This window comes from Cupressus sempervirens, chromosome 5 (assembly GCF_028749045.1).
Source record: "Cupressus sempervirens isolate cs-2001-9-10 chromosome 5, ASM2874904v1, whole genome shotgun sequence".
NCBI classification, from domain to species: domain Eukaryota; kingdom Viridiplantae; phylum Streptophyta; class Pinopsida; order Cupressales; family Cupressaceae; genus Cupressus; species Cupressus sempervirens.
The window spans coordinates 480,905,454-480,977,542 of NC_143122.1; the positions used below are offsets into that span (position 1 = coordinate 480,905,454).

A 72,089-nucleotide genomic window follows, 5' to 3' on the forward strand; every position below is an offset into this window, starting at 1 on the left:
AATTTAATTGATTTGGTAGCTAGGCTCTAGTTGCAAAATCACACTTGGAATCAACAAGGACCATTTGGGATCATGCACTTGTTGTGATCATCCAAATGCACAAACCTTTTATTAAAAAGCATGGTTGGATTCCACCCATTCAATCCTGATAGCAGACATAAGTGACAAAAACAAGGGGGAATGTAATGGAGTTCGAAAGGCAATTAGAGTATGGCACTAAAACAATCATATCACTTAGAGTCATGTATATATATTATTCATTATTTATTCAGCATAAGTTAAAGTTTTGTAGTTCTATTTTTGATATTTGTAGAATTTGTTACAGAGAGTTTTACGTATTTTATGACATGGATCACATATCCCTATGTTGTGTGATGAACACATCAAATGGAGAGGCAAAACAAGGAAGCATCTAGAAAAATCTCTATGTAATCTTTAAATAGGGTAGAACTTGACCTATTTTGATATAGTTAGATGGTGATGATATGAAGGAGAGAACAAGCTATTCATGTAATCCTAGTATGAATGTGTGAACATTAGAGAAGAGGTAGAGAGTTCTATTGTGATAGAATAGAGAAAGTGACCTAGTCAAGCAGTGAAGGACAAAAAAGCTTTATTAGATAAGCAATTAGATTAGATTGAAAAATATGAGATCCAATATTAGCTCATTAGATCAAACTAAGGATTAGGTACTAAATTAGTTTTAACAAGCTGAGTCAAGGTAAATCTCTTAATAGAGTGGTCTTAATAGATATCTGTAAATCTCCTAACATAGTCCTTACTTTGTTTTAAGTGTGAAATCCTCTAACAGAGTGAGATGTAACAGTATCAAAAGCTTTTAATAGGGTAGACCCCTCATAGGGTAGATCATTGATATGGTCAAACAGTGTAACCCTAACAGGTTAATTTATGAGTGTAGTAGTGAAGATTTGTGAGTGTCATCCCCACCCTAGTTTTACCTTCATTCTAAAGTGTTTCTAGGTAACCAAAATCTTTGTGTCATGTGATTAATTTTCATGCATGTTAATGATAGATTATATCTATATGCTATTATAGTTTGATTATATAAGTTATGAATGCATAAGCAATTGGATATGAGATGGTAAATATGGTGAATTGTTGAAAAAGTTAAAGTATTAGAGATCTTGATTCCCCCCCCCGCCTCAATATCTTGGTGTCCAATTAAGACTTCCAACACCATGGTCATTTGCATTCAGTTTGAGCATCCATTATAACAAATTAACAATCCTACATCCTAGCTCATTTTAGTTTTCTCTCATTTTCATTCTTGATCATTCATCTTTTTAATCTCCATTGATCATAGCCTCTTGCATGCATGCTTCAAAGAGCATTAATCTTTAAGTACAAGACCTTGATTTATAAGAGGAAATGGGGTGATATTTAGTTTCAAAGACATGTGTATGTTTCATTTTTATTTAAAGATGTATTTGCAATAATGCCTCCACTGTTGGTTGTAGGAAGGATTTGAAAAGATAAATCCCTATTTCCCCTGTCTTTAATGATAAATATTAATAATGATGCATAATGAAAAACAAAGTGTACAATTTGATGTAGAATTGAAATTATATTGTGTAAGACAACAAGTCATTAACATAAGTAGTATATTTCCATATAAATACAAAATTTTATTTTTTTGTTTGTTATGTTTGGTATAGACATGTAATATGGTATCCGAGTAGGACAATAAAATAGTGAGGATGTGAAACACCAACAAAATATATGATGAAATTGAACTATGAGGATGTCCATAGGAAGAATGTAAAGAAATAACAATTAATATGAACATGAGGGAACAATGTAAAGAATATAGTGAAATAGTAATGATGTGAAATAGTAACCAAGGGTTCAAGGAGTAAATAGTAATGAGAGTACATAAAACTAAAAATGAAATTAACGTTATTTGTCTAATAAAAAAACAATTCACTTATGCATATGTTATTGAAAGAATGTGAAATGGTAACAAAGAGTTTGAAGGATAAAAAAAGTGATGCATGGTAATGTAATTTGATAATTGGAGTGGTTGGTAAAACTGCAAGGATTGGAATTAGAAATAGAGCAAAGATGTGAAATGAGAAGGTTTTCATATAAATTGTAATATTGTAGGAGTAAAATGTGCCTCGAGGATTCGAATATCTTACAATAAGGGTTTGTGCAAACCATACAAGGGAGTGAAAAAAATTCAAGGAAAATAAATAATGTGTGACAAATGTAGAGAAAATATACATGTCTTTAAAACAAGTATAATTTGGAACAAATATGGCTTTTTCCTTTTCGATGAGTGTCATGTCTTCCTTCTTCCTCTTCGATGGTTTTCATGTCAAAGAACTTGAATTAGATGATTTGGAGGGTTTTTGTATGTTTGAAATGTATTTTGTGTTGATGTGACTCAAATTAATGTATGCACTATTTTCCCTATGAATTTTAATCTCTATTGATGTTGCAAAGTTGCCTTGATTTCACTATTTACTTTGATTTTATTTCCTTCATTGGAAAATGGGGGCCTTGGATTTTTTGTGTGGTGGATACAGATAATTTCTACATGAAATGACTAGTAGGTGGGAATATGGGATGGTGTAGTGGCAAGACATATCATTTTAGATATACCCTAGTGTGCGTTAAATCTTGAACTAGATTTGTTCCTTCCCTAGTTGTCTTTGTCTTTTGGGTCCATGGAGAATCATTTAACATTGAAATGATTTATTATAGGAAAATGATCAAGTTGACAAGCCTTGTACACCTCTAATGTTTTTCTTTTCTTTTTTGCATTCAAACATTGCTTTTGTAAACACAACCCAACTGTGGGTAGGACAGGCTATGCCAATAAAATTGATAGGTCTTGTCTAATTTGGGTGAACTTGTCTAACCACCATATTTTGCACTCAATACTTTACACCTATATATAAAAATTCATTCACCATTCAATATTAATATTTAAATGAAATGTTATTTAGTTATTTATGTGATTTGTACTAAGAGGTTGAGTGCATACCTATGAGCCTCAAACTTGCCTAGGCCCATCACATGTATTGAACCCATACACATATTAACATCCCTCCCCTATAACATCATGTTCCCTTAAAAATAATTGTTAGTTTTTTATTGTTTAACTTGGAAGGTGGGTGGAGTTGCTTTAAAGCAACTTAAGTTGGATATTTAGCAACAACTTCATTTTTTATTCTTTATTATATTTCTAAGTTTGTGAATTTGAGAAAAACAAGAAGTCATTTTATATATGTCTTAAAGCAGAAGAAAGCAATAAAATATCATGTTCTTGCAAGCTAAGTAAAAAAACTAGGACTTATATAGGTAAGTTGTTGCAACAATCTTGAATTGGATTCTATTGTATTGTAAAGAATAAGTTGGCTATGAGGCTGAGTTAAAGATCCAACATTTGTAGATTTTTCCTCATACTCCTGAATATGTTGTTGTTAACGTGTGTTTGACTTTTTTTATTTTGCTTCCCCTATTAGTTTTAATTAATTAGCCAAGATTTTTTTTGGATTCAAGTTAAAATAGGTTTTGAGGGGGCTCAAAACCCCAGACAAAATCTATCAAAAGAAAAGCATTAAGTCCATAGTGTCAAAGTAGTAGATAACCACATGTTTTACAAGGACCTAAAACCTCATAGAATATTACATAAGAGAACAAACCAAAATCCCATAACGGAAGACACCAAAATATTGCTAGAGATAATAGGGACTAATAGATGTGAGAAAACACAGAGACCACATACTAGACAACTAGGATTACAAAAAAAAAAGCCAAAAACAAAAAGAAAAGTAGTAGACTAGTTCTTTCATAGCCTTAGCTAGGTTCTTCCCAATGCTGGCCACTTCTTCAATTGATTCCTTTGCAGTCAAACAAGAAGAAACCTCAATTATCTTCTTATTGCTTAACTTGATACACTTACTAGGACCTCTTCTTAAAGAGACAACAAAAGGGGGCACAATTTCCTCTGCACTTCTCTTACCCAAACTAGTAAAAATAGTACAATGACTAAAAGTTACCATATTCATGTTCTGCTTACTATTTTTGACAAGCTGGCAAAGTTTAGCCTCATAATCCAAAATTTTACCTAGAATGTCTCCAACCTTAACTTCCAACTCCAACTTTTTATTTTTCTTAATGTTTAAGCTAGCCTGCAAATCCCTGGTCATTTTCTTCAAAAAATTCACCTTATTATACATCCAGGTGTCAACCATGAGAGAAATATTAGTCTCTATTTTAGCTTTGTGAAAAATTCAAGATTTCCCTTATGTTCCTCCCTAACTATATCATCAACTTCATCACAATAACATATGTGTCCTGCTCCTTACTTTGCTTTGTATTAATTTCTTCAATCCTTGTTGATTTTAGGCTCGTAGACAAATTATTTTCCTCCATAGCATATATGCCCTCTTTTGGCTCACCAACATTTTGGTCCTCATTTAGAAAAATTCACCATATGTTTATCTAATTAACAAACCTGGGCATCCTACAACTCTTTCTCCTTATCATCTTGTAGAGCCTCCTTCTTCCTTGAAACCTTCTCCGTAACAATCTCCTTCACAGGCTCCTATTTTTTGTTTGTGGTCCCTTCCTCCTCACCTTTATTAGTATTTTTCATAGAAGGCTTATCTTTTTTACCTCGGCTTTTAGAATCCTTAAGATTTTTATCCTCGTTCCCTTTCTTTTTATTTTTCTCAATTTTAGGAGTCTCGATAGTATCATCCTTTTTGTTAGATACCACGTTCGAACCCTCACCAATTTTGTTTATAGATTTAGTAGAGGTGTCACCCTGGCTACTAGAATAAACCTTATTATTGGAACTACAACCTCCACTGTCAGTGAGATTCTCTTGAACCTGACCACATTTATGTTCCTTCTTTTCCTCATCCCCAAAATATGAGTCATTCTCATATTCAATCTCCATTCCCATTTTTTAACCATCTTCTTTCCCGTTCCAGAGACTGACTTCTCCTTTTTCTCAAAAGCCTTCAACTCCTTATCCTCAGTTTCAGAATCATTATTAGACTTTGTTTCCATACCTTTTTACCATCTCTACAGCCAGCCTTGCCCTTTTTCATAGAGCTCTTCTTCATTGAGTCCTAAATGACTTTACATTTGTTCTTCACAAAAGAGATTGACGCCCCTAGATCCCTATCCCTATAGTACTTTGCAATCAACAAGATCAACCCTTCATGAAGACTGAGCCAACTTTATTTTTTATGATGAACCCAAAGTCCTTGTAAGAGGGAATTCTTAAGGTAGTATGGAAAATAAATCTCGTCCTTATATAAAATGTGGTTAAGGAAAACAAAATGATATTATGCACCCTTTTAGAATGACCATCCACAATAAAGTATTCCCTCACACAGGATAAAACTTCCTGCTATATATCCTTAATTTTAGAAAATTCCTGACTTTAACGAATTCATTATCCTCCGAGGTTTTAGGGAACTTCTTCAACACTGCATTAGAAATCTTAGTTTCCTTATTAAATTTTATCATAGTGTTAGGAAACCCCATAATTTCAACTAAAAAATCCTCACCAATTATAACACTAACCCCATAAAGACAAACTTTATCCCCATTCCAGTTCCTAAAATATTCTTTTGTAACATGCAACTTGAATCCATGGAGTAACCTTACTTTTAGTTGATCCCATATTGGTTTCCTCTTCTTCTAGAAGTTACAGTTTGACTCACCCTTGTCATAGATAATTGATTCAAATTGATCTTAAGTGGAGAGATGAAAAAACTAGAGAAAATTTTAGTCAATATAAGTAATAATCTTTTTAAACCACAAAAATCCTTCAACAATACACATAATATGTGCCAAAGTAAGATGGAAATAATGAAAAGGTACTAAGTTGGCACCACGTTTTGTTAGAACTTTCGAGATCCTCGAGAGGATTGGTCCTATTACTCATTGACTAGCGTTGCCACCTAGCCTATCACGCATCCATGATGCTTTTCATGTTTCCATTTTGAGGCAATATATTCTGGATGTTACCCATCTTCGTGATTGGGATGCTTTGCAAGTAGTGGACGGGTAGCTTACTTTGGAGCCCATTCATATCCTACAACATCGAAGGTTGACCTTGCAAGGTCAGGACATAAAGCAGGTAAGGGTCCAATGGGACTTGAGCAATGAGACCTCTACGACTTGGGAGGATGCTACACGATTGAGGGGATTATACCCCTATCTTTTTGTTGGCTTCTAGGAGTAAGCCTATGTTAGAGGAGGATGTAGTGCCTCTCATGTTTGCAGTTTGTACCTTGTCTATTTTGATTCGAGAGATACTTGATACTCTTATTCTTATTTGTCTTATAAGATGACCTAAGGGTCGAATGTTATACTTTGATTTAGTACCATAGATGATTTACTACTATGTTGTTCAGTTTATCATATCTACATGTTGATGCCATGTTGAGATGATAGTAGATCTACGATGATATCTAATTATCTAGAATTTGGACATACTTTTTGATTATGTTATGTGATGGATTTTGTGCTATGGTTATTTACTTCATTCTTGTATCGTTATGCTTTATGCAAACGTAAGTGATGTGAATGGATAAATTAGGTATTTAATGCATTTTACTTTGGCTATGATATTATATGCAATTGCATTTGATCGTGTGTTTTAGTGTACAGGAATTATATCCTTGGCAGTGGCACATGGAGTTAGTGATTCAACTATTCATATTTTTACCAATGTCATTCATGTATGGTCGATGTATCATTATTTTAAATTAAAGCCTTTTAGTGACTAATAAATCTAAACTCATTTGTATTATGTGATTAGACCGGTAAACATGTTTGTGCACTTAGAGGTTTGCATTGTTGCGAAAGTTGTTTAGTGATTTTCTATGATTTTCAGTTTCTGAGCTTTAAATCTTTTCAAATTTAATTTTTGGCAGCATTGCCTTAGGTGAATTTCCATTATGGAGAATAACTTGTTTTCATTTGGGTCAATTCAGAGTTTAGCTAGTCTAACTGACTATGTGCCTTAATTGACTATTCACTCGAAAAGTGAATAAGTATTGGAAAAAGAGTTTTTATTATTCACTTCTCACTTTTCCAAAATAGAAATTTGAGAGCTCTTTTAAGAATCATCTTCTGAAGGTTTTGATTTCTATTTGTTCTGGGAGCGGTAAGCATGGGTTTTTCATGAGATTAGACTTGTTGGATCTGGCTCGAAGAGTTCTTGCTTTGCTATCACTTTCAACGATTTTAGCAGGATATTGATTTTATTTTTAGGTTTTAGTTTCTGTCCCTTTTGTTGTCAGGTAGGGCTTTCCCATTTAATTGTTTCTACTCCATTTCAATTGATGTTTCTTGTAATAGTATGTTAGGAGGTTGAGAACTAGTGTTCCCCTTTGTTTCTATTTGCTGGTTCTGCTCGGTTGGTTGGGTATGAATGTTTCCCTCTTTTTGGGATGAGGTTTTGGGCTCTGGCAATTTTTGCATACGGTGTCCAAACTCATTTATTTTTGGATTTTCAAGTTTTTTACACCCAAAGGCCAAATGGGTTTTAATTTTAGATTTTTTCTAGTTCTTGGGGTTTTTACCTTGTTTTGTGTGCCACCCTATTTTCTTGAGTTTTCTTGGCATGAGTTTGGTCATGGGCTTGGATGATCTATGTGGATGTTAGTTGGACCTTTATTGCACTTTTATGTTGCATTGGGATGCATGTTGTGTCCCTCCTCTCGAGTCTGTTTTCAGTTGAGTGATTTTTTGGTTCCTCATCCAGTCCTTGTGTTATGATCTTCATGATGGTGCTACGCCACACACGAATACGTGCATGTACATTTGTCGAGTGACTTGCAAGTCCCAATCTTTCGTGGTACTCCCAGAAGTTATGATCGTTAGGGTTGGGTTGGGAATTTGCATGCCTATAGGCACTCATCGTTGGATGAGCATGGGTAGGGTAGGGTAGCATATGGAGGGGGCTTCTATCTCATAGCTCGATGATCATGGCGCCAAAGGTTGGTAGAGCAAGCTTTATATAATTGATAACTAAATAAAACACTGGGTGGTAATAAAACTTAAGATAATGAAAAATGTTGCCAATAGTGGCATGTTGTGATGGTTAAGTTGTTGTTTTGTTATCCTTGCCATCAAGGTTCAAATATCATGGGGATGAGGTTCCTCATTTGTGGCCTCACTAGTTCATAACTCCAGGTCAAAGTGTTTACCCCTCTTTAAAAAAAAAAAGAAAAAAAAAAGACAATGAAAAATGTTTTTTGCTAGAGCCTTTTCATTGAGGGAGCTGAATCTGCACGATTTGAGCTTGGGCTTTTAGATGCCAAGCGAATCTCCATGATGTTAGCCCCTACTTAGTAGCACATTGAGTGTTTGACTAGGATCTATAGTTTATGCATTGTCTTTGTCTTGGTTTCAATCATCATACTGTTTGGCGTGTGTGTTGCCATGGATGTTTCTTTGCATGTGTTTATGGTTGGATCATTATCTCCATCAATACGGTGGGTGTGAGCCTACGGGTGTTATGTGGTTGGGAGGTGTAGCTACCTATACAACTACTAGGGACCAGTGTACAAAGATGATCTTTGTCCTAGTGCGACCGTTGTTGGATTTTTTTCTCTTGGTGTTTTGATTTCTAGAGTATGCTTTCTTGTGATTTATGCTTTCATTGAGATGCTTGTATATCATGTTTAGATGATATTATTTATTGACGCATTTCCTTACTATGATGAGTAGCATATGATAATTGATGTTATCTGGTTTGTAGGATTATCTTATGCTTTACTTCTAGCATGTTAGATTTCCTTATGCTTATGATTGTAGCATGTTTAAGTAGTGACATCCTTATATGATAGTATCAATGATTTGATCGGTAGCTTGGGATGTTAAATGTGGGGGATGACTAGGGCCCATGATGGTCTTATGATGCCATTATGGTTGGGAGGAATCATGTATTTAATTTGTTTGTACTGCTCATTGTGATGTTATTTCTATTTATTGCGATGTTATTTATGTTTACTACGATGTTGCTTTCATTACTCTACGATGCTTCCTTCTGTATTTTCCCTTTACACTTAGTGGATGGTTAGATATTGTTTACATCTTTCAGTAGTGTGTTCAAGTGTTTGCACCTCAATTGTGGATCTGGTACTCCCTAGTGTGGAGGTTTTGAACCCTGTTTAACCCTTTCAATTTGTCCTTAGTCATTTTCTTGCTTTCCTGGGTGACCATGTGTCAGCATGGTGTGATGCAATAAAGTGTCGCATGCCCATTAGGGTTCTGTCATGTGATACTGGAAAGTATCACACCCCTTAGGAAGAAATGTCATGCGATACTAGAAAGTATCATACCCTCTTTGGTGAAGTGTCGTACGATATTGATAAAGTATCGCATGCCCTTAAGAGTAGCGTCACCCTATCCCTAAAAGTGTCACCTTGCTTCTTTAAAAATGTCACACAATACTGGAAAGTATCACCCAATGCTAATTTAAAGTATCGCCTAGAAATTGCAAAAACCTGTGCAGGCAAACAACGAGCACTTTTTGGTAAGACTCGAGCTTTTCGGGAAACCCTCTTAAGTGCTCTTCAATCCTTTGGTGTTGCATTCTCGATTTAGTATGTTTTGATTTGAATTCTATTTTGCATCTTTAGTTGTCAATCATTTTGGTTAGTAGTGGTGTTTGGAGATCTGTTGGTGTCAGGATGTTTGGATAGTCTTCCATTGTGATCTTTGTGATCTTGAAATTTGAAATTCCATCATAATTACCATGGCACCCACAATTTGAAAGGAAATAATTAATAAATCCTCCCCACATTAGCATTAGTCACATCAAAATTTATTAACTCTTTAAGCTTAATCAGATGCTTAAGTCATCCTCCCACATCATCTGCTTACCTAAGTTGATGGCCACATTGGCAATTTAATCTGCCATCCTATTAGTTTTCCTGTAACTATGGAATATATGATCTTTATTAAAGTTTTGGAGGAGCTCCTTAATTTCCAAAATAATAGATTTAATAGTCCAGGAAATAACATTTTTATTATTTAAAATATTAATAATATTAAGAGAATCTCCTTCCACTCAAAGGTTCCCATAACCAACTTTCACTGCCATGCTAACCACAAAGAACACACTAGATGCCTCAGTTGCATGGTTAGAAGAAATACTAAGGGGCACTACACAAACATCCACTACTCTGCCATAATGATCTCTTAAAACTCCTCCACATCCATCTGTACCGAGGTTACCTTTAGTAGACCCACCAAAGTTTGTTTTAATCCACCTATTGGGAGGTGATAACCAAACTGTCCTATCCCTTTTTGACAAAGGCTTCACAAAAAGGTTCACAATATGATTGCTAATGTTAAAGTCCCACTTTCCACCAGTATGGGATATGAATTTCTCCTTGACAACCCTAATAATCTTAAGTCCCACTACCCATGAAGGAGTATCTTTATCCCTGAATATCTGACTATTTTTCTCTTTCCAGATTCCCCAACACAAATGAGGAAGAGAGAAGTTCCAGAGAACTTTGGCTATAGGGCTCCTAATTGAGCTCTTCCATCTTTCAAAACAATCAACCAATTTCTTTGCATGGACCCAAGAAAGTGACCAATAATCCAAAACAATTGTCCACACCTCTCAGTTGAAGCTATAATAGATGAAGAGATGATCAATATCTTCATTATATCTCTTACAAAGAATGCACCTATTGAAAAAGTGAAAGCCCCTCTTCTTTAGATCATCGATAGTGATAATTTTATTTTCAATAGAAATCTGTAAGAAAATTTCAATTTTAGGAATAAGACCCTTCATCCAAACTTTCACCCAAGGGGGAGGTCTATCATCGGCTTTGGCCCTAAAGATCGTTGCCACTTTATATTTTCCACTAGGATGAAGACCCCAAACAAGAGAATCTTTATAATTCATATTAATATAGACAAAGTTGAGAGAATTTTGAATAAGCCATAGGTCTTGATTAATATCCACAAGATTCACCCACTTCTCATCTCTCCAATAATCAAACACAAAGTGCCCAAATCTTTGTTTACATCTTTCAACAGAATCTCTATCATTGAAGTCACTTTCCAGAGGATAGTCCATTAGCTAGAAATCCTCCCATAACTTCACTCTTCTTCCATCTCCCAATTTTCACTACTACCCATAGCAATAATATCCCTAACTCCTTGCACCACATTCCAGATAAAGGAAGTATTAGCCACCAGAGGAGAGTTATGAAATCTTGAATTGCAGGGGTGTTAAACAAATACCTATGTTTCCAAATAGTACTCCATTCCTTACTATCCTCAAATACCCTCCATCCTTGTTTGGAAACAAGAGCTTTGTTCACTAATCTAACGGGTCTTATACCAAGATCCCCTTCACTTTTAAGCTTATAGATAGAATCCCAAGCAACCAATGGTAAACTTTTCTTCTCCTCACTCCCGGTCCAAAGAAATTTCCTTTGGATTTTTTCAATAGCATTTGCATATTTAGCTAGGATTTTGAAGAGACTAAGAGCATAAGTAGGTAAACTTTTAAGGCAATACTTAAGTAGCATAACTTTTCCTACTTGACCAAGTAGACTACCCTTCCAACCAACAAGCTTCAAATTGAATTTATCCATCAAAGACTCCCAAAATGAATCTAGATGCTTTAAGCCAAGGGGGAGACCAAGATAAGTTTCCATCAACAAGGCCATAAAACAACCCATAACATTAGCAATCTTAATATGTCTATGCATGGGGTTTTTATGAAGAATATGGAACTTTTCTCCCAATTAACCTTCTGACCAGAATCACCAAAATAAAGATTAAGTGCCTTCTAAAGTTTCTATCTCCCTTAACATAAGCAATGTCCATAAATACAATATCATCTATAAGTTACTCATGAGAACATGACAGTGGATTAGAGCAAGGCATTATTCCACAAATAGTCTCATTGTTCAAGAGACCACCAATGCATGTACCCAAACATTCAACCATGATAGTAAACAAGATAGGAGAAATTGGATCCCCTTGCCTCAAGCCCTTGGAAGGTTTGAAAAAAGGGGGAGACCCCATTAACAAGGACAACCAAAGAAGATGTAGTTACTAATTGGGATATGAGTTGGATGCATCTATCATTGAACCGAGAAAGTAAATTATTATAAATCAAATATAATTTCTTTCTATGAATTTATTTTATTGTATAATTAAAATTGTAACTAGATTGTGCAAAATAATCAATAATTTTATTAAGAATAATAAAAATGAAAATGACAAGAGCTGTGTGGAGCTGGAGTCTCGCTTAATGCCAAAAGTGACTAAATATTAAGATGAAGATGAAGATTAACAATACCCTAAACATATAGATCCTTCAAAATTTTCAATAACATAGTATGGAAATTCCAAATGAAATATAATCATAATGAGATTCACAATACCTTAAACATGCAACTACATGAATCTGGATGCTTTGAACCAAGGGGGAGATTAAGATAAGTTCCTAGCAACAAGGCTATAGAACAACCCATAATGTTAGCAATCTTAATATGTCTATGCATGGGGGTATTTATGAAGAAAATAGAACTTTTTTCCCAATTAACGTTCTGACCAGAAGCATCTGAATAAAGATTAAGTGCCTTCTTAAAGTTTCTATCTTCCTGAACATAAGCAATGTCCATAAATACAGTATCATCTATAAGTTTCTCATGAGAACATGAAAATGGATTAGAGCAACACATTATACCATGAATAGTCTCATTGTTCAAGAGACCACCAATGTATGTACCCAAACATTCAGCCATGATAGTAAACAAGATAGGAAAAATTGGATCCCCTTGCCTCAAGCCCTTAGAAGGTTTGAAAAAGGGGGGAGACCCCATTAACATAAACAACCAAAGAAGATGTAGTTACCAATTGGGATATGAGTTGGATGCATCTATCACTGAACCAATAATATTAATTTTTATAAATCAAATATAATTTCTTTCTATGAATTTATTTTATTGTACAATTAAAATTGTAACAAGATTATGCAAAATAATCAATAAATTTATTAAGAATAAAAATAAAATAAAATGACAAGAGCTCTGTGAAGCTGGAGTCTTGCCTAATGCCAAGAGTGATTAAAGATTAAGATGAAGATGAAGATTAACAATACCCTAAACATATAGATCCTTCAAAATTTTCAATACCATAGTATGAAAATTCCAAATGAAATATAATCATAATGAGATTCACAATACCTTAAACATGCAACTACATGAATCTAGATGCTTTAAGCCAAGGGGGAGACCAAGATAGGTTCCCAACAATGAGGCTATAAAACAATCCATAATGTTAGCAATCTTAATATATCTATGCATGGGGGTGTTTATGAAGAATATGGAACTTTTCTCCAAATTAACCTTTTGACCATAAGCATCAGAATAAAGATTAAGTGCCTTCTTAAAGTTTCTAGCTCCCTTAACATAAGCAATGCCCATATATATAGTATCATCTATAAGTTGCTCATGGGAACATGACAATGGATTAGAGCAAGGCATTATACCATGAATAGTCTCATTGTTCAAGAGACCACCAATGCACGTACCCAAACATTTAGCCAAGATAGTAAACAAGATAGAAGAAATTGGATCCCCTTGCCTCAAGCCCTTGGAAGGTTTGAAAAAAGGGGGGAGACCCCATTAATAAGGACAACCAAAGAAGATGTAGTTACCAATTGGGATATGAGTTGGATGCATCTATCACTAAACCGAGAATATAAATTGTTATAAATCCAATATAATTTCTATGAATTTATTTTATTGTACAACTAAAATTGTAACTAGATTATGCAAAATAATCAATAATTTTATTAAGATTAATAAAAATAAAAATGACAAGAGCTCTGTGGAGTTGGAGTCTCACCTAATGCCAAAAGTGATTAAAGATTAAGATGAAGATGAAGATTAACAATACCCTAAACATATAGATCCTTCAAAATTCTCAATAACATAGTATGAAAATTCCAAATGAAATATAATCATAATGAGATTCAAAATACCTTAAACATGCAACTAAATGAATCTGGATGCTTTAAGCCAAGAGGGAGACTAAGATAAGTTCTCGACAACAAGGCTATAAAACAACCCATAATGTTAACAATCTTAATATGTCTATGCATGAGGGTATTTATGAAGAATATGGAACTTTTCTCCCAATTAACCTTCTGACCAGAAGCATTAGAATAAAGATTAAGTGCCTTCTTAAATTTTCTAGCTCCCTTAACATAAGCAATGTCCATAAATACAATATCATTTATAAGTTGCTCATGAGAGCATGACAATGGATTAGAGCAAGGCATTATACCATGAATAGTCTCATTGTTCAAGAGACCATCAATGCATGTACCCGAACATTCAACCATGATAGTAAACAAGACAAGAGAAATTGGATCCCCTTGCCTCAAGCCCTTGGAAGGTCTTAAAAAAGGGAGGAGACCCCATTAACAAGGACAACCAAAGAAGATGTAGTTACCAATTGGGATATTAGTTGGATGCATCTATCACTGAACCAAGAACTTAAATTGTTATAAATCAAATATAATTTTTTTCTATGAATTTATTTTATTGTACAATTAAAATTGTAACTAGATTATGCAAAATAATCAATAATTTTATTAAGAATAATAAAAATAAAAATGACAAGAGCTCTGTGGAGTTGGAGTCTCACCTAATGCTAAAAGTGATTAAAGATTAAGATGAAGATGAAGATTAACAATACCTTAAACATATAGAATGGAAATTTTAAATATAATCATAATGAGTTTCACAATACCTTAAACATGTAACTACATACTTGGGGACTTCAATAGTCCAATATGAAAATATCCAATAAAAAAATAATGAATATGGAATCAATGTTCAATATCCTAATATGGAAATGTTGAATAAACTATAATGAATGATGAAAATGATAATGTGTTAAAAACAAGATAGATAAGAGAAAAGGGACACATGTATCAACAATGCTTTTTTTTTCAATTTTGAATAAAGTAACAGTAGATTATAATCTAGTAACAATAGATTATAAGCTAAGATTGATATTCTAAAACAAAAGCATCATATTGTGTTTCAGATTTAACAATTTTATGTTATTAGAATCTATTTTGTGTGCATGGTTAGTAGGTTGTAAAAAGGGTTAGTAGGTTATAAAAAGGGCAATTTGCTTATATATTAGGGATTAAGGTTGAAATAAATTTTTTTTTCAAAGAAAATAAAATAAATTCATATAATTATGAATTACATACATATTTGAAGGACAAACATATATTATAGGAAAATTTATTTTTATTTGGTTGTTCTTAGTTTTCTCAATAGAAATATTAATAATTTGAGTAAATATTAATAATTTGCGTACATGACTTAGCTTTAGTATTTCAAGAACATAAATACATATAGAAAACTAAAAGAACTCACCACAAACTTGGAGACCCAAACTAACTATAACAAGTGAAGATGAATCCATATCTAGACAAACAATTAACTTAAAATCAAATTCAGGAACATTTTGAAATTCTAACTATGGAGAAGATTCAAATGAAGCTTATAACAAATACTAGAAATTACTAAAGATATATATTTTTTGGCTTATTTGTTACTGGTTACATAATACATTTTTTTAAAATTTTAAGTGGAAAATCTAAAAAACTAGTAGCAAAAATATGAAAAGCCAATGAAAAAAGAGTAATATTCAATCACAAAACTCAAAATAAAAATTAAGAAGCAACCAAACATTATAAACATGATTAAATATTTTAAAACATACGAGAAACTAGTGCTAAAAAGTTGAGAGCTGAACACTAATGTTATTGATAATCAAAATTTAATTTCAAATTGAAAACACTTCACCATTATATAATTTCCAACATAAGTTTTAATTTTTTTAAACTAAACATTATATTTAAAATATCTAAGTATAATTAATTTTACATTTTATTTTATTTTATATTTTTAATTGTTTTCTTTTATAATTTTTACTATAATTAAATTTAAATGAATCTAAATTAATTTTGCCTTATTTCTAGTTGAATTCAATAATCAAAATAATTTGGTAGATACCGAAATATAAATATATATTTGTTTAGACTAAATTAAATCTTACATTATTCATATCTATGTTTTAAAAAAAAATAATTTAGAAACTCTTGTCCAGTGAAAAAAAACTTTTGAAGCTAAAATTTTAGAAAAAAATTCAAGTCTTCTACGCATTGGTGTACAAAGATTGAAGATCTGGAGAGAATTTGTGAGGATTTGCAGAGAACTTGATTAAAAATAATAATAAAGATTTAGAGAATTTGCTGAGGATATAATATGGCTATTGAAGCTTTGATTCAACCTCAATTTCAGAAATCTGATACACTAAAGCCAAAAATCAATGGTTTCTACAAAGCTAAAGTCACCCACAACTGCACAGATAATTTGAACAAGACTAGTGAAAATATAGATTAATTTTTAGATGGGAGGGAAGAAAAACAAACATATAATTGGCAGTCTATGCTTCCAATCGCGAGAATTTTACTTTCTCATGGATTCCAAAATATTGTCTTATAGTAGGAAGCAAAATGATACAAAACAAAACGTAAGACCTAGACAAATAAGTTCAAGATAAGTAACCAATAAGCTTGTTTAAGAGGCTTTATAAAATTTCAAGCCAATACAAAGTGAAGGGTTAATTTGGAATCATAGATGCACAACTAAATTTATTGGACACATTTTTTGAATGAGATGTCGCCCAATGGAATTTTTTGAAAACTTTCGTCTAAGTGATGATTCAGACATGTATAAGTTTAAAAACCAGTAAAATATCGAGAATTTTCAAAATTTTAGGTGATGTTTGGGAACTTTAGGATGGCTTGAACCATTCAGATCTTTGTGATTACAGAGCCTTCTACAAAACAAACACACATCAATATTGAATTAACGATGAAGGATTAACGATTGGATCTTTTTTCCTTTTGGTAACGGTAAGCAAGAAAAAATTTTGTTGAAGGGAAATATGGAGAAGCACGAGAGAGAGGATTTATAGAACACATGGCATCATTATAGTCCTCTACAATGGAAAATTTGTTAGTACTTTTTGAAAGATTCACTAATTGTCAATGCACAATCGACTCACATGAGGACTCTTTGAAAATATTTTTTTCTCTATCTTTTATTGATGAAAAATGAAATAAGCTACCATCAAAAATCAATTGTGCAATCAGAAAAGTCTAAATAGAAAACAGAAAAAATAATTTTAATGGAAAAATCACTTCAAACCAGAAAAAGACGGAATGGAAACTATAGTATCAGCCTTAAGTAGGCAAGTTGGTAGTGACAATGATAGATGCACATTTGCATAGGTCTGTTACATGGAATAAATTCAATTTAAAATGGTATACTTTAATTGACAATACTAATTCGACATGCCGCCACGACGGGTCGTCTTCCCCACCTTTAGACAAAATTTATGAAACGCCGGGCCGCAGCGCAACACACAAAGGTGTTCCTGGCGTGGAAGTTTATTAAGCAAGATCGGTGGGCTGGATTCCTTGTTCCCAATATTTATGGGAGACCAAATTCATAATTGGAAACACGCAGCAGCGGAAGAGGAGTGCAAGGCTCTGCAAATGAAATTTTTATTCTGGGTGTTTTAGAGATGGAATTGGTAAACGGTGTTGCAGGCACGGTGAAGGAAAAGGAAAAGGAAAAGAGGGCACTGGTTGTCGGGCATTACTGCCATGACCTGCTCAAACTGGGCTCTGGAAGGGAGGTTGAATCGTTGGGGGGCTCCGTATCCTACATTACCAACATTCTCGACGCTTGCCGCCTGCCCTCCACTGTCGTGTCCAAAGTTGGATCAGATTTCGCCTACTCCACCACCACAGCCGCGCACCCTCCCTCTGCAATTCTCCCCGTGGCCAGAACCACACAATTTCATGCCGATTTCAGTGGCGGTCTCAAGGAGCGCCTGCTTCGAGTGAGCAATGCGTGTGAGCCGATTTTTCCCTCCGACATTCCTTCTGTCGAGGAGAACAGCAAGTTTATGATTGCCCTAGCAGTGGGAGTCGCAAAGGAGATACTGCCAGAGACATTGAAGCGGATGGTGGAGGTGGCGGAGGTTGTTGTGGCGGACATCCAGGCTTTGATACGGAACATTCATGCGAGCGACGGTATAGTTGGGCTTCGAAACCTCTGCGAGACTGAATTTTATGAGGTTTTGGAGGAGGGCAAGATTACTTATCTCAAGGCCTCCACGGTGGAGGCAGCGTATGTGGATATCGAGCGAGTGCGCCAAAAAACTTGCCTCATTGTCACCAATGGCGCAGCTGGCTGCACGCTTTATCTCCGGGATCACCATTTTCATGTCCCCGCCTTTCCTGCCCACGAACTCGATCCTACTGGCGCCGGCGACAGTTTTATTGCTGGCTTCTCTGCCGGCCTCATGAAAGGGTTACCCCTCCATTACGCTGCTCGCATGGGCAATTTCTTTGGATCGCTGGCGGTTGCCCAGATTGGCGTTCCTTGTTTCACTAATCAGCATTTACAGGTACTTCTGTGCATTTCAAGATTCCTTTGAAAAATCATTGAGTGGGTTGGGTTACATCTTATAATCGTTTAGGACTTATTTTATTTGGACTGGTGCTGACTTTGCTTTGTAGGGGTAAACTCGTAAACTATTTCAGACTTGTTTTCAAAATTTCTGGTTTAGTTTGTGTTGTGTTTTGAATCAACGTTTCGGATCAGAGCTTTCTAATGGTTGCTTCTTGTGTCCTGATGATGGACCACAGAGACCAAAGAGCGTGATCCGAAATGCTGATTAAATGCGCAACACAATCTAAATCAGAAATTTTGAAAACAACTCTACTGGACTATGGAAAACTATTCTTATTTCAACTTTTCTATTGTTTTATAATTTTCATTCAGAATTTGCTTTTTGAATTATTATTTGTCCAGCTTTATCGCGCGCTAAAACTCTCAGCAAGTCATCCAATTCAGCACAGTATATTAGTTTTTAAAACTAGTGTATTGTTTTTGAACTTTGAATCCTGATTGACTGTTCGCGGTTCAGAAATGTATCAATTGTGGGGAGAACGGATGTTTGCCTGATGAAGCAAACAAACTAAATATAGCACACATGTTCGTTGAACTTTGAATTTTTGACCCATATAAAAGGAAGCTGAAATCTACTAATATGCGGTGCGGCAAATAGCACACTTTTGAAGTGCTTTCTATATTTTTTCTACATCCGTGCACGAGGGTTTATGCAGTTCAAGTCTTGGACCTTAGTCTGGCTGAGTAAGTGTATTACCTCTGCATTTTAAGGACTGAACCGTTGTTTAGTTTTGGAATTGTAACTAATGGAGTACGATGATTTCGTCATCTACGTTATTTGCTTTTATTCAAGTTTTTAGAAGTCCTCTAAATCCAGCTCTTGCATTTAGCGTCTTTCATTCAGCTCCATAATTTATATTAACTGTGAGTTGCCTTTGACTTTGAAAATTTGAAAATAATAATGTACATTTTGTTTCAAATCCATACAAGGTCTTTGAATTAGCAAGTTGAATGTATCAGTCTCAACCGCACATATGTTACTTGCGAGTCAGCCAAATTGTAAAAGACAATTTTGACTGTTCTCTGCATATCTGGTGTTGGTAAACTGTGTCATATTAATGGTGATATCATTGTGCTGAGTTTGGTTGAAATATATTGCTGCTATTGCATATTGGAGAATTATTTAAGTATACAACTTTAAAACCACACAGAAGCCCAAATATGTATTACACATCACACATTATGGCCTGCTGCGCCCTTTTGTCATGTTTAAATGTTGACTTCTAGTTCCTGGCTATCATTTCTTAAGTTGTGTCTTTTATGTCTCATTCATTGTCTGTTAACCAGACCCATTGCATTTCTCTGTCAAATTGGAAAGTTATTTGCTAGTTATGTGTTGACTTGCTGATATGTGTTTTGTTCCCTGTCGTTTCTTAGTCATATGACATTTAAATATGGCATTATATGCTTGCTTCACATCTCATTTCCTCATTTGCCACTGTGTGATATTGTTGTGAACCTTGTGATGTCCTGTCCTAAATGCTATGGTGGAGTCTATTCTTGTTGGGTGTATACCTATGGTTGGGGTTAGGTAGCCATGTGTCCATGAGGGGGCTGACCTACATTGGCGCTCTGGTGGGTCAGAAAACCCCACTCTTAATGCCTATGGGTGCCATGCAGCATCAATTTTGGCTTTTGGCATAGTGTTTACCTTATTTGGTATTAGAGCTGAGGTCTCAAAGTCAAGCCTTGAGGAGCACGGTGGGCTGTGATGTCCTGACCTAAATGCTGTTGTGGTGTGGTAATTGCTAGGTGTGAACCCATTGTTGAGACCCACTCATGATAGGGCTGCCATGTGTCCATGAGGGGTTGACCTGTATAAGCACTTTGGAGGGTTGAAAACCTCACTCGTAGTGCTAATGGGTGCCATTCACCATTAGTCCAGACCTTGACATAATGGTTGCCTTGCTCGAGACCTCAAAGGCCCAATCACCACATTAGAAGACCAGTCTAGTGGTGAGGGTGGCTCCTATAGGTATTAATGGTGGCCCTGCAAGAATTCCACCCAATTATTTGAGGCTTTATAATAACCCTCAACTTTAATATCACTAAGGCCTAATCGTTGCACGAAAAGATTGGCTCTGTGGTGAGGGCAACACCGACAAGCGATAAGGGTTGCCATCTAGGCATTCAAACCAAGCACATTCCAACTAAGCATCCAAGGCCTAATGATGAATGTAAGTGATGAATGTAAGAGATGAAAGGAAAGTTATATGTTTGGATTTAGAGTTTGGAGGGATACCATTTTCTTGAAGCGAGCTATGAAGCTTAAACCATGACCATCATGATTTACTTTGATATGAAGGGGTTCTTATACACCTTTACAAAGGCATAATTCTTTGCCTTGATTATTGGAGATTGTAGCTGCGATAGAGATCTTTATCTCTAGAAGTATGGATGTTATTATTGTTATGGTCACCTTTAGCTGGACACTTATGCTTAAATTGTAATATTAAATTTAAAGTCATGTGTCATTTGACATGTGTTGAGGCATGGGCATACGGAGAGTTGTATTTGAAAATAAAGAATTATATTTTGGGAAATTAAAGAGACATTCAGTTAGAACGTGAAGAGTCTCTCTTTAAGTTATATATATTGCTTCAAGCAAAAAGGCATCATACACTTGAATTTTTATTATTAATAAAATGATTTTTTGTTGCGTGGCTGGGTTTTTCCCTTCATTCTCGAAGGGTTTTCCTAGAGTATTTTAGTGTGTTCTTTGTATCTTTTTAAACTCTTCCTTATTGCTGTTTATCTTTGATTTTTGTCTAATTTCAACATGGTATCAAAACATGGTTAGATAACAACTTATAAGGAAGTTTTTCTTGTTTCAATATTGTGCTTTGGTTTGTATATCTATGTTTGAGTCTTTATATCCTTAATATTTTCTATATTAAATTATCTTTTGAATTTTTTTGTGTCGTCACTTCCTAGAAGTCCTATTATGTGTTTCTTTTGCTTAAATCCTATGGTGTCGTGCCCAACAAGTGGTTCAGTGGCTCCATCTAATCTCTCATGTGTGGATGTGTCAAAATGATGTTCAGATTGATTATCAATTAGGAAGCTTTCTTTGATTTTTGTCTCTTATTCTTATGCCGTCTCTTTTATCGATTTTGTGTGTCTTCAATATTGGGCATCTGCATCGGTAACTTGTGATGTAATGTTTAAGTCTATTCATGCTTTTAATTCGAGTTGCGTGTGGTGAAAATCATGCAAATAATTTCTTGCTTTTGGTCGGGTATATTGTAAACTCTAAGTAGGTTGTATTGTTTTTCTTTTCGATTAAGTGAAAGTGAAGGTTTCATCTTGGTAATTGATGAGTAGAGTTTATTATTATTTTTGGTTCTTGTGCCATTTGTCTTCCTTTGTTGTCAATGTTTACCATTCATATGCTCTGTGACAATGTAATGTTGTCTTATTATATGCTGTCGATTGTTTTTATTTTATTTTTGGTTTGGAATATTATTGATGGCTGTTTTTTTAATTTTGTTATAAGTTTCTTCCGTAACAGGTTGGTGTGTCTCATCTTTTATTTATGTGTGGTGACATTATTGTGCCCACCCTTTATTATTTTGGACGGTGATTTTAATCACCATAACAATTCTTATGATTTCATGTGCTAAGAAGAGTCTTTTGGGTGTTACCTTTTGTTTGATACTCTTCAGATGTGATCATTTTATGATGTGTTGTGTTCTTCGTTAGGTGATCAATAATTGATCATTTTGGCATTCAAGCATCTATCGATTATTAGGGACTTTAATGCCTGCAAATTGATATACCTTTAGGCAAATATATTTCATGTTCGTGTCTTTAGATAAAAAATCGTTATGAATAGCAGCAAAGGTGTGTTGAGTATCTATAGGTGTTGTCGGTTGTTTTTTCGTGAGTTTTATTTTAAGTGATAATCAACTACAATCTATTATTAGGTGCCAATGGCAAAAGAGAAAGTGAGGGCCATGGGAGGAAGCTTCAGAATTAGAGAACAAGCCCTGATGGGCACAACTCTGTAGTGTCAAACACATCAAGTTAACAAGACCTCACAGTGAATTAGACTTCTTTGTTCTGCCACACCCAAAGTTGCACCAATTTAAGCTTGTTGAAGGTATAGGTGGGCCATGGAACAAATTGTGGGGATCACAAGGGATCCAAATTAAATTCTCACATGATGAATTCCTTTGGAAAGTTTGAAACTTTCCAGAATTGGGAATGTGTTATGTTGGAATTGGGATTGTGCCTTGTTGCAGCATACGAACTTGCAGAAGACGCAGCTTGAGTATTCATCAAGGATTTGAATGGCATCTTCATCCCAAAGTTGTTGTCAAGGAAATAAAGTGTTTGTTTCACCACTTGCAGTGATAAGAGGAATAGTTCCTGCAATAGAGACATACACCAATCTCTTGTTGGGCACAGATCATAGCATGAGATAAGTATTACTATTCTATGTTCTATTTTCTATTCATGTGGTATTAATATCATATTTTAATAAGAAAATTTATATTGATGCTATGAGCTTTACATTAGCTGTAGAGGCAGCATTCTGAATCTTTTTGTGTATGTGTGCTAATTGAGATGAGACCACATAGAAATAAGTATTTATGGTTATATTGCTTGAAAGTGATTACTTTTAGCATTATTAGTTGATTTTTTAATAATCTCACTTCGCTCTAGGATTGAACAAGAAAAACACTGATTAAGAGGGAGATGTTTTAGCTTCAAAGGGAGGCTTCATAATTAAGAGGGAGTGCTTATGGATTCTCCATCATTCTCATATATGCTTTTAATGCTTGTGGTATTTGTAAAATTTGAGACTTAAATGGAACTAAGTCTTGTTTTTGTTATGCCTATCTCTATTCTTGTGTGAATAAATAAGATTGTAAGAATCAACTATGATAACTCTTTCACTCTGGGAAGTGAACATCATGTTGAGAGAGTATGATGACATCACATTGAGAGATTTCGTGATGGGAATTGGATGTCATGTTAATCTAAGATTCCATGATAGTTTACATTGATAGAGTCCATGATTAAAGGCTTAGCTATCGTTCTTACAAGTCTATCATGTTGAGTAATTCCATGATTATGAGTAATTGTTATAGGACTATCATGTTGAGTGATTCCATGATTATGAGTAATTGTTACAGGACTATCATGTTGAGTGATTCCATAATTGTTAACAATGAGTATATTGTTCTCTTAGTGTCATGTTAAGAGATTCCATGAGAACATCATCATAAAAGCTGGTTGTGTTTCTTGCAAGGTTTTCATGTTGAGTAATTTCATGAGTTTTATAGGATCTATACGATTATATTTCGTTATTGACATTTTGGTTGCAGCTTTGTGTGATTGTTCAGCTAAAGATCTTTCTTTGACTAAGAGGGAGTGTTGGAAATTGTAGTTGCGATAGAGATCTTTATCTCTAGAAATATAGACATTATTATCGTTTTGGTCACTTCAGTTGAAGAGGACACTTATGATTAAATTGTAATATTAAATATAAACTCGTGTGATTCGACATGCATTGAGGCATGTGAATACAAAGAATTGTATTTGAAAATAAAGAATAATGTTTTGGGAAATTAAAGAGACCTTTGGTTAGAATGTGAAGAGATTCTCTGTATGTTATATAATTGCTTCAACTAAAATACATTGTGCACTTGAATTTTTATTATCAACAAAATGATCTTTTGTTGTGTGGCTGGGTTTTTCCCTTCATTCTTGAAGGGTTTTCCTAGTGTTCTTTGTATCTGTTTAGACTCTTCCTTATTGCTGTTTATCTTTGATTTTTGTCTAATTCTAACATTGATGATGTATGGTTTGACAAAAGTTTTCACTGATGTTATAGTAAAGTGTTAGAATAACTTGTGCAGAGGTGTTAGGAAAATGAGGAGTTAAGGGGGAATTATGAAATCTTGAGGTGGAAGAGGAGGAATGATGAGGTTATTTGGGAAGATAGGGTCTTGTGGTGGACATTGAGAATCATAATGCGAAGATGAAAGAATAAAGAAATCTTAATGAGGATCTAGAGGGATGATAGGTCTTGTGGTGGATATGAAGGTGAAGGGATATTTCAATTTCAACTTGAAAGGGGATCATTGGACTCCAATTTAAGGGTAATTTGCGTTTGATTTAGAATAGAATCATTAGGAAGAATTGAAAGGATGTTTGGATCTTGCTTAGGAAGTGGAATGTCGATTGGACCTGGATAGACAATTTATTCATGAGATGGAAAGTGTTCTCTTGAGATAGGATGGATATGGATGGTGGCATCTTGACTTGTTATTGGATGGGATCGGTCTTGGTATCTTGACTTGTTTCTTCATGCTTTGAATCATCCTCTTGACATGAGGTATGGTTATGTATATGGGATTCCTAGACGGACTCAAGGTTTTGACTTCAAGGAAGGTGGACTTTGCATCGGGCTTCTTGGAATAGGAGCATTTGTTGGTAGCAAGTCTAGCATTTTCGAAACATTGAAGGCATATGAATCATGAATTGGATTAGCTTGGAAACCTATTGTGGATAGCCCTTGGAGGTTTCATCATTAGATGCATTAGTTGATGGAGATGATGTTGATTCCTCTTGTGAAGCTTTAAAAGATGAAAAAATGGGAGGTGGGTGTGTTTTTGGTGTAATTAATTTGCTATGTTCCCCCAAGTTTTCGGTATGGGGACGGCGGGACGGCAAATTTTTTTGGTGATTTTGGGGACGGGGGGGACGGGGACGGCTATATATATAGAAATTTTTTTAAATATAGTATATACATTGAAATTTGTAAATATACATGTCATTCATATGAAACTAAGCACAAAGCATGTCATTTAAACATTATAGAACCATAACATACAACATTTGAATGCCATCTATGAAATAATATCCGATTTTAGTATTTTACTATTTAGTATTTTAGTATCCAATTCTCAAAATGCATATCAATACAATATCAGAGAACACTAAACAATGAACATTAAGTTATTAACCATTGTCAATATCATAAGACTCATAATGATAAGCATGATAAATCATAAATCTGAAAATCAAAATCAAAATATGCCCAAAGCTATAGGCTGCCATAAAGTAATAAGTATCATATAATCAATGTATCATAATCATGTTCATGTTCAACATAAAAAGCAAAACATAGAAAATGAAGCAGACTGCTGCTCCTATTCTGCCTCTACTAATCCATGGCATCAAAATCAGAATCCTCCTCACTGTCATCCTCCACAGGAAGCATAGTCTCATCTAATGGAACCCCAACCAGTCCTGGTGCTATGTCATCCTCATCTATTTGGGCCACATCCTCAGGCTCAACATCCCATCGCAAAGCTGGTGTCTGCCTATACTCTGGAGTTTGGCGATCAGCAAGTCGAAGAGCATGATGCACTGTCACTAGCTTCTCCGCTCTTTTAGAGGTAAGTCTATTCCTCTTGATAGAGTGGATATATGAATATGTGGACCAGTTCCTCTCTGCAGCTGAAGAACTAGCAACCTGTGAAAGGAGGCGACCGGCAAGCATCTTTAACTCAGGTGTATCTCTCCCATGCCAAGTCCACCATCCAATAGGATCCCTCTGTGCCAAAACAACTCTATCCAACCTTGCTTGTGGCTTACCCAAGTTTAGGCCACGAAGGTTGGTGAAGTCAAGGAACTGTGCACGAAGAGTAGAGGCATCTTGAGCTGAATACATCTTATCAATTGCTTTTGTGAAGCCATCCAAAACCTCAGGATCATCACATGGGAGGCCCCTTCCACCCAACTGTGCATACCATTTAGGATTTAGAGCAAATGCTGCCATATGAAGCGGGGTATTCATTATGTTCCACCTCCGCGTCACAATAGGCCTAATATGCTCCTCATAAAAGCCCAATGTAGGATCCTTTGCCGCAACAATTCTCTTCATCTTACCCAACATGCTGTCAATAGTCTCATAGATCTCTCCTAAACTAGGAGCATCAGTATCAACATATCTAATGACATCAACAATGGGTGCTATGACAGAGCAAATGTATCTGCAAGATCAAAATGCCAAAAAAAAAAAATCAGAATTAGAATTTTAAGAATTTTAAGATTATTAGTAGGAAAATCAGCAAGCAAAAGACTAATAGTAAATTTAAAAACCAACAACTTACTTCATTGTGGACCACCAACTCTCATCAAGGATCCTTTGCCTCACCGCTTTTCCTTCAGTGGACTTAGAATGAGACCATCGTCCCCACTCTGGATTCACCACCATCAATTGAAGGGCCTCATACACCTCAATCATCCTCTCCATCAAGATGAAATATGTGCAATACCTATAGCAACAATTAAAAATTAAAAATTTAAACTTAAACATTAATGATTAAAATTTAAAACAAAAAGCATCACATGTAAGTAAACTTATAAATAATTTTTTAAAATAACTTAAAGTTAAAACAAACTAAAAGTAAATTATAATTATAATTGACATACCTTGTCTCGGCTGGTTTGAGGAACTCCTTCTTAGAGAAGGACCTGAATAGAGCAAGTGAAGTGTGGTGGTCGCAAATAAACATTTGCACTTCTCTAGCTTCTAGCATCGCTTGCTTCACCCATTCAATCTTTCCTATGTCCTTCAATGCATTGTTCAAGGAATGAACACAACAAGGGGTCCAAAATATGTGCCTATAAGCACCCTCTATGATCAAACCTGCTGATTTGCACACAGGTGCAGAATCTGTGATAACCTGTACAACATTAGAGGGTCCAATCTCCTCTATGGCATCTCGCAAAATGGTGAACTGAAAATTTGCATCCTTCTTCTTTCCTGAGCAATCTATGGCTCTCAAAAAATAAGAGCCAGCAGGGGATGTGACAATGATATTGATGAGTGGCCGATGTCTAACATCGGTCCACCCATCCATCACAATAGAGCAGCCTGTCCTAACCCAAGTGCGTCTCATATCCTTAAATAATAAAACAACCTTTGAGTACTCTTCATCTAGGATAGTGGTTCGTAGCTTATGCTCACCGGGGGGCGCAAATGAGGAATTCATGCTCATAATATCTTTCACCATTGGTTTTTAATAAGTGGAACGGGCTGCATTATATGGGATACCATTAGCAACAAAGAATCTACCAATGGGTGCCTCACACTTCTCCTTTGCCTGTGCATTAAATGTCACTGTCAAATTTTGCCCCTCCATTTCAGCCTCTAAGTGCAATCTTTGACATTCTAATTTTTGTTCGTCGGTTAGGTTAGGACAAGCTTTGACTCCTTGGCATGTAACACCTAAAAAATGTGACTTCACTCTTGTATAGCTGCCCCTAAAATCATCAAGACAAACATGACAATCCCACACCCTAGTCCCTCCCAAATTCTTTTTATCTTTTGGCTTAGGTATGACATATTGGAGAAGAGGTTTTTTCCTATTGAAAGGACCCTTTGCAAAATTCTTCATAATGTCGGAAGGGCATTTAAACAAATCAGCTTTAGGATTGGGTTTTTGCCTAGTGTCACTACTAACAACATCAACCTCTACATTTTCTTCTTCACTACTACTACTTGTACTCCCACTGCTGCTCATTGTGTTTAAATATGCAATTGAATAGATATATGAGCTGAAACAATGAAAAAAAAAAAAAAAATCAGACTTTGCAAGCTACAAATTTATTAAAAAAATGATAGATGAAAGCACAAAGAGTTATATACTTACTTGGTGGACAATATAGAAGATCAAACCCTTGGTCAAGCTCTTGGAAGCAAAACTATTACCTCCTCTACTTGCAAAATGAAAACTTCAGCTGGCTGCAACATAAAATGAAAACCAAAGAATGGTTAAAACAATTTAAATGTGTTGAGTTATATACATTTTAGGGTTTTTGGAGGAGTGGGGCCCACTAGCTGACCAAAAAAGACACAACAAATGTTTTTTTTATGTTTTGAGCTTGCAAAAAAGGGGGACGACCGGTTGTACCCGGTACGGTCGGGGGACAACTAGACGTCCCCTTTCCGTACCGGGGACGGCTGGCCGTCCCCCTTTTGTGCCCCCCACATCCCCAAGTTTCGGGGACGTCCTTTGCAAAAAAAGGGAATTTGGGGACGGCTGGGGGACGTCCCAAACCCATCCCCCCCGTCCTCGGGACGTCCCCGTCCCTGAAACAGGGGGGTTTTAGGCCGGGTACGCGTCCCCGGGGAACATAGTTAATTTGAAATGAACAATTTGTAGACACATGTAAATGATTTTTATACTTGCTTGATGTCCAAAGGGTGGCGTAGTTTGAACTACATTTGTGTTTGTTTTGGACACTCTTGGTGGTGCATTTGAGGACATAAGAAGAGGTTCATTGGTCCGTGATGCCACTAGTGGAAAACTTGTTCGTGTAATAGCACGTGACTTTGGCAGGGACTGATTTGTTTGTACAATTACTTGAAGTATTGGGGTTGTGTGATTACTTGAGGAATACTTGATGTTTTGGATTAGATGCTACCAAAGCATGGTTGCATTGGTAGAATATTGGTTGAAAATTTGGTAGTGGTCTTAGTTTAACTATACCAAACTTTGGTTGCATATTTGATAGTGATGCGGGTGGAATTACATCAGGATACAGTCAAACCTTGATGTATGGTGCTTGGGTCAAACCTTGGTTGCATGATGTTACCCTTTAGCTGTGTTAGGTTGAACAAATTTTCATTCAAGATTTGATTGAATAGAGTTTGACCTAGGATTTGATTGAATAAGGTTTGATTTGGCAGCTGGTCAAATGAGTTTTGATTTGGGATTGGATTGAAGGGAGGTTGATTTGGGATTTAGGTTAAAAGAAGTTTGATTTGGGATTGGACTATAGTTTGCCTTTGTTGGTTGAAATTCGTTTGTCATGTCAGTTTGTGAGATGAGAGCTGGTATGTCTGGTTGTGAGAGTAGAGATGGTATGTTGACTAGCCCAAGGTTTGGATTTGGGCATCCAAGATGTTTTGTCTCTATTCTTTTCAACATCCTTTACTTTTCGATCCAAGATCTCTACTTCCCGAGCTAATTCTTCTTTTGTTGTTGGAGAAATAAAGATGACATTTGTTTGGACATGATAAGTTTGATCGATGCGATTGATAGGTTGAATGTGATGACTTGTCCCATGAGATACACGTACAAAAAGGTATATCATGATATAAATTCTGCATTTTAAAGTCCATTTCATTCACTAATGAAAGTACAACTATGAAAAGAGATCAGAATACAATAGTGCCACAACAAGCTTTGGGCTGCTTTCAAAACGATACATCTTTCATGATAATTTTGTGAACATATAGAAGTCGAATAATAGAAAAAAGGAGGGAAGATTCTCCATTGCATGGTAATGGCAGATGGATGAACTATTGACTGGTATTGATTTTAGTCCCACATCCAAGATGTACCTGCAAGAGGAGAATAAATGGAATCAGTCACTTATGACTGAGCAATGAAAAATCTCACATTCTTTTTCTAATAAATTAACCCCCACACATTCAAAACATTTCCCTAAAAGATACATTTCAATAGGTGCTATCAACATAAAAAAATGAAAATTGTGTTTTCTACAAGAAGCACAACATAGGCACAATGTTGATTGACAACAGTTTTTTGCATGCTCGGTGGGGCACGAACTGATTCATAGTCCGTTCTGAGATATAGTTTTTACTGCTGTTTTGGTGTGAACAACAGGTATATAGCCTGAGCACCCGGCGACTCTATTTTATTGGTTTTATAGATGTAGTATTTTGATCAGATTTGGATTTCAATGGCTCATCAAGCACCCAGAAATCTTCCATTTGTGGTGTTTAATCAAGGCAGCCCACTAAATATCCAGCAGCATCATGACATACCAGGAGCAGCCTTAAAGAGTTTACCTTATTTCATGGGACAAGATCAAGTTTCAGCAGTTGAACATATCAGAGGTGTGGCTTTGTTATGCAGAATTCATCAAGTTACACATCATGATGTCGCATTGAAGCTATTAGCAGCATCATTAAAAGGTAAAGCTCTCGATTGGTTTAGAGGGTTAGCTCTTAATTCAATATCTACATGGGATGAATTAGGGGAGCAGTTGAATCGTCAATCTGAGGATAAGTCTGATCATCTCTCTTTGGTTGAGCATTTGACTACTATTAAGTGACAGGATCATGAGTTGATGACAGAAATACTTTACCAGCAGCGTTTGATATAGCTATAACAGCAGAGAACTGTTTGATACAAGGTGGTAAGATTGCACCTAGGCCTGTAATGCCTTATATTGCAGAAATCCAGCCAAGTCTACAAGATATTTTGCCTGTTACAAGTATTGTTCCAGCACTTACAAGAGCTCCAAGATCAGAATCAACAGTTAAAAGAGCAAAATCAGACCACGTGGAAGACATTACAGACCTATGGCAGCAAGATTACAAGCTTGGAAAGGAAGCAAAAACAAGCTAATTTGCCTAATCGAGTTTCTTAACAGCAAAAGGTTCCTAGTTATCAGGCTGGTAAACAGAATCAGAATAGAGATTTCAGTCAAAGTTTTAGTCAACCTCACAATCCCACTGCCCCAAACACCTCAAGAGAGTTGGTACCTGAATTTAATTACATGACACATGAGGTTCAACATAATTCACAGTATGATAAAGGCATTCCTGAGAAGCATCCATTCAATCATATGAATATAGCTAATATGGGCAGGCAACCTCATGATGCATGAGGAGGGGTTTGTTGTTCCAAATTTGATAAAAGAGTATTCACAACGACCTAAGAACTTGGAGAGTTCTTGTGTTAGCCTTGATGATGGATTTGTGCTTTTGATGGAGGAGATGAACATGCAACATGAAAGGACACAACTACTTCTTGCAAAGCAGGTTCCTTAGGTCATCATTCCAAACTTCTTACAAGGTAGGCCTTCTAAGACATTTCACAATTTACAAATTCTAAGTGTACAACATTATTGGAAGAACCTATCCTTGAGCAAGTCTTACCATACGATAAAATTTATGATTTCTCAAGTACTTCAAGACTTGGTATCATATAGTTTAACAGAGCCTAAAAAATTGAACGATGGTCTGATTTTTCAAGAAATAATGCAAAATGGCAAAGTATGTGAAGAAAAATCAGTCTTATCATCAACTGATTACATGCATGTAAGGTTAAAAATCCTAAAACAGATCAGTTTCAAGTAGTGGAGGAATGTAGTATAAAATCAGAAGAAGTACCTCCTACCATAGATGTTGATGAGAATCAAGATAATGGAATTGTAATGGATACCCCCAAAATCTGCTTACAAGTATTCACAACTATATGGTAATTTTATCAAACACTTAGCCTACAGTCTTCGTTATGTTCTACAACCCTTATGGCTCTAAAAGGTTGTCTGTATCGTGTTGTGTTTGGCATGTAACATAAATATAGGAATTGAAAAAAAAACCATAACATATATCGCAGAAATAACCAGCACACTATATCTATATTGATTTCCAAAATTTAATAACAAGTGCAAAGCTGACTCACTGAAGACTCCAACAATAAATCGGAACAAACATTGTTTATATCAAATAGTTGAGGGCGTGGCCCTTGCATTGACCTGCTGCAAACAATATGCAACTGCTACAATAACTTGCTACATTGACGGCTGCTACAGTGATGACTGCTATAGTGACACATAGCTACAGTGATGCACTGCTATAGTGACACGACTTCTACAGTGATACGACAGCTATAGTAATGTGCTGCTACAGTAACTCGGTAGCTACAGTAACTTGCTACAGGAACTTGGTTGTAGCTGGAAATGCACCCAATCTTCTAGATATAAAGCTGATAGCAATGAATTCCAAAGGCTAAACCCCAAGGGAATTACGTCTAGAATGTCACACGAGAGGATAGATGTCCTCTAATGCCAAGAACAGATTTGTAACTCACACATCTATTTTCTTCTCATATTCAACCTGCCGAATGAAGCCAGTCATGCTCCCTTTTTTTCTTTCTCTAAGGGTCGATTCCACTCACATGAGCAATGTGGGATAAAAGATGTGTGATATAAAACATATTAAAATAACCACTTATATCTCTCTTAGGTGCCCCTTTTGATTTGCACACATTCCCATAAAATATTAAAGTAACACTTTAATATTTTACAACTAAATTAATTGTTACTTTAATAATACTTTAGGCATAAAAATATATTAGCTATCAGACTCCGAATAGCACAAGTGATAGCTCATTGGAAAGCTCTTGCCGCGGAGTATCGAATTCAATCACCAAAACTAGCCTCCCTTGTGTCCTACCGACTTACTGAAAATAGTAAGTATGCTTGAGACTGAGTAAATCAACTCCATTTTGGCCCAAACTGTAGATGACTAGGCCAAAATACTCTAAAATCCCTTTAAACCCTTCATTAGCCCTCGGGACCATGTAGAACTAGGTTAATGCGCACACATTTCAGGAATGGACAGACCACATGCTGTTGCAGGGGTTCCTAAAAATGAGTTGCAACTATGTGAAGATATAGACATTTTTCCTACTTGGTTTAATGAGTTACCTAGGCATATTGAGCACAAGAGTGAACTTGCAGCTGCTATGTTTGGTGAGCTTCCTGAATATATTCATGAATGTCAAGAAAACATGTAGGGAGTTTCTGAAATTCAAAAGCAAGGTAGTGTTGTCCCAAATTTAACAAAACAAGATGTTACTGTTCAAAATCTGACAGAAGATGCGGAGGAGAAAACACAAGAACAACATCCTACTGAGCAAGAACAAGATATACATTCAGGTGTACTTTCAAGTTTCAAAGAATCTGATTTTATTGCTGATCGTGTACATGAAAAGACAAATGAAGATCATGAACAATATTTTTCCAGTATCACAGAGGAGTTATGCTCACACCTCATTGATGATTCCCTAATACCTGAGATTCAGGTATTTGAAGATCTGCAAGATCAAATTGATAGACTTGTTGTTATGTTTGATCTGCTTGGAATAAATAGTTTCAAACAGCAACTAGATGCTAATGAGATGGCGGATAAAGGGGTTACAGTTCAGTCTGATCAAAATAAATAGCAGAAAATTGCATATCAGCAACGAAGTACCACTAAGTCATCAATATTTGTACCTACAAGGGGCTGTCCTATAAAACATATTGCTAGATCTGAAGCTAATAGGCTGCTTGATTCAATAAACCTACTTAAAAGAGAAGCTTCAGCTGATAAAACAAGTGATCAAATTTATTTTGTTCTTTCTACAAGCATTTCAGACAACCATCGTGAACAGCCAGGTATTTTTCATATGGATCTGTTAATGAAGATTATCAAGGTCATTTTCATACTTAAGATCCTATTGGTTATTGGTAAAAGAGTGAAATTGTCTCGGATCAAGAGGTCGAGCAATTATTTTGATCAGCCTTGCAGTGGTTTCATTTGAGCTAGAGATCAATATCTTGTAGCTTAGGGTAGTTAAGTTTGTTTCAGCATGCGTGTTTTTCCAAGTTCAATAAGTGTTGCTTGACATGGTCAGTAAGTAAGTTTCAGCTTCAGTTAGTAGTTTCGGTTATTATGTGTGGAAGATAGCTGAAATATTTACCATGTAATGGCATCATAATCCATAAACCAGCATCTGTAACACTAGTCATGGAATACATTCTGATGTCTCATATCAAGAACACTGGCTCATAGATCATCATGGCATTCGGTAATGGATATTTCAGTTATCTTCAGTTTGGTTTTGATTTTCAAATAAGTGTTTTGGACACATGAAATCTGCAATCTATCATAAAAAGCAGCACCTTTCCCCCTGCATGGTCATCATATAGATGATATACCAGTGAAACAACAGTAAAAGGGAGGCAATATTTCACAACAGAAAACCTGGTATACCACCCAGTGTTCCAGGACTTTGCGAGTCCGAGGCAGAGGCTGCCTTTCTGAGGCAAATGGCCTTTGGACTCGGACTCGGCCGAGTCCTGGGAGAGACCACGTGGACTCGCTGAGTCTCCAGCCCAGGACTCTCCCAATTTTTTCTTTTTAAATTTTTTTTTTTTTAAAGATAGAGATTTTTGGAAGGTGTTTTTTTTCAGTGTATATTAATTCTGAAAATGATGTGGTATGTCAGAAATTTATTTAAGGATTGAATCTTAAATCTTAAATCTTCAAATTTATGTTTGAAAATCTTGAATATTATAGGAAATTTAATGTTTAAATCTTCAAATGTCATTAACTAGGTTATAGCAAATTACATAGCTGAATAACCCTGCATCTCAAAATGAAGGATAGTTACCCAAATTGAAAGCTCACTGCCAATATTGGTTACTATTTGGGTTTCATTATGAAGAAGTCGTTTTCAACATTGTAGAGTTTAGTAATGCTGTACAAATATTTTCAGATTTACATATATTTGTGTTAGAACTTAGAATTCTATAATGATGTATATGAGTTTTTTTTTTTTTTTTTTTTTTCGACTTATGTGTTCATGAATGTTAGAACTCTCTAGTGTTGTACATAAAGTTATAAACTTTTAGACTTATGTGTATATGTGTTGTTGGCTAGGTCCTTGATTATTTTCTTGGCAAAAATTTGTAAGCCAACTATAATTGTTATTAAAAGACTTTTACCATTAAAAGTTGTGTTTCACCAAGCAAATTGATAGACATACTTGAGAGCCCTGTTGTTTTCTACAATGCGCACATAAGCTGTAACAAACATATTTCTCAATATATGAGTCTTCCATGACTTATCTTAGGCATATTCATAGGAGGGCATAGGCTACTATGAACCTTAGCCTTATACACTCTAGTTGATATTTTGATATATGTTTTCAACTTTTGATTCTATGGATTTCATATATTGTAGACATTTGACGGTGGCACTATGTTTAACTTCATATTATGCTATTCAATTTTTTTCTTTTAGGAATTTGCTGATATACCTATGTGATCTATGCAAAATTGTGTATGAGTGTTAATTAGCTTCTATTAATCTCAATTATTTTGTATTTGATGTTAATTGATTAAATGATGCATGAAAAGGTCTTTAAATCCTTAAAAATATTTGAATTTCATGGGTTTTCGATTTTCCGAGTCTTTGTTGAGTCTTGGCCGAGTCCGTATCTGAGTCTTCTTTACAAGTCAGAGGTGAGTCTGAGTTCCGTAACTATGATACCACCTATACCATGATAATGATGACAGACCGATGCGCATTCCTATCACAGGTTGCAGATGTCAGTTTCAGTTTTGTGTGAGCTTTCTGTTGTGAGTTTTCAATTTCTAAGTGATAGTTTTAGTTACAATTTGAGAAGGTTTCAAGATCCTGAGTTTTTCGAGTCAGGAGTTGACTCTATATGTCCAATGGAATGCAAAAGGCAAATTTGTCTAATCTGTTTAGCAGGCAAAAATCTTGAGAGGTTGCCAAAAATGTTACCATTCTGATAAAATTTGGCAGACCTACACAATTCTTGAAGTGATTTCTATACATGTACAATTTCAAATCAGTTGCAATGTTTCATTTTGAATTATGAGGTGACTGAATCACAAAATGCAGAAATATAAAAGAAGACTTCTTATTGAATTATAATTAAATGTTTTACATTTACATAATGAAATACAAAACAGTATATTATGATATACATTCTGCATTTTGAAGTCCTTTATTTCATTCACTAATGAAAGTACCAATATGACAAGAGATCAGAATACAATAGTGCCACAACAAGCTTTGGGCTGCTCTCAAAACAATACATCTTTCATGATAATTTTGTGAACATATAGAAGTCGAGATAATAGAAAAAAGGAGGGAAGATTCTCCATTGCCTGGTAATGGCGGATGGATGAACTATTGACTGGTATTGATTTGAGCCCTGCATCCAAGATGTACTTGCAAGAGGAGAATAAATGGAATTAGTCACTGATGGCTGAGCAATGAAAAATCTTACGTCCTTTTTCCAATAAATTAACCCCCGTACATTCAAAACATTACCATAAAAGATGCATTTCAATAGTGCTATCAACATAAAAAAATGGAAATCGTGTTTTCTCCAACGAGCACAACATAGGCGCAATCCTGATTGACAACAAGTACAAAGGTTGATATGGGGGTGATGCTCTTTTAACTGGAGGGTCACCTCTACAATACAAGTTACGTCAATTCATTATGTTTGTTTTGGATTGAGATCAAGGATGTTTGGGCTAATGTATTAAATTTTTTTATTGAGTTTTTCTTATTTTTTTGTGTTTTGGAAATTTTGGAATGAATTGGAAAGTGCAACTATGGTTATGCTATGTTTTTGGTGCTCTCCTAATTTTTTGGATGAAATGAAACATAAATAAGGATGATAAATGCAACCCTAATTTCTTTTTTGAGTTTATGAAGTTTTGAAAAATGGATAGGAGCTAGTAAGGATGACAAACACTTTCTCTGTTTTTGTGTTTTTGGAAATTTTTGAAAATAGAAAAATGACACAAATATGACAATGCAACCTATGTTTATTTTTTTTCAGAGTTTTGAAAAGAACAAATTGATATCTTAAAGGATCAAAAGAACAAATGATAAAGATTGATAAAATTGCACCTGTCACTAGATTGATGAGCTAGGGTTTTTACTTGTTGACGGGGATAAAAGACAAAGTTGGACAATGTTTGGATCTCCTAACAATAACATAGGTTTGATTTAAGATTCAATTTTGGGGATTTTTAAAGTCTGATTTTGGATATAAATGCAGGCTAAAGACTTACATTAGGTGATTGAAATGACCTAATTTGGACTATTGGAGTTTTGACTAAGCAAAGACCTTGTTTCAAGGCAAGGAAAATTAGGTTAGTGACAAATATAGGACTAAAGAAATGAAAGCTAAATCATAGTGCAAAGTGCAACCTAAGGTGACACCTATGCTTTGAAATGCAAGGTTGAAATGAAGATTTTGAAGTCTCTAAAGTTTTTCTTCCAGATTTTTCACAAATGTATTTGAGTCCTAAATGTGTTTGATAGGATGGTTGCAATAATTGTGTTTAGAAACTCTTTTTGAATTTAGAGTGAGTTTTGTTTTGATTACAAATGTTATTTGAGCACTCACATAAGACACATAAGACATAATGGATGTTTGACTTTGGAAAATCAGAGTAAGATCTAGGGGCCTAGATTATCGCATGTTTGAATTTACTGGTCATTACATTTGAAAACACTTGTAAGCAAGCATAACCTAGGCTAGAAAGTGGATAGTACTCACTGGAGCTCCCACAACAATGAAAGTCATGGGGCACTCTCTCTAGGGGCATAGATTAGCCCATGTTTGAATTTACTAGTCATCACTTTTGAAAACACTTGTAAGCAAGCACAACTTAGGGTGGAAAGTGGATATTACTCGTTGGAGCTCCTGTAACAATAAAATACATGTTCAAGGTAAATTGGTAGAGATTAGGTGGCACTTGCTTTGTGGCTGGCACCGAAACATCTTTCCTCTTACCTTGAAGGTTCAAAAACCTTGCAATTGATGGATTCTTGTCTCACAATGAGGGTTACATAGAGAGTATCTATGGGGTATAGTTTGCACTCCCTGAACCAACAAGTATGAGATTTGGCACTCTAAAAACAAAGTGGTTTGTAGTAATTCTTCAAGGAACATCCCCACATATGAAAATCCATGAAGTGAGCTACGAAAAGCTTGGACAACCCTTATAGGTCCAGGGCTATTGGACCCAACTCAAATTGTTGGACAAGCTTTCACTTGCTATTCGGTGATGTGAGTTTTGTTCCACTACAACATGTGGAATCAAATACTTAATGTTCCAAGCTGAACACCAAACACTTAATCCTCTCTTGATATAAGTCTCATGCTAAGCTTGCAAAGTAAAATCATGAAATGACTTCAAGGTTCCTTCTTAACCCTTGACTTCACTTAGTTTTATGATGTGATATACTAGTTATTCATTTAATGGATATCAACTCTTGCACTCCTAAAGATTTAGCTTCAAAATGTGTAATGAAAATATAGGTTCTAATTTTCCAATTTTTCCACTTCAACTTATAACTTCTATTTCCACCTCTACATCTAACTACTAATGCCATCGACTCCTCTCACCTAGTGCAAGCTTCTAAGGAACATGAAAAATGGTTTTCAAATCAATATCTCTTCTCCAATCCCATCAAATAGATGCAAAGTAAAGAGTCAACATCGATTGAAGTTAAGTGCATTCAGTCATCGCCTTACCACACAAGGCACCCTTACCACTAGCAAGAGGCCAATGACCCAAATTTGTTCGAGTCAAACAAGAAAATATCCACAACAATTTCCATTCAACTAAACTAATTCAACATGAAAATAAATCTACTCCTAGTGAAAGATTGAGGAAACCATGCAACACTCCAAAGCAATAACAAGTAATTTACCCTTAGACTTGGAGACTTGAAAATGTTGCCAAGTCAAGCCACCTAAGATGAGGACTCTTACCTGCTAAAACAAAAAGAGGAGGTCCCCACTTGCAATGGGGTGATGGTGTGAAAACCACACGACATCTAGCACCCACTCAGAGAAATGTTCTTGAACATTTCATGGATAAAACTTGTGTAGAACCAAGAACCTTTGATCGAATCCACTTCCACCTATCAAACAACTAGGAAATGCACTCAAAATGGAGGAAACCATGAAATTAGGCTACGCGCCTTTATCCTCGATTATGCACATATGTGCAAGTGTATTCATTCCTTGCTCAACAAGAACCTAGAAAGCTTCTTAGATCCACTAGACTTAGCTATTTTGATATCCTTACTCCAAAAGCATCCTTGATAGAGCCTTGCTGGTAGTTAGGCATCCATAGCCCCGACGAGGTTATCGGTGTGGTCAACCAAAAATATTGCTCTACCTTTAGTGATTACTTTTATAGCACTGATAGAGGTTCGCATAACTCAAGCCAAATCACTTTACTTTCTTTTCTTTTCTTTTCTCTTTTTTGTTTTTTTGCATTTTTGTTTCTTATCAATCTCTTATTTGACCTACAAGCATTGAAGGTCGTAGAGGGTTTGGAAAACTATAGTGGTTCTGAAGCAGGTGTATGATTTTTGCTAATCCCATGTTCACCTCAAGAACTCTCAAAGAACTTAGAACAATTAACTGTAAGTAAAATGTTGTGAGCAAAAGACTTGGATGCCTAAGACCCAATGAATGAATTCAATTCAAATTTAATGTGAATCCTTTTTGAAAGATAAATCCATGAGGAATCCAATCTCCACTTCAAGGAAACCTCACAAAGAGATACCCAGGAAATATACCAAACGAATCACTGGGGGAAATATTAGCATGTATTGTCTAACACCTGCCTTTCTCACAATTTTAGATCCCTCTAGCTAAACTAACCAAGTTGGCAACTGAACTAAAGAACTATACAATTAAATGAGAAAACTACTAAACTATTTGGGTCAAATGACTCAAGGCAAACCTACAGTCTGACCCTCTAAAGCAAACTAAGCTAAGCAACTAACAAAGCCACTCAAAGAAATCTCAAGTCAAATGACTTAGCGCAAAATTAACTTCCCAACTCGACAAGGAAACAACTACTCTAACCAACAGAAAATAAACCTACCCTAAACCTCTCGAACCAAGTGGTTCTAGATAAACCTACTCTTAACTATTTACAAGAATCCCAAAGGGATGACACATACCAAACTAACATATACATTTGAAAGGGTTCAAGTTTGGCATTTTTATCTTTGTACTCAGAAAAAATAATTATTACCCCATTTTCAAACTAAGGAAAATTATCATGCAAGATCAGCAGTTGAAGCAATTCATGTGGTCCATGGTCAATCTAAATGCATTCATTTCCTAAACCTCCATAATCAAAATAATGGCTTTGAAAAATTTCAATACTAGAAGCAAGGAATGAAACAACCTGGCATGTCTCTAGTGATATTTCATGTTGAAATCCTTGTTGATTATCCACAACTTCAAGAGGTCGTAGTTGGTGGTGGACTTCCCTCCGGTGGCAGCATCAAACTCATGGGTGTTCAAGGAAGGATTCTCTATGTAGAATCCCATCAAGCATAGCATCCTCATGACTAAATGGAAGATTATCCAACATCTTCACTAATTCATCTTTAAGTTCAATGTTAAGTGGCAAGATCTTTGGAGATCGAAGTTGATGGTGAACCATGCCACTTGTAATAACTTGATCATCTTGAAATGCATTTGGCAATGGATCAACTGCTTTCATGATATCATTTAGCATCCCTCCAAAGAATTTGGCATTCTTGATGCCTTGTAATGCTATGTCAAACTATTCTTCATATTTAAATTCCCATGTGATATCATGTAATTCCTCATCCAACTTGTTCGCCTGTCCGCCTCCCTTTTCAAGGTTACGTGAAGTTTCATGCAAGTCATCCTCAAGAATTCAACTTTGTAGCATGAGGTAACGTTCACCAAGGACTTCTTCAAGCTTGTGGTGATCTTCTAGTTCTTCATGATTTTGGCCTTTGTCTTCTATGTCTCCTCTTCCTTGTATGAAATTGATCACGTCATTGATTTTCTTTTCAACACCTCCTTGTGACATGATGCATGAAAGTTCTTCCTCTTGATTATCATTGTCATTATTCTTTGTCATGTTTCCTTGATGACTACCACCTTCCTTAGACATCCAACTTGGGAGTTGGAAGAAATCCCTACCATCCCCCTCGAATATCTCCTCATACCAACCTATTTGAAACTTGACCAAGTCAATGGTATCTAGACAAGATGGGCTAGTAAATTTTGAATGTGAAAGGCTATGTATACTACATGAAGTATTTCCTCCATATCCACTTCTTGGTTTTTTATCGATATCTTCTTTGAACTCAAGGAACTCTAGTTCTGACTTGACAAGCACCATAGGCTCATACACTTGAGAAAATGGAATTCTCCCTCCTAATGCAAGTCCACCCTCAAGAGGAACACCAAACAATGTATCTCCCATAGTAACACGAATATGTATCCCTCACTTTTGTCCCATGTCTCAGAGATGGGACGCATTAGAGACTTGGGGACTCCGCCCCTCATCCCCAGAGTTGCTACTAGATTTTGCCACCTTTGCCAAGGATGGGGGGCGTTTGGATGTTGACTATTTACGTTTAATGTTCGATGTTCAATTCTCCAATCCAATGTAATGTTAAAGTATTTACTCTTTTACATCTGTATATCTTTTATTGCAATACACCTTTTCATAACTAGCATTTCAAGTACCATATGTATAATATATACAACCCCCCTTGTTGCTCGCCGCCGTCCCCCTGCCGTCTCCGAATTAAGGCCCCTTTGTCCCCTCGTCTTGGAAACTTGTCCCCTCGTTTTGCCCCCCACCCATGGCAGTGTAACTATGGCATCTCCTCATGCTTTGTGGTACCATGCATTCTACATTGTCCTAACACTACCAGTTGACTCAATTCACATGGACGCAACCAAATAGGAAGAATATCCACTTGTCTATCCATTTGAGAACCTTTTTCTTTTTTGATTTTTTTTGTCTATTCAAATTTTCATCAAATTCACTTTGATCACAATCCTTCTCCCATCTCCCAAGCATGTAAACCTTTATCACTTGGACTAAATTTCTACCCTCCCACTTGGGCTTAGGCTATAAAACACCTCAAAAGGACAACAAAACTCCCACACAAAAGCTAGACAAACATAACTTACCAATGAGCCAAAATTGCTCAAACTCACCCTTAGGCTTGGAGAATTGAAAATGTTGCCAACTCAAGCCACCTAACACGAGGACTCCTACTTGCTAAAGCAAAAAGAGGGGGTCCCCATTTGCAATGGACCGATGGTGTGAAAACCACACAGCACTACCCTTTTATTTTGCTATCCGAAAAGAAAAATTGCTTGCCGACAAACCAAGAGAAACAAATCTCCATGGAAGCCTCGCTTAGATAAGAAAAAGAATGAGTATTGTTATGCTTTTTTCTAACACCTGGGATCCACAAAGGCAGGGAGAGAGGATACTTAGCACACTTGAGGTCCACCATACAATGTGCAAGTGCACCAAACACTTCAGGTAGATTTTTGTTCATTTATTGCTAAACAAGGCGATGTGATGCAAGCTAGAAAACAGAAACATTGTTTCTAATCACAAATCTTCGTTTTTAGCCCCGCAATAAACCCGTGAATAGTTTCAAATGATAGTCTTCATCCCGCGATTGCAAAAGGCATCTGCACAGATTATTAGTAAATATGAAATCCATCTATCCTAACATAATAGAGATTTCAAATCCTGGTTATTGACTGAAAACAAAAAATAATACTTTACCAGACAGTTGTGCAGCAATTGAAACAATTGCGCTTAAAGATCAGTCAAATGCATAACAAAATCAGGTGATTGCATAGAAAGAAGTAATAACTGTGCAACAATCATAGACAATTGTGTAGCCTGCTAAATCCGTTGTGTTCATTACTGATATTGGACTGGAACTAAATTTATTTATTTGTAAGTGTTCTTTTTAACCCTTATTTATGACTAAGTGAAATTTGTCAGGCTAATTCAACCACCTAATTAAACTATGTGAAATTTCTTGTTCATTAAACCACCAATTTAAATCTATCTGGAATTGTTGTTGTTCATTTTCTACCTATAAAATTTAAGTGAGATTGTTGTTCGTTAAACCATTTACTTAGATCCAATATTGAAAACATAAAACAAGGAAACTAATGTATTTTAAAATCCTGCAAATGCATTAAAAATAATGTCAAATGTGTTTGATGTTGAGTTTTGATAGCTGCAGGAACTGTCATTGTTACCTGCATTAATTGTGCTATTGTTCTCTTGCTCTCAAGTTTTCTCAGGTCATCTGTGTTGATTTAATTCTTCTATTCTCTGTTACCTTCATAGACTCTGCTGCTCAGTGCTATCTTTATCCATTTCCTCTGTACTTCCTCCTTTCTACTGTTATTGCTTTTGTCTATGTGCATATGTTTCTGAAGCGATTGCCAGCTCATATGTTACCTACATCTTTCTTAATAAAAGGTTCAAAGTGCTAGTGTTGTTGGTGAAGATGGTCAGTCGGAAATCATGTGCCTGTGATGAACATTCTAATTGTGTTCGAGTTGTATGTTTCTCTGAAGTGGCTGCCGGCTCATATATTATCTCCGCCTTTCTTAATAAGAGGTTCAAAGTGCTAGTGTTGTTGGTGAAGATTTTCAGTCAGAAATCGTGTGCCTGTGATGAATGTTCTCATTGTGTTCCAGTTAATTCCTCAACTGTAGTCATTGTTCATTGTCCTTGTATTGCCGAAGGTTTAAAGATAATAGTGATTCTGTGGCTTCTCAAGATTGTGGGAATTTGAAATGGCAAAGTGTGTAACTGCCGTCAGTTGTTCTTGCTACCGGCTGTCTTTTTGTCTATTTCGTTTGACATAGACATTCTTGGTGTGTCTAGCAGTGACATTTTTTTTGTTGTTGTGCTTTTTGAGTGTAATGAAGTGTGATTTCATTGGAGCTGGGACGCTGATCTTTGTATGTGTGAGACATCAGCGTATCCGTATCAAGCAATCATTTGTATCTGCTTCAGATATTATTAATAATAATCCATGATCTGTGTGATCTTTTGATGTGCCGATCATTCTTGTATTGAGAATCAATGATTTTCATAAGGCTTACTGTGTATTGTATTGCTGTGAAATACATAGGGCTTTCTGTGTATTGAATTCAGCTTGTGAAACACTGTATCTTGTTTGAGCTTTCAATAATGGATTGAATTTTTGGTTTGGCTGGATTTTTCACCCTCAAGTGGAGGGGCTGTGTATTTTACTGCCGTGAAGTACATAGGGCTTGCTGTGTATTGAATGAAGCTTTTGAAGCATTTATCAAGTTTGAGCATTCAATAAAAGATCGAATTTTTGGTCTGGCGGGGTTTTTCACCCTCACGTGGAGGGGGTGTATATTTTATTGCTGTGAAATACATGGGGCTTGCTGTGAATTGAATTAAGCTTGTGAAGCATTATATCTAGTTTGAGCTTTCAATAAAGGATTGAATTTTTGGTGTGGCTGAGTTTTTCACCCTCAAGTGGAGGGTTTTCCTAGGATAAATATTTGTGCCATTTGTTATTGTGTATTTTTGAGTTTCTGAATATTTTAACATGGTATCAGAATGGGTCTAAAGTAAAGATCTAGAACCAGAACTCCTAAGCTTTAAAATATTCTTTCCTTGCCCCCTAGCTTGTTATTTTCAACTTTCATCAATAGTGTATGGACTCAAAGTTGAAGGTATGCTAGATGGTGCATCCAACTTAGTAGAAATTCTGGGTCCTCATTGCTCTCGAAGAAAATGATCTTTTCAACTATGTGAAGTTTGATGTAGGTAAACCTTCTGATGACACTGAGAAAACTCAATGAAGAAAGAATAATATCATGACAAGATATTGATTAATTATGTTAAGGATCATCTGGTACCTATTATATCCAAGTTGAATTTTGCTAAAGAGATGTTTTGATAGTTTTCAAAGCTTGTATGAATTCAACAACACTAGTAGACCTCTAGCGTTGAGATGTCAACTCCTTCATATCAAAATGGCTAGAGGAGAATCTGTTGTGTCTTTCTTCATGAAGATTACAGAATTGAAGGATTAACTAAATGCTTTTGGAGATCAGTTGAGGAGAAACACCTGGTTATGTTAGATATGCACGGTCTTCCTCATTCTTGGGAATCATTCATTCAAGGGATTAGTGGAAGAGATGGATTACCCAAGTTTGATCGTTTAAGAGCTAATTATATTTAAGAGGAATGCAGATTAGAGGCAAGAGCAAATGGGCGAAAATCTCATCATGAAGAAGATCACGTCCTTGCTTCTCATACTTCTAAACGGAAAGGAAGAAGAGGGAATTTCAAGAGGTATAGAGATGAATTCCGATTCAGCCCCTGAATCTAAGAAGAAGGATCTCTCTAGGATTAAGTGTTTCAAATGTGACAACTATGGTCCCTTTGCTAGAGATAGTTGAACAAGACCTAAGCATCAAGTTGTTACAAATGTTGAAAATGCTTCACCTCATATAGAATCAAGTGAAATTTCAGAGGGTTTCTTATTTATATCAACTCTTTCAAGTAATTGAAATATCTCACCCAGATATTCTCCCAATTTCCCCCCTCACAAATATTCATAAATATAACAAAGAATTGTTGCAACTTTCAGGTTTAAACCAGCACATAAAACCTCAGGAAAATAAATGAATTTTATTCCACTTTTCAGCACTACACACAAACAACTAGCAACGATGTAATTTCCCAATGGATGTTACAATCAAATTCCTCAGCAAAATAATGTTCAGCTGCAATTGTAAATACAGAAATGACAGTCAGATTGGAGAATAGAAATAATGTGTAAGCAAAAGTGAGATACCCGATATGATGTCACTACAGAGAGTGGGTTTTAGTCCACTGCTTTCCAGCTGGAGGGTTTCAGTCCTTGAACTGGCTGAAGCTGAGCTTCCAATTTTTCAAGAGAAGAAATCGGAATCCAAAATCAATATCCAAGCATGAAGAGAATGAGCCTTTAAAGGTCCTTTTGTATCCTTCTCTTTTTCTCTTCATTTCCCTTTGTTTGACTGTTCATATTTCTTTGTGTCTAATTCCACTTTTAATTATTGTCTCTTTTTAATAACAAAGTGGCCTAATGAATTGACTATTAATCTTATGGTATTAAAATAAATATTCTATCAAACTCAGAAAGCCAAGCGCAATAGCTTGTCGGAATGCTCTCATCAAGATGCTCCAAATCCAATGCTGCAAAACCAGAAATACAAGCTCTTGTCAACTTACTATAAATATTAAGTACATAAATCCCTCAGTGTAACAACTCTGGCTTGGATAAGAAAGTGCCCAGGTCAACTCTTGTACTGATCCCTATAAAGTCCTGGTTAGCCCGTGGAACCATGGCATGAAAGGCTAATGGCGCATTCGAAAATAATGGCTAAAAATAGGGGAAGACTTCAATGTAGGGTTTTGACTTTGTGTTTTTAAAATTCACAAAAAAACTTAATTTCTTATGTAAATTAAAGTCGCATTAGGTCAAGTTAAATTCATACATATGTTCAAATGTGCCTTCATTGTGGGCAAATCTAATAGTCATTCAAATTTTATATTATAGTATACTTAATATATTTATTGTTTACATACTAATAATATTAAACTTAAATTTTTTAAATCTATTTATATTAAAAGAACAAAAAAATTTAATTTATTCAATTAAATTTTAATAAAATATTCAAATATAATATAAAAATATTTTTTAAAGACTTATTTATATTTAAGTTAAATTTACCTAAGACTATTTAATCTAAATTTATTTTGAATTTTTCCTTGCTGAATTCTATCTGAATTTTATTTTTCCCAAATTGGGATTCTAACTGGAACCTTGTGACATAGGTGAATTCTAGCCAAACTTTGTATAGAACTAGTTTGTGTGAGTTTGATGTTTGTAGACTTTGTCCGGACATTGTTTGTGCTGTTTGTCAAGAGTCTACCAGACTATGTTACAAAATAGTGGTGAGAGTGGAACCGTTTGTTTACAGTAATCAACTATCACTTGGATACTGGACCTAATACCTCTCATGGCTCATATATGATTAGACGGACCTAATAAAATAATCTTTTACCTGTCTATTTAGATTACTATTTTATTTAAAAGGTTAGGATAATATGTTAAATGCATATATAAATGTCAATTTGTTTTTCTACATATACTTGTGTATTTAGATTATTATTTTATTAGAAGAATAGGACATTATGTTCAAATGCATGTTTAAGTCTCGATTTTATTTTCTACCTGTAGATATGTGTTCTTCTTTTAAAAATATTTTAAGAAATTATATATATTCAAATGTTCGATAAAAGTGTCAGTTTATTGCCAATTTTTTCACTGAGTTATTAATTATTTTGGGCCATCCAACTTATTCCCGAGTTTGAGTTTTTCAACAATGGTCCCAAGGATGTTCCCTGCCTGGTGGTGATGGTAGTTGGGGCATGATGGAGGGATATTTTGCTGGCTTCTTGTTGATGTGTTAGGGATGTCCCCATCTCTGGGAATGGAATTTTTCATGTTGGGGGAGGAGGGGGTTCATGAAACATGGGTCAAATAAGTTTGACTCAAAACTACATAGTTGAATCCTGATAGCAATATCACCGTTTGATTTGCTGTGGAAAATATCTCCTAATTAGTTGATGAATTTAAGGGACTTTATAATGAATGATTCATAAGACAACACTTGCTGAAGGTTTTGCAAATGGGGTTTCAAGCAAAGTGGGCTTAATCTTGGTGGAAACTCAGTAGTTATGCACACTTTAGCTGAACTAGTACTGAGATGGGAGGGCAGTATTACTGAGTGGGTGACCGCTCGGGAAGTCTCAGCGCTTCACCATGTGAGCAACTAAAGTAATTTATGTAAACTTATTATTATTTTGTGAATATTAAAGTAATTTATACATAATGTATTTCATGATTTTGGCCCTTGAAAGCATCTTGGTTGGATGGGCAAACTTTTTTTGGGCTAAAAGTTATCCTATACTAACCACTTTGATAAGTCTAGAGCACAACGGAAGGGTTTTCAACTTACTTTTAATGTTTTGAATTCTAATCAGGGGTGATGGGCTTGTGTCTATGTCAAAGTACCCTACTAGTTTGGTGATATTCTCCCAAATTGTTGTACCGTAGTGCCTTCTGGATCAATTAGAAGCATTACAACAATACCGAATCTTTTTAGTTTCTTGGCTGCTACGTGCTTCCGACCTCGTTATTGTACATATTACATACATTGTGCTATAATCATCTATAGCTTTGCATGATTTTATGTTGGTGGTTCCAATTACATTTTGCATTTGAACTATTTTTTATTAGTATTGTTGTTTTATATGTTTGGATACCATCTTCATCTGCTTGAAGTCATTATTTTCCAATCCTTTTGCTGGTTCAAATTTATGTATTCTAATGCACATTTTTGTTTGTTTGCAGAGTTTGCATGACATTTTAGACAGCAGGACTAAAAACAGCATGTATGGTTTTATAAAAGCAGATTGTGTGCACAGTTCTACTTTGTCAGATACATCTGGTTTCTCTGTGTCACCTAAAATGGAAGATCACTTTTTAGAACAAGAGTTAGAAGAGAATAAAAACAGGATTTGTAGTTCTGCAGAAAAAGATTCTGTGGAGCTTCCAAAGTCAAATCAAGTGGAAAAGCTTGATGATTTTCAGACTGACTTGCTCAGTGTGGAAGATTAAAATGTCGGAAAAGATTTAGATAAGAGAACCAAAGATATCAGTTGTATTCATTCACAAATAGATACAGCGGAGTTTTCCAACTCAACTCAAGAAGAGAACTGGGGGAGTTTCTTTGTACTAGCACCAATCATCCATAAATGCAATAAAGAAATTTCCCAAATCATCCTTGTTTTGAGCGCAAGTTCACTGGTTTGGTTTTCCCATGCACCCTCACCTGTATATAATAGTTTTTGAATTGTGCATTCTATTGGGATGCACTATGGAATCAGTGATGAGCTTGGATGTTATTGTAGATATTCGAAAATGAAAATTCCACCAAAGCCTTGAGAGTGAAGATTGCAGCAAATGTGCGATCTGTCTCATCACAAATGTAACGAATGCTTATAAATCCACATTCCACAGATTGACTGCGACACAAGCTGCATTTGATTAAAATAACAAAATTACAACTTAATTCCCCAATTAATTATAAGGTCCTAAAAGAAATTAGCATTTATGTTTTTTTCCGCTATCATTAATTCTGTACATGAAAATTCTGTCTATAATGATACTTTATTCAGAATGATAAAATATTGAACCATGGAACTAGGAACACAAGAAAAAATGTTTATTGTTCTTTAAATACGTGAGTTCTATTTGGATGAGCAAATTTTTTCGTCCTATCTATTGCAAGAGCACAGAAAATCTCTTTAAAAGTTTTAAGCTCTCAGAAAATAACCAGTGTGCACTGTGATGGGATGACATGTGCCTGGGAAAACCTGTTCTCTTCAAATATGGCTATATTCAGCTTTTTGTGGCCATAGAAAAGCAGCACCTGTAATGAATCAATAATGTCCATTTATTAAATAAGAAGCTCGAAAAACAAAAAGATTCCAAACATTATAAAGACATCCCTTCCCAGGAGTGGAGCTAATCTGTTTTTCAGATGTAAAAGCTGGAAAAACAATAGGAACTCTGAACAGCAATGCCTTGTAACAGTTTTCAACTTCGTATTTCACTCAAACTAACGTTAAAAGATTTTGGACAACTTTTAATAGGACATTCCTCTCGCGATTTTGAATGACTTTTACACGGTGGAGGCTTACACTACGATTTTAGAGCCAGGAGATGGTCAATTATGATTTTCAGACCGAGATGCCTACTTTTCACAGCTGAAGGATGTTTATTCATTTTAGCCTGGTGGCTGGATGCAACTTACAGGCACTTTTAAAAGTAGAGGTGGTTTCCTAACATGCAGTTTGGTACTTACCATGTATGTGTTTTGTTTAACAGGATGTTTCAAATTGCATATAATGTGTTATAGTGCAAAATTCATTGTTCCATTGGTACAAGAATAAAAAATATCCTGCACCAAAATCTTCTTTGATACTTAGAAACATCTTTACAAGTCTTTCTGATTTGATGTTTTAGCATCCTACCTTTCTCCGTTAGTAACATTACTGGCAGTTTGTGTCTGGCCTTGTGGTTAATTTCTATGCTTGTTCTTTTAATTAATCTTGTAATGGTACACCCTGGCTGTCAGATGAAGATTTGACGATAAGATCTTATAAAGGTCTTTGAGTTTACATCCTATGATCAGGAATTTAATAATAATATGACGCTGTGTAAAGGTTATCTCGAAGAGAGAGGCTGCAACATTAACCAGAGGTGTAAATGTTGGGATAAATAAACCATACGAAAACTTTTTTGGCCCCTCCTATTTCATTATTTTGCGTTTAGGTGTAAGAGTTCTGACCAACCTTTTAATAGTTCGAGGGTGAAAATAAGGGAATCTCAGGAAGCTAGAGAATCATTAGATGTTATAAAAAATAAAAACTTTGTTGTAGAGAAAAGATTGAATGATGAAACCTTAGAAATATTAAAATCATAGTAAGTGTCTTAATTCTATGATATAAGAGAAAAAATAAATGACTTAAATAAGTATATAGGTGTGAGTAGGAAAATTAGTTATGCAATATGCGAGGCTTACACCTACAATGATAACATTTTGTCGTAACCACACTTGTTTTGTTTTGGTTAATTAAGTTATTGGAGGTCTCCTCGCTTGCAACAGAGGGGTTTTGGCACGGTGACCCCATATCCACTTGCACAGTGAAACTACTTATTTAAGTAGGAAAATTCCAACTTCAAAGGCCTTGCAAAATATTTTTGTCTATTTTACTAGCTTCTTTTTAAGATCCCTACTTTTATTGATGACAAAATTGAGTGAATACAAGGGAAATTCTTATGGATAGGAACAAAATAATGTCTTAAGAATATCTTTAGTAAGTTGGGAAAAGGTATGTGTCCCTAAACATGGTGTCTTTGGAATAAGTAGAATAAATTGTTTAATAAGGCCCTAGGAACGAAAATAGGTTGTTAATTTCTCGAAGGTAATAAAGATTTGGTAAAAATTGTAAAGCTAAATATATGAATAATGAGGAGCAAAGTAGATTAATTCATGCTAGCCAATTTTCCCATGGCTCAATTATGTGGAATAATTTTATGAAAACTTGGGGTATAATCAAAGAGGGAGCTAAAAGGACAATTGAGAATGGTAGGAATACTATCTTTTGGCAAGAGTAGCGGTCTTCCTCTTGTTTCCATCAATAAGCTAAATAGTACAAAGACAAGCTATCAAGATATCATAGCGTTGGATTACTCAATATGAAAATATTTTACTGTGTAGTTGTAGGGAGAGTCAATCAAGAATTGATAGTCAACTAAATTGGGACTTCAATATTCATGACTAACAATCTAATTGATGATTGCCTTTTTTTTTAAATGTTGGGCTATATATATATATATATATATATATATATATATATATTAGTTAGTTAGTTAGTTGGTTAAAAATGGTCAAGAACAACATTAATTAAATTGGGCTAATTTAATTAAGAAAATCACAATACTTCTATGTAATCGAATTATTTATTTAATCACAGTTCACACCAATTAATTAATTATTCAAAACAAATCAATTTCAACACATTAATGTCTTTTTGCCCATCACATGACACATCATCCATGACTAAGGTAATAAATAAAAAAGAATTGATAAATCTCATTTTCCTCAGTAGAGATGCAAGGAAACACAAAAAGACACTTGGAAAGCATGTCTCTTGATTACAACCATGGGATGAAAGCTCACAACTCACTAAACACCTTTGCAATCTTAGCCATTCATCTTTAAAAAACAATCTTGACCATTCATAAAAAAACAAACTCCAAAGCCTTGGCAAATCCTATAAATAAGGAACATTTTTAGAGTAATGACATTCCCTTCATTTTGAGCATTGGCACAATGTCGGTTTAGTTCATCCATTTGCATTTGAGCATTCTCACACTTGAATTTTCTCTTGCATTTCATCTAGCTTAGTTTAGTTCATAATTAGTCTCATTGTTCAACATTTTAGTTTATTTGTGCTTCAAATAGCTTTACATTTAGCAAAATTTGGCTTAGATCTTCATTTAATAGCTACATTTTTGGCATTGTTTAACATAATTCATCATGATTATTATAGAAAATCATCAATATCTTGCATGCTAAGAGCATTTAGCTTGCATCTTCATCAAATTCTCATATTTTGAGATGTCATCTATGAGATCTTACTTGTTACAGAGAGAAAATAACTAGATCAAATATGTCCTTAAGATTAGAGAGCAATGAGACGCTTTTAAGGAGTTATTTTATGTCTTTTCATGTTTCATCTTGCTTACAATTTGATTTAATGGTTCATTGTTGTGTGTGAAACATAAATTTGCATCCATTTATTGGCGCCTGTCATGGGGCACATAGCCCTATTTTCTAACATTTGATCGAACTTTCTTTGCAGACGTGTCTTGCGGGTCTAGGAAAAGATGTAGAACATCACATTTGATAGAAACTTCATTGCATCAACTCAAATCTAGTCACAATTACTAATAATTTTGTTGCATTTGAGCTTATGTTTGTTGCATTTGTTTTCTATATTTTTGTTGGCAAGTTGGATGCATCGTCATTGATGTCAACAGGTCTATTATTTGATGTTAATGTGATCATTCTAAAGTTTGTATGTCTATTCATACATATTACATGTCTATCATTTAATATGATTGTTTGTTACATTCTTTCACTAGTAAGAGATAATGTTTTGATAAACCATGTAATAATGTCACTTAAGATGAGAAATTGCACACCTTATGGAGCGATGTAGATGTTGTCTACATGTTGTATGCAAAGTTTCAAATGTCGATGACATTTTGGTTGAGTTATGGCATCTCAAGTAAAGATTGGCTATTTACTGTTTAATAGTGTAACAAAGTTGTAGAGTTGTTTGCGCAAAAACATATGATAGGATCTTTGGTTGCGTACTTGGGAATGCATAAAGGAGATAACAATGCATCTATAACTCAAAGGGTTTGTGATTTTGATAACCTATAAGGTAGTTATAAGTATTTTAGTATAGGGTGATAATGTTCTCGAGTGAGGGAAGAACAATTAGAAAATCTAGAAGGGTGCTATGGATTTGATTATTTATTTGAGCTTAGTGATGCCTTAGGATGATCTAGAACTATGTGCTTGATGATTTGGAAGCGTACATGGATTGAGGTGGATGATTCAAGAAGATTTACCTTTTACACATTTTACTTTTATGTTCTAGGTCAACATGCTAAAGGAATATGGTTTATGAGAGATTGGTAAAACACTTTAGGCTTATGGTTAAGATCTTAAGATGTTCAAGATGGATCTAGATATGTTTTTAGAGAGTACAAAGATCCTAATGGTTGATAGTGGCACTATGAGATGGATGTTTGAAGATTAAGTTTTTCTGACCTAATTGATGATAAATAAGATGGTGAAGGGTTTGTATTCGTGTATTGCACGAAGAATATTTTTCTTGCAAACAAGGGTTTATTCGTAGATCCAATGAAGGTTAAAGTGCTTGTTTGATGGTGGCATACAAAATTGTAACAAGGGATCTAATTGTACTTCAACGAAACTGAACCAAGCACATAAAGATGTTATTACATTATATGCTAAAAAGCAATGAGATAGTGATGTAGATGAGGCTGTTGCAAAGGTTCATAGATCCTTGCCTCTTGCCTCTAACAACAAGGTTGCACCTATCTAAGAAATAAGGGCAATGACAAATGTGACAAGAGAAAAGCTTGTTGGAAAGCTTATAGCCTTTGAGATAAGTGCATTAGGTAGCACACTACCTAAGAATGAGACAACATTCAAAGACACAATGAGAAGGAAGGACATGCAAAGACTATACCAAATTAATAGACTTGCGAGGAGGATTTGGAAAAATGGGAAAGAAAGCTGAAAAAAATGGAAGAAGAAGACAGAGAGCTTGAAGAACTCATAGAAAAGTTTGCAAAGAGAATGGAGAGCAGAGCACTTGCTACCAATAAGTAGAAATGAAAATTGTCATTTAAATATTTTTGTTGTGATAAGGTAGGACATTTTGCATCTAGATGTCCTAATAAAATTCCAAAATACAAGTATGAGTCAAGCCTAAGAAAAGATGTGATTATGCTCTTGATGATGAAGGTGTTATTGAATTTGATGGACTTGATAAGGATGATGATGCGTTTAGATTCATTTCCATTAAGGAATACAACAAATTTTTGACTCATGTTGTAACCATTAATGCAAAAAAAATCTCTGTCTACTTTGGTTATGAGGGAAGATAGATGGGTGATTAAAAATGGATGCTCTCACTACTTGACTATTGAAAAGAGAAATTTTGTGAACAATCAGAAGTCTGCATGTGGAAAAGTGAAATGTGGAGGTAACTTTGGTGGTAAGATAAAATGTAGAGGTTCAATCACTTTGGATGGTAAAAATAACACTGATGATGTCTTGTATATGGAAGGATTGAAACAAAATTTTCTAAGTTTTAGTTAGCTGATGGATAAAGAGCATGGGTCTTATTTCAAGGGCAACATGTGGAATATCTTGAATGATTATGGAAAATTTTTACTAGATCCAAGACAAGTGGTAATATGTTTCTTTTGAATAGTAGACATAGGACTTGTTTGATTGCTCAAATATATGAAAGATGGTTATGACATAAAAGATTGTGTCATATAAATTTTGACAATATAGATAGTTTTTCAAAGAGTGTCAATAGGTTAAAAAACTAGATCTCCTTTTCCCTCTAAGAAAGAGAACTCCAATAGCTTGCTTGATCTTGTTTATACCGATTTGTGTGGTCCAACTAAGATAAGAAGTTTGTAAGGTGATATTTATTTCATGCTATTGATAGATGATTACTCTAAACTGGTATGTGTAACCTTTTTGAAAGAGAAATATGAAGCCTTTAATAGGTTTAAGGTCTTAAAAGCTTTATTTGAGAATGAGATAGTTTTGAAGATAAAAAAATAAGATCACAAAAGGTAGAGAGTTCACATCAAATGAGTTCAATTCATTATGTGAAATGCATGACATCAAGAGGGAGTTATATGCTCCTAGATTTCCTTTGCAGAATGGTGTTGTAGAGCACAAGGTAAAAATAATTGTAGAGGCAACAAGGACCATGATACTTGAGAGGAATATACCTTAGATGTTTTGGAGAAAAGATGTTAGCACTATACTCTACACACTCAATCACACTCAATCAAACAAATAATAGATGAGTCTGGTAAGACACCCTTTGAGCTTTGGTATGGACATGTTCCCATTGTTAAGTATTTCAATTTTTTTTCCCAGAAAGTGTTATATAAAGAGATGAGGATGTAAGTAAATTCGATGCAAGGTGTGATGAGAAAGAATAAGAATAAGAAGAAGAAGAAGAAGAAGAAGATGAAGAGGACGAAGAAGAAGAAGACATAGAAGATGAAGAAGAAGAAGAAGAAGAAGAAGTGCACAAGGCTAAAGAAGAAGTATCCCATATCAGTGAAGAGAGTCCTCAACTAGACACCAAATATGACTAGGAGGAGGAGGAGGAGAAGTGTAGAAGACTGAAGAAGAAGTATCACATAACAATGAGGAGAGTCCTCAACTAGACACCAAATATGACTCTTCACCCAAACTTGAAGGATAAGGAGAAGGAGAAGGAGAAGGAGAAGCAAGAGAAGGAGAAGTAAGAGAAGGAGGAGAAGGAGGAGGAGGAGGAGAAGAAGGAGAAGGAGAAGGAGAATGAGAAGAAGAAGAAGAAGAATGACCTTGGGAATAACTCTCTAAATACATGATACTCTAGAAGCCTACCTAGATCACCTCCAAAAGTTAATAAATAACCCATGCAAAAGTGGGGAAGAATCTCCTTCAAAGGTAACCACCATATGTTCCTCTTGGATGCAAAATGTGAACTCCCCATTTCAATACTTACTGCTAGGCTCATTCTAGGATTCCACCTAGTTCACAAAAACGTTACAGTTTCCTGCTTGGGGGTGACACAACTATTTTAGCTACTAACAAGATACTAAGCTATGATTTGGATCTTAATAACTATGATAATCAATCCTTAGGTAACTTGTTTGAGTTATCTCGTTGTGTCATACTAAAGGAAATATTGGGTTTTCTTGAAATCCATGAATATAAACTCAATGTTGTATAAGACTTACGAAAAAACAAGTGCTTGAATCTGCTTGTGTTTTCACGATCCAATACATCAAAAGAATTCATCCATTTTCACCCAAAACATGGAACTATTCAAATACAATAACCTTATCAAATGCACCAAAAAGAAAAGCAATATGTCACCTTTAACAAATAATTTTATCACATTGAAGCAAAATCATAGCTCATATGATCCAAGTTTCATTACATTTGCTAGAATTTTCATTCCATCAAGATTCTATTTTGTCACATTTATCCTAAGTTACATCTCATATAATTGTGTTGTCAATGTCAAAATTAATTTCTCTAGAGTCACAATTTTTGAGAATTCCACTGCATTTACTATCTATTTCATATCATACACACTATCAGATATAAACTATTGCATTATTCAATACAATTACAAAAATAATTTAAAATTGAAGGTACCCAATTTAGAGTGCTATCCATTTTAGTTGTCATAGTCATGATATTATACTCACATATACTTCTATCAAATACATGTCACCATTTACATTGCTCCAACAATAAAATCATTATGAAATTCTTGTCAAAACATCATTAATCTTGGGTTTTATCCAGGATTCAAGATCCTTCATCTAAATCCCAAGAAATCAAGATTAATTTCAACCTTCACCATTATAATACATCTTTTCTATTAGGCACCATCATCATAGATAAACTTAACATTGACAATCCTAAAATTGGAACACACACTTATCATTTGGTTACAAACTATTAATTTTTTAAAGATAAAATCAAACATCTCAAAAGGCCATTTCTCATATCAATCCCAAATCAAAGTTGATTGAAGGTTACTTTCATACAAAGAAGGAAAAAATCACATAAAATCTTAGAGAAAAGGAAGTACAATAACAACAAGAGACACCACACGAAGAGAAAGCACCTTAATAACAACAAGGAGAACAAACTCAAAGAACAAAATTAACATGGTTGAAACATAAAATATTTGGGATAGATTCCAAATAATAGTGACATTAAAGAAACTATGGAGGAACATGTAAGAGATTCCGAAAAAAGGTGCTAAATCTCATAAGATCATGGAAAGCATCTTGGAGGCTAGTACAGAGAGATATTTGATGATATTAGCTCAACTAGGAGTGAAATTACCTCATGATTATGATACTTACCTCATTGAAATAAAAAGAGGATGAATTAAATCCCATGGTTTTATTAAATAAGAAGATCCAAGCTTTACAACAAAAAATCCATGACATACAAAGATGAACCTCCACAAGAAGATATAGCTTGGAGGACATTTGCCCATTCTATTTTAACAAAAATATGAATATGGTACCATTTCCACCTAACATAGGCGTGCATAAATATGACAAAAATATGAGTATCACATATCCATAGGATCGTATAAGGTAATTTTGTACCTTGAGCATGAATTTATACATGAAAAAACCTATTTAATGAGGTTATTTCCAAGGAGCCTTGGAGGATATACCATGAAGTGGTTCTTATACCTACCACTCAACATCAAAAACTTTTGAAGAATTGGTCACCAATTGTTTAATTGAGTAATCCTAAAATATAGAACACAAGGTTACCATATTAGACCTTTGTAATTCTAAACTAGAAATGGGGAATCTTTCTTGGCACTATTACAAAGGCAGAGACACACTTTTACAAAACATCCACAAAATGTACCTAAAAAAGAAAAGATGTTTATTTTCATAAACAACTTGACTATAGAAATGAATTACCATCTTCAATTAAAATGTCCCCCATCACTTGACAATTAGTTGAAATTTATATTAAGATTGAGGATACCTTAGTGACAAAAGAAGAATAAAAACTATATAAAAACACTAAGGGATTTTCAAATAATTCTAACAAAAATAATAATCACAAGTACCAACACAAACAACAACAAAAAAAAATAGACCAATGTTTATGTTGAAAAATAATTAACATATTGTAAATAATGGAGTGGTGGATGCAAACAATGTTAAATCAAAATAACCATTCTATTTGTCAAACAATCAAGCTAATACATTTAATAAATCAAACAAAAATGGCTTTGGCTAGGGCTCTCCTAATTGTTGGAGCTTCAGATGGGCTTCCGTTGTTTGTTAGGGTTTTTTGTTTACTGGGATGTTAATAGCTTAGGTTGGGGTTTTTCGTCCATGGATAGGGTTCTATCATTCGTTGGTGCTTTGTCGTTTGTTGGGTCATTGATTTTAGGTGGAGTATTGTCATTTGATGGAGCATTGGATGTGGGTTTTTCATTTACAAATGGGGTTCCTTCTTCTACTGGTACTTTTATATCTACAAAGTCACTATTGATTTCAGCTAGAGTTTTCCATTTGTTGGAGTTTCAGCTAGGGTTTTTCCTTCTATGAGAGTTTCATCATCTACTGGACCTTGTTCATTGTCTTCGGCTTCTGGGTCCTTGTTGTCTGTTGATTAGGCTTTGGCTAGGGTTTTTACCTCTAGAACTTTACCATATGCAAGATCCTTATCGCTTGTTGGAGCATATTTGTCTGCGGGGACCTCACTATATGCTGGTAAGATCTCAGCTGGGTCATCCACGCCTCTTTCCAGTGGAATTGTTATTTGTGGTGGTGGGTTTGAAATTGAAGGGACCTTCCCTATTTCAAATCCTACCTAGTTTACGTTGGAGGAGGATGTGGTGAAACATTGGGGTTTCCTCTATTTTTTATTTGATCATGGTGTGATATGTCATTTCAAGGGTTTCTAGTTGAGTCTTGCTAATTTGCACAAGTGGATCTCCTCTTAGTAGGAGCTTATTTTATCTGGTACTGATCACATCTTCTCTATGGCCAAGGGATTTTTTGTTGCTAAGTTTGAAAATAATAGAAAGTTGATACTATGCGATCATTCTTTCACTTGGAAAAATTATTTTTCACTAATGGTGAAACTATGACATCCTAATTTTCCCACCTCTTATAAATCCTTTTCCATGTTTCTAATATGGGTGAGGCTCCCTTATCTTCCTCTTCATCTTTGAGTTGAATCCCTATTGGAAGAAGTAGGAAATAATCTTGGTGAATTCTTGATGGTGGATGATGAGTCATTTGATATTATGCAGTCTACTTATGTGCTTATCCTGGTAGAGATGGACATCTCTAAGGGGTTTCCATAAATGACTAAGTTAGAGAATTCTAAGGGTTTTTGGATTCAAACTTTGGACTATAAAGAGATCTCCTTCAAATGTAAGAAGTTCTTTAATACAAGTCATTTGGCAACCCAATGTGGATTAGAGAGGGTTAAGACAAAAAACATGTTTCTAAGTGGAAGGGTACCTCTTCTAAACATTACAATGTTGTTAAGAAGAGATCTTCCTAGATTGTTGTGCAGGAGTCACATGTTGATGTAAACCTTGTCTTTGCTAGTTTTGTCTCTGATGGAATCTTGCCTACTGGCTCCACCAATCTTATGTATTTTTGGTGATGGTTTTGTTGGCGACTCTTCTACTAGAATTTTTCCTATTGTGTCTATTGGTAATGTTCTTGGTAGTTCTTCTTTTATTGCTCCATCTATTCCTGTGCTAGTAAAGGCATCTTTATATTCCTCTATGCAGGTTAGGTTGCTAATCCAATTGTGCTCTTTGCTTTAGCTAGCGATGATGGGTCTGATGTTTGTCTTTTGTTGGAGGAGGCAGACCTAGGTTGCACTAAGAAAAGTTCTATTGCTGACACTATAAGGCATGATGCTATAGTGAATGTTGTCTCTATTTTTGTCCAATAATATTTTATCATCACTTTTGTGAAAGAGAACTCAAATATTGGTCCTATCCAAAAAACTCTCTTTTTGGTCTTGTTGTGGCTAATCTTTGTCTTGTTTCTATCTTGTGGTCTCATGCTTTGGTATCTCAAGATTGACATGATACACCTTCTTTTTTGGAGAAGGGGTGGATCCTAGTTATTGGAAAACACCATAATAATTCCCTCCTCATTTTTACATGATACTGCTATCCCAGGAGAAGGGAGGCAAATGAAAAATCACAATTTTATCCTTGTTTCTTGTAGGTTATGGGATCCTTGTTTTATAACCCGCTAGGAAGTTTGGACTTTCTATTTTTTTTTTGTATTTTTTTGTTTTGTTGGTTTAATTTGGTTTTGGATAGTGTTCCCCTTTGTATTATTCCTGTGGTTTGTCTTGGTTTGGTAGTTAGTGTCTATTAGCAACATTTTGTCTTGGGGATTTCATTGAATATCTTTATACTCTAAAGTTGTAAAGGGTTTTGGGCCCTTCAAAATCTATTATTTAAATTAATAAAAAATGATTATAAATCAAAGTTTTCTTCTAGTAAAAATCAAGACATAAAAATGGACCTAAAGTTCCAATATATTCCCCTAAAGGATGATTTACACCTTTGGGCAAACCTCTTGAATCAACTCTAAAGACACTTTTAGCAAACAAGCTAATCATATTACCTAAAGCAAGAAGTTATGAATAATAAGTAAAACCTTCTTGGTGGAATGATTTACACCATCGTGTCTATCATAGAAACAAAGGTCACAAGACAAATGATAACATGAGACTCAATTTCATTATTATTAAAGATTTAATTATAACAATACTACCTTAGTTGATAGACATAAAAATAATGATGAACACACCACATTTAAAACCCCACTCCTAATTATGAAAAATGATAAGCATTCAAAGAAACACAAAAAAATAAAAAGGGAGATAATGTGAACTATGCACACTCTTATGACAACACTATAGATACCATGATCAACTTTTTAAAACACCATCAATGTCATACTTATCAAATATGAACAATAAAAAGAGGTCGCACATGTCATAAGGAGTTAAACAGAAGTGATATTTTTGGGGGCAACCAATAAAACATCAAATGGCATACCTTCAACACATGGACAATCCAACTTTGTGGATTAATTAATAAAGACACCAACCCAAATATTCATATTGGGGTTTCTAAATATTTCACCATCACACAAAAATATCTTGGAGAAAGCTCTCACTAGCATGATAGTGGACAATAATTTCCATGCGGATCAATTACACACCATGGAAGGACATCTCATTGTACCTAATTGCTTATCTTTTTTAGAATAAGATTACATTCCATTAAATCATCCTCAAAATATTTTATTATATATAGAAGTCATCATTCACAAACATAGATTCAAACGTGTCTTGATAAATGGGGAAACAAGTCTAAATATATGTACTCTGAATCTAGCTTGTGCCTTGGGTTATTTAGAGAATGTAGTAGATCCGAAAAGAAAAATCACTATCAAAGAAAATAAGTGATGATGAGAGATCTTCCAAAGATTTCATAGTACCACCAATCAAAGTGGGCCCAATTTAGGAAAAAACATGTCAAGTCTTGCGATTGAATTTGTCCTATAACATATTGCTAGGAAGATCCTAGATTCATGAATGAAAGTAGTTCCATCAACCTATCATCAATACTTAAAATTTTCATACCTAAGACAAGAAGTAATAATAAGTGGTGATCTTAATCCATTTCAATATTGGAATATTATAAAAATAGACACATTTTTTTGGTATCACATAATAGGGAATCTTCCACATCAGTCATATCAAATGAAACAAAAAAAGGGAGGTTTACATATCAAATCCAACACAAAAAAGAAAATAAAAAGAGCCAAGACCCTTTAATTAATATACATAAAGTCTATCACATAAGGGAAAAGTGATTGAATATGGATACATTGATGAAAAACTTCGAGATAAATTGCAACTAAATGACAAAGGGTTTCTTTTGTTTAAAATAGTCAAGGTTTCAATTGCACCAAATGATTGACTTGTTAATGCCTAATACAACCAAGAGTCTTGTAGAACCATAAGAGGTAGTTTAGCCATATCATGAATTCCACTAGGGAAATTGGACTAGTACTTGTAATCCCCCTCCCAACATCACTCAACAAGAACATCATGGATTTGGACTTGTGACCAAAATTTGATACCACTTTCTAAAATGGTTATGTTTTTCATTGGATGAACAAATCAACATATCAATGTTTGATTCAAAAAATAGTCCTATAGAACCAAATGAAGTGGTTAATCCATATCATGAACTATTAAGATTCTTAGGTACTAGAGGAGGAGGGGTGAGTCAGTACAAATAACTTAAATATTTAACCACCCATCTAAAAAGTTGAATTATAAACTTCCAAATAGTAAAGAAAATAACCACTATTAGTAAATAACATTACAATATCAAACCACCACACATTGGTCACACATGATAGAGTGAATTTGGTATTGTAGAAGGCCTTGTTAGAGGGTGAAAACTATGATGGGAATGATACCCACAAAACTCACTACTGTAGTAAATGAGTTGCCTTCTTAGAAGACACAATTGCCCTTTTTGAAGGTTCACCCTGTTCAGAGTGAATTAGTACCTTGTTAGAAGTAACTACCTTGTTAAATTTTATAAAATTGTTTTGGGAGCTTACCATGTTAGGGTATTTATAACTAGAACTTGTTAGGGATCACCTATTTCAAGGATTTATCTATTGTAACTATTTGGAAACAATTAAAGTACTAATCTAGGCATGACACTCCTTGTCTACCATATCCTACCAGTTTTCTAATCTTCTACCATTACACCATAGAATTATTTACTGAATGTATTGATCACAACTATTGGTTCATTCTGCATCAACTTCAAAATTTTGATTACCTTTCTCTCTCTCTCTCTCTCTCTCTCTCCATGCCTGTTCTGTTACAAAACCTCTCTTTAACAACGGTTCTCTTTTGGCTCTTAATCATGACCATCGATTCAAACCTTAAAATTTTTGCTTAGTCTACTCAAGCATTTCACATATCTCAACATCTCAATAAGGTTTATACTTACCATGTTAGCCTACAATATGATTTCTCTATCTATTACTAGAAATAGTCGAAATGTGTTACCTACCCCAGTGCACCCTCTTACCTTTTCCTTGTATTGATCTAATGATCCAACTAATACCAATATAACTTCTCTTGACCTTTACTTTTTAGTATCACATTATCCAATGTGATCACATGTCTAGATTTGACTTCTTCCTTAATCAATGGTGAATTCTCTAATTGCTTTCAAACCTTTTTCTATAATCATCGATAATCTTTTGTGATCATTGTTCATCACTTGTGTTATTCCTTAACTGATCATCCTATTGTAATGTACTAACTTAACTATCACAGATCATTGCTACAAATTTTCCTAATTATTCCTATAGAATGACATCAATGAAAACCATATAAATATTCACACAATGTTTACAATCTTCCAAAATCCTTGAGTATTAATCTCCAATGTGTATTCCCAACAATCTCCCCAAATGCCAACATGAACCTTACTAGGGCCACTAGTTTGCTACCAACATCTTTATCTATGGAAATATCACATCTCTCCTAGATCCTATAGGAGGCCACTAACATGAAAATCAACATGATATTTAAATCTCCTCAAATTTACAATGATAACTTTGTGAGAGATAGTTCATCGTCAAGAGATAGTGAAGATAATGAAATATTAATATGGTTGTACAAAGATGAAGGACAATGCAAGAAGAGGATCAAAATCACATACATTCCTACATCAATATGGGAAGGGATATCAAGTTATGGAAAAAATGGGTTATCAAGGATCATTTCCCATTGGAAAAAAGAAAAAAGGAACCCTAGAATCCATACAAACCACTTTTAGATTTGACAAAGAGAAGACATCAGTAGGTGTTTTTGGACTTAATTAGTCACAATGTCATGATTGATCAAAAAAGTAGTGAGGTTCAAATTTTTGCATCATGGGAATTCAAATATTGGGTAAGGATTGGAGTGTTGTCATTGATTGGAAATTGGTTAAGAAGAATATCAAAGTGTTGCAAGATAGTGCAACTATTGGTGAAATGGTGGGGTTTCTTGCCTGTTGGGCCAACAACCAGGGTTCAAGTCTCCATAGGGTCACTCTCTAATGTGGTTCTTAATTGAGAGTTGCTTACTTTGAACCTTGGTGAAATAGTGGGGATTCTTGCCTGTAGTGCTTACAACCAAGAGTTAATAAATTTTAACTATAGTTATTTTTTGAAAATGGTCAAAGCTTTGGTAGGTGAAAACTTAGCGGTAGGGATTGACCCTGGAGGGATAAGTAGTCAGAATGTGGGGATTTTGACAGGAAATGCAGAATCAGACATAATTTGTGATGGATCCTTGAAGAAGATGATAAAAAATCGATTTCATATTCCACAAATTTTGGGGGTGGGCGTGTTTTCATTTATCTGTATGACTATTATGTTAACAAAGGGGTCCTACTGTACGAAAGGAACCTCTTGGAGGGTGTAGATAAGAATGCAAATGTGTGTAGTGTAGAGGACTAGGAGAAGGAAAAATTGGAAGTTGATCAACGTAAGTGGTCTTCTTTGTTCAAGAAAAAAGACCTAGAGGGAAGTCTTCTTTTCCTCTGGTGACATCAAAATCTTGCTGGGAAAAAGGTGAGTTTCAAATCTTTATACCTAATTCGATTGTTGATTACTTTTTCTTGACAATTGATTTTACTCTAGTTGGTAAATTTCTAGGGGCTAGCCCTGATATTGATGCATTAAGAAATATGATCAGAAGAAAATGGGCTCTCTGTGGACAAGTGGATATTGCTCTTATGATGAATAGATTATTTTCCTTTATTTTTACCTATAAGGAAGATTTAAACATTGTGGTTTGTAGAGGACCTTGGTCATTTGGTAATAGTACTTTAACGATAAAAAAATGGGAACCTAATATGGATTTGTCTGATGCCTTCTTCCTAAAAACACCGGTTTGGGTGAGACTACTTGGTTTACCCCTTGAGTTTTGGAAAAATCTTCAAGGGGATAAGTGGATCTTTTGGAGAACTTGTAGCTATTGACAATGTTATGACCTCAAGATCAAAAATCTAGCGTGCTAGAATCTATGTAAAAGTTGCTCATTTGAAGAACCTTCCCCAAAAGGTTGAATTAAATTCAAAACTTGTTAAAAGGATGCAAGAGACAATCTTTGAAGATCTTCCAAATGCTTCTTTTTGTCTGTAAAAAATAGGGATATTGGGTGAAAAATTGTCCTTTAAAAATTAAGAACCAACCTAAGTTGGTAAATGTGGAAAAAAAGAGAGAAACTAAGATCCAACAAAGGGAAAGGGTATGGAGACGTAAAGAAATGCTTGAGAAGGTGATTGCAGGTAAAGATATCTAAGATAATAAAGTGTCAGGATTACCAAAGGAAGTAGAGGAGACTTCAAGTGTGCAAGAAAAAGAGGAGGATGCAGTTCCAATGAATTAGATGGCCACTTACCAAAAAAAATAGATTGGGAAGATATAGAAGAATTAGAAAAGATAGAGGAAGGAGAAATTCTTGAGGAAAGGAGTCATATTATGGCATTATAGAGTACTCAGGTGTTTGAAACTTAGGTTCAAATGTCACCCCTTTGTCAAGAGATTGTATCCATAGAGAATGCCTTGAATCTAAAGGTATGGATGTGATTCAAATAAGAAAGAACCAAAGTGAAAATAGAGTAAAAAAAAGAAAACAGAGAAGAAAGGTAACATTTTATCTAAAGGAGTTGAGACTTAGAGTAGTAAATTGGAAATGTGTTTTCCAAAACTAAAACCAAATGTTGGTACCCTAGAGAAACTTGGAAGGAAAACATCTAAAAAACTAGAGAAAGTGAAAGTTTACAGAATATTGCTAATGGGAAACAAACAACTCTTTTGAATTTTACCCCAAAAAAGTTATGATGAATATTATTACTTGGAATATCAGAGGGTTGAATAGTATTCATAAGTTAGACATTGTTCAAAATTTTGTTAGAGAGCAAAAAATAGCTTTTTTAGTGCTCTAGGAAACCAAAATGGATAAAGAAAAAGCTAAAAAGCTAAAATCTTTTAATAACTATTTTATAATGGCTAGTAGCTCAGAAGGAACTTCAAGTGGAACAATGATAATGTGGAAGCACTCATTATTTTCAGGTACTTTTTTGAATGCTAGTAAACATTTTATGGTGTTCAAGATTAAGAGTATTGCTTTAAACAATGAATGGTATATTGTGAATGTGTATGCACCGAACGTCAAGAATACTAGAAAAAAATTGTGGGATACTTTTTTTTAACATTAAGAGTAATGGCTACTATGGTAGATGGATCTTTTTGGGGGTTTTTAGTGTTCTTCTTTATGAGCATGAAAGAAAGGGGGAAATGCTCGTCAGCTGGATGGAAGATTGGATTTTATGGACTTCATAAACAAGGAAGGATTAATGGATCTAGCTCTTATTGGGTTTGATTTCACTTGGAGTAAAAAGGGGTTGTTAATGACTGTATCCAAGCTTGTCTAGATAGAGTTCTTATATCACCAAATTGGACTAAATACTTTCTATGTAATCTAAGGCCTATCCAGAAGATTGGCTTAGATCATTTTCCTTTGATATTTAGAGTTGAGGCTATTTTAAACAAAAATAATTTTCCTTTTAGATTTGAGAAAATGTAGATGCAGCATCCATAGTTAGAGGACTGATTGGCTAAATGGTGGAGCATAAATATTGAAGGAATGACTCTATTTCGAGTGGCTTCTAAACTCATGAATGTTGAAAAGAAAGTTAAAAGTTTGGAACAAAAGGTTTTTTGGGAATATTTTTGATAGAAAAATTAAAATTAAAGAGGATTTTCTAACTATCCAAAACAAAATACAGGTGGAAAGATATTCTAAGGATCTGGTAATAGAAGAGAATGAGAAGATGGTGGAGTATCATGATATTGTTACTAAAGAAGAGATTCATTAGAGGTAGTGATCTAGATTGATTGGCTAGATAAAGGTGACATAAATATAATTTTTTTCATTTGTCAACTTTAAAACATAGAGCCAAAACTTGAATTTCAAGTCTTAATAAAGGACAAACTAAGTTAACTAATGAAATGAAAATTTTGGAGGAAATGGTTTCCTTTTTTTCTTCTCTGATGGTCTCAGATCTTGGAATTGATTTGAATCATTAGGCTGATTTGCTAGATGTTATCCCTTCTTTGGTTACTAAAGATCATAATAAATTGTTGTGCGCTATTCCTAAGGAAGAGGAAATTTATAAACTTGTTTGTTCTCTAAGGGGGGATAAGTCACTAGGATCAGATGGCTTTCCTATGCTTTTTCTTCAAAAGGAATTGAAACTGGTTGGTAAAGATGTGTGTGATGATGTTAAAGAATTCTATGAGGCTAAATAGATGCTGAAGGAAATTAATTCTACTTTCCTATGTATGATTCCTAAGAAAATTGGTGCTAATTCCTTGGATCAATTTAGGCCTATCAGTCTTTGCAATTTGATTTATAAAATTATTTCTAAAGTCCTAACTTTGAGATTATTGCTTTGCTTCCTTCTCTTATTTCTGAGCAATAGAAAGGTTTTATTCTTGGTATAAAAATCCTTAACTCTATTATCTCTATGCATGAGGATATCCATTCTTTGTCTCTCTCAAATAATCAGGGGTTTATTATGAAAGTTGATATTGCTAAAGCCTATGATAGAGTAGAATGGTCTTTTCTTCATAAGATCCTCATATCTTTTGGTTTTAGTGTCAATATGATTAAGATTATTATGTAGATGATCTCTAGTACTATGATTGCTATCCTGGTTAATGGGAGTTCTTCTGCTTTCTTCAAACCAAAAAGGGGGTTAAGACAGGGAGATCCCTTATCTCCTATCATTTTCACTATTATGGCTGATTATCTGGGTAGATATATTGGGAAACTAGTTTCTTTAGGGGAAATGAAAGGATTGATACCTTCTTCTCATTCTCTTATTTTTTCTCATGAACAATTTGTGGATGATATTATTTTTTTAGGTAAAGCTGAGGTAAGGGAGGCTAGGAATCTCAAGAAGGCCCTGAATCTTTATTTGTCTACTTTTGGTCAATTGATTAATTGGAACAAGAGTTCTATGAATTTTTTTAATACCCCTATTTCTAGATAGGGCAAGATTGCTAATATCCTTGGGTGTTGTATAGGATCTTTTCCTTGCATTTACCTCAGTCTCCCTTTGGGTCTTAATCCTTCAGATTCTTTTTGGGAGGAGCTTATTAAGAAATTCAATAAGAAATTGGTAGGTTGGAAAGGTAATTTTTTGAGTCAAGTTGGTAAAATTACTCTTATTAAGGCTTTCCTCCAAAGTATCCCTAATTATGCCTTGAGTCTCTTCAGGATTCCAATTTAAATTGCTAATACTATTGACAAAATCCAAAGGAATTTTCTATGGTTGGGATTTGAGGAGAAGAAGAGAACTACTTTAATTGCCTAGGAGAAAATTTGTAAGCCTAAATTAGATGGTGGATTGGGCATTAGGTTTTTTAGGAGTATGAATAAAGCTTTACTTGCAAAGCAGGATTGGAGAGTTTATCATGACAATAAGGAGTGGAGTTCTATTGGGAACATAAATACCTCTTTGCTACTCCTTCTTTACTTGATTTTATATATTACCCTAATGTCTAGTCTTCTTTTGCTGTTTGAGGCATTGTTCAAGGAGCCAAAAAATATCTTAATCAAAGGATGCATTTGGCAAGTGGGCAGTGGGCATAAGATCAGGTTTTGGGATGATGTTTGCCTGCTAGATCACTCCCTGATCGAGGATTTTGAGGATAGAAATCTTGTGGACAGATGTAAATAGAGATTTGGTTTATTAGCAAAGAATTATTGGATTAATGGTGAATGGGTCAATCTTGCTGAAATCAATATGGTCTTTACCAGAATCTAGTTAATCCTGAATGCTTTTAGTCTTTATCCTCATATTGAAGATAAAATGGTTTGGGGGATTGATCCTAGAGGTTGTTTTAAAGTCTCTTTCATTTTTAGAATTGAGGAAAAGGGAATGAGAATGTTATGGGCTAAAACCTAGATTAAAGGGATTATTCTTAAAATTAATATTTTCTTTTGGATCTTGCTTCAAAACAAAATCTTAAATTTGGACAATCTACAAAAGAGAGGGGTTTATGTGGTTAACATATGTTGTTTATGCAAAATTGATTTTGAAGACATGAATCACCTCTTCTTAAATTGCAAGTTCAGTCAGAATGTTTGGAGTTATATCCTTCTCTATTGGAACTTAATTGGGTTCAACATAATAATATTGATCAATGCTTCCAGAGTTGGACCTGTCTTTCCAAGGATGTTAATATTGGTTTCTTGTGGAAAATTTCTCTACCCCATCACTGGTGAGGAATCTAGAAAGAAAGAAATAATAGAATTTTTAGAGACAAAGAAACTCTAGAGTGGGTTCTTGGTCATTATATTATTAGAGCTATCAAGGAAAATTTCAAGTCTTATAGAAAATTGAGTGATGGAATTCAAATTAATATTCCTATGAAGAGAAAAATCTTTAAAACCAAAATTGATGATCAAAGATAGAATGTTAAATGGGATTCCCCTCCTATGGGCTAGATTAAAGGTAATTTTGATGGTGCTACAAAAGGTAATCCTGGTAAAGCTGGTTGTGGAGGGGTTTTGAGGGACCATATTGGTAGAATTGTTGATGCTATTGCCGTTCCTATAGGGAACTACTAGCCATAAAGCTGAGGCTATGACTATTTTGTATACTATGAGGTTGGTTGTGGATTTTGGTTATCAAAATCTTTGGATGGAAGGAGACTCGCTCAACATTATTAATATGCTAAATAATAAGAGCTTGGTTACTTGGACTATTGAGGGAAGTATAATGGAAATTAGAAACCTTATTAATAAATTTGATAATGTTTTATTTTCTCATATTTTTTGGGAGGGCAATTCAGTTGCTGACTAGATTGCCAACCAAGCTATTTATAGGGAAAGGAAGCCGAGTTGGCAAGTTGACCTATGCAAGGAAGTGGAACTGATAGCGAAAACTAATGATGACAAGACATATGCTAGAGAAGGAAATACTTTCTAAGATTGGAAAAGTTATTAAGGGAAGTGATGAGTTTACAGAGGACAATTTGAGTTTCCCTAGGTAGTACTTTGGCGCTATTATGACTTGCACTCAACACATATGTAAGGTTAATAGCTCCTTAGTAATCATAAACACTTTATTCTTTTTTCTTATTTTCACATCTCAGGTGAATTGCAGGGGAAAACAAGATTTCAAGATGGGAGGGGAACCTAGAAAGTAAGAACTGAGTGATTGCAAGGAATGGAAGGCCAATGCTTCTGTATGGGAGATTCTGCAAAAAGGAAAAGTGACACCTTACATTAGGAGACTCCATGGGTATAAACCTCACATCACAGAGGCTTTTTTCAAAAATTGGTTTGAAGAAAGGGTCACTTTGCATGGGGTCATAGTGAACTTGTCTAAAGAGTTTATTTTAGAGATTACATGGCTTCCTATGGAAGGGATTAACTTTAGTAAAGAGACTAGTATTTCAAATCTAGCTTTTAAGAAATTTCTAAAGATAGAAGCTGAAGAGAAAAATTTGGAGAAAAATGGTGACTTCTATGACCTGAAATAAATTAAGGTCATCTGGAGGGACATGTTGTCATGTATCTATGAGTACTTCATACTTCATGGTAGGGATATGAGAGTCCATAAATTTCACTTTTTTCTCCTGAATCATTTTAGGCACAAAGATAGGATTTATTTTCTATTTTATCTAAAATTTTCTCTGCTTCAAAGCCTCTATGCTCATAGGAAGAAAAAATCCTGCCTTGTGCTTCATGAAGGTTTAATTTTTATTATAGAAAACTTTTGCAAAAGTAAAACTATTAAGCAATCTCCAGTTTCAAAGAAGAGGAAAGGGTCTGGTATTGATTCTTAGTCTAAGAGAATTAAGGTTGAAAAAGAGGAGGGTATTAGTGAGACTAAGAAGGTTATCAAATGGGAGAGGAAAAATAATAATGTGGAGGAGATCAAAGAATCTGAAGATTGTGACAATGATGATAAGATGGAAATGGGGGAATTTAGTTCCAATTTGGAAGGTTATTATGGGAGCAAAGGGGTGTTGACTGGTAAAGATACTATGGAGGGTAGCAGGGATAGAATCACTAATACTAATGTTGGTTCGAAAGCCCTCAGGGAGGATGAAGAGAAAAAATCTCCCTACCCACCCGAAGAGGAATGACAATGAGGAGAAAATGGAGGAGGAAACTAGTAAGGATATAGAAGATAAATATCTTGTTGCTAAGGAAAATAACCTGAGTAAAGAGGAAAAGGAGGAGAGGACAGAGAAGCAAGATATCAATTTTGATATCCAGATCAATACTGCTATTACTACTAGTGACTCTAAGGTTAGGGATGTTGGTGATAGTAGGGAAGATTTGTTGGAAGATTGGCAAGATTTTTGGATGATTGGTTTGGTGATGATATGTTACATTCATGACTAAGTTTTTCATTGATGTCAACATAGCATGTTTGATGTCTTCTATGGTATCTAACAAAAGAACAATAGAAAGATTAAGTTGGTACAGATGACTAGTTGAGCATGATAACCATTTGAGGTTACGAGAGATACTTTGGAGTATCTAGTATATGTAGTTAACATTGGAAGTAGAAATGATAATTCTAGAAGAAGTTATGTAAGTTTTGGTGATGTCTATTCTGATACAGAGTTTATAGAGGCATGTTCTGGTAAACTTGTCATATCTCTTAGAAGAGTTGATATCTTGAGGATTGAGGTTGAGGACATGAAGAAAAAATGTTGAGGATGACATAGCTAAGCTCACTCATCATAATATTCCATGTACGAAAAGTTATTCAAGTTGCAAGGTAGAAGATTAAGGTTATTGTTAAGTGTAACGTATTCTTAATGAGGTCCTATAATAATTAATTAAG

At 34.8% G+C, this 72,089-nt stretch overlaps 2 protein-coding genes across 5 annotated transcripts; one reads left to right on the forward strand and one right to left on the reverse strand.

The window, feature by feature from the left end:
* Positions 1 to 16,936: 16,936 nt before the first annotated feature.
* MIK (pfkB-like carbohydrate kinase family protein) lies at positions 16,937 to 49,246 on the forward strand. Of its 4 annotated transcripts, none has more exons than XR_016364795.1 (3): positions 17,362 to 18,546; positions 19,069 to 19,295; positions 48,514 to 48,649. XR_016364795.1 is itself a non-coding variant. In XM_089831415.1 (3 exons), exons 1-3 carry the CDS (start codon positions 17,656 to 17,658, stop codon positions 48,778 to 48,780), a joined length of 1,107 nt encoding a protein of 368 aa, XP_089687541.1. In that variant the 5' UTR covers positions 17,364 to 17,655; the 3' UTR covers positions 48,781 to 49,246. The 4 variants fall into 4 exon arrangements, 3 of the variants coding, with proteins under 3 accessions (XP_089687540.1, XP_089687542.1, XP_089687541.1); XM_089831415.1 differs by lacking the exon at positions 19,069 to 19,295 and having other exon boundaries at positions 17,364 to 18,546; positions 48,514 to 48,557; positions 48,609 to 49,246; XM_089831414.1 differs by lacking the exon at positions 19,069 to 19,295 and having other exon boundaries at positions 16,937 to 18,546; positions 48,514 to 49,246.
* Positions 25,646 to 27,191, reverse strand: LOC149556842 (uncharacterized). Its single transcript, XM_089785921.1, has 3 exons — positions 27,063 to 27,191; positions 26,741 to 26,905; positions 25,646 to 26,620 (listed from the first exon to the last, which is right to left on the reverse strand). The coding sequence occupies exons 1-3, from the start codon at positions 27,167 to 27,169 to the stop codon at positions 25,789 to 25,791; spliced, it is 1,104 nt and encodes a 367-aa protein (XP_089642047.1). The 5' UTR covers positions 27,170 to 27,191; the 3' UTR covers positions 25,646 to 25,788.
* Positions 49,247 to 72,089: the final 22,843 nt, after the last annotated feature.

What these genes read in the sequence shown, in the direction of transcription:
- MIK (XM_089831414.1), top strand. Translation starts at nt 17,656, where the DNA reads ATGGAATTGGTAAACGGTGTTGCAGGCACGGTGAAGGAAAAGGAAAAG. An exon ending in TCACTAATCAGCATTTACAG is followed by an intron (nt 18,547 to 48,513) that starts GTACTTCTGTGC and finishes GTTTGTTTGCAG; the next exon opens with AGTTTGCATGACATTTTAGA.
- LOC149556842 (XM_089785921.1), bottom strand. Translation starts at nt 27,169, where the DNA reads ATGCTAGAAGCTAGAGAAGTGCAAATGTTTATTTGCGACCACCACACT. An exon ending in CTCAAACCAGCCGAGACAAG is followed by an intron (nt 26,906 to 27,062) that starts GTATGTCAATTA and finishes TTGTTGCTATAG; the next exon opens with GTATTGCACATATTTCATCT. An exon ending in AGTTGGTGGTCCACAATGAA is followed by an intron (nt 26,621 to 26,740) that starts GTAAGTTGTTGG and finishes TTGATCTTGCAG; the next exon opens with ATACATTTGCTCTGTCATAG.